Source organism: Hyperolius riggenbachi, chromosome 3 (genome assembly GCF_040937935.1).
Source record: "Hyperolius riggenbachi isolate aHypRig1 chromosome 3, aHypRig1.pri, whole genome shotgun sequence".
NCBI classification, from domain to species: domain Eukaryota; kingdom Metazoa; phylum Chordata; class Amphibia; order Anura; family Hyperoliidae; genus Hyperolius; species Hyperolius riggenbachi.
Genome location: NC_090648.1, coordinates 322,495,064 through 322,567,152, shown reverse-complemented (window position 1 = coordinate 322,567,152; position 72,089 = coordinate 322,495,064). Strand labels below are relative to the sequence as shown.

Genomic DNA, 72,089 nt, shown 5'->3' with positions numbered 1-72,089 from the left:
CAGGCACCATAATGTGTGTGTGTGGGGGGGGGGGAGTATATTATTAGAAATACTGTAATGTGGAGCTCATATAATATTGGGTATGTCAATGGTAATTATATTATTCTTGGGTACTATAATGGGAGAACTTTAGTACTTTAAAGACAAGCATTCTAAAGGGAACACTATAATGGAGAGCACTGTTAATATAATAGCAGCATCATGATATATAATGTAATATAGCAAAATAATAAATTTGTTCTATAAGGAAGGAAAGGTTTTATAATGGGTGCACTACAATGAGGGCCACTTGTGAGTATCTGTCCTTCACATTTAGTTCCATATGAAATAAATGTAACTATACAAACTTTAAAATGGAGCACTAAAATGTCAGCTACCGAAATATTTTCACACTCTTATAACTAGGCCACCCACTTCCATGGGAATGTAGACAACATGTAAATATGACATTAACGTTATAAATAGCAAAATAAAATACATAAGACCCTCCAGGTTGGCTTTATAACGGCCGTGGCCATCTTTATTGGTTTACTTAAACTTAAAGAGGTCCAAATAATAACTTTATTTAAAGATAAAACTTTTTTGATCAAGCATAAAACATAAAATTCAGTAATTGTGATCCACCAATACGGTTCAGACCACTCATAAAATACTCCAACTTCTAATAGGACCCCTTTCTTGAAATTCGTCCACACTGGATACATTTTGAGCCAAGGTAACATGCTTTCCAGTCTCACTGGAGTGGCCACCTTTGAGAAAAAACTCCTTGGGATTTGAAAGTTGCACAGCAGCTGCTTTTTTTTTTAAACATTTGGAAACTGGGTGAGCACTAGTGATGCGCGAACATCCAGATATTCGGGTTCGGGGGGGTTCGGCCGAACATGCCCCCGATATTCGGCATGTTCGGGCCGAACCCCGAACCCAACCCGAACATGTCCCTTTGGGGCCCCTATAGGGTCCCAGCATAAAGGGAGAGCATGCCCCGAGTGCAGGGGGGGTCGGAAATGCCCCCCACCCCTCCTCACTAAGCTCTCCCTTCTGCTGGACCCTATAAAATTAAATAGAAGTCCCCCAAAGTACCTGTAGCAGGCTGGCAGGAAGAGGACAGGAAGCGGGCAGCCGGCGATCACAGGCGCTAGTACCATCTGGTACTTCCGCCCTCTCTCTGATGCACTTCCTGTTTACATTTCTAAGTCGCGTCAAGAGAGAGCAGAAGTACCGCGATGACGCGTACGACGGTACGCGTCATCTACATGATGACACGTACCCTCGTACGCGTCATCACGGTACTTCTGTTCTCTCTTGACGCGACTTACAAATGTAAACAGGAAGTGCGTCAGAGAGAGGGCAGAAGTACCAGATGGTACTAGCGCCTGTGATCGCCGGCTGCCCGCTTCCTGTCCTCTTCCTGCCAGCCTGCTACAGGTACTTTGGGGGACTTCTATTTAATTTTATAGGGTCCAGCAGAAGGGAGAGCTTAGCTGAGAGGGGTGGAGGGCATTTCCGACCCCCCCCCCCCCCCCGCGCTCGGGGGATGCTCTCCCTTTATGCTGGGACTCTATAGTGGGCTTTGTTCGGCCGGACATGGCTGTGTTCGGCCGAACACAGAAGGCCTGATCGGGTTCGGGCAGCGTGCCCGAGCACCCTCCCGAACACCATGAGGTGTTCGGGGGGTGCCGAACCGAACCCGAACAGGCCAAAATCCGGGCGAATCCGAACAGTGGCGAACACTGTTCGCCCATCACTAGTGAGCACTGGCACAGGACCCACACTCATGGCGATACTTACAAGTGCCTGGCCATTTGCACTGCCCATCATTGAAAGCGTAACACACTCCTTTTTTTATAGCTATTAGCTAATACCGGTTGACTAGTATGTTTAAAAGTTGAGACTCTTTGAGGCATCATCAGATTTAACCATAACTCCACATCCTTTGTACCCCATTTTATGTCAGGATATACTGCAATTTTCTGCCTAAATGCCTCATCATAATTGAACCAGGCTAATCCTCCAAAGTATTTGTATGCTTCTAATATGGAATCTAAATAGCGGAATATATGAGGACATTTCTCAGGATGACTCTCTCCAATAACAGAGGCATATATGCAGAAAGCCTGTAACCAGTTGTTGAAAGATCAGGGAACAGGGCGACTACTATCATCATCCACTTTCTCATCCATTTTATCTGGCTTCAAAAATTCTTTGGAGTGAGGCAAAAGAGACAATAGATGTATATAATCTCCTCTCCAAATTTTTTCTTTTACACTAGGAGCTAAGTGGAAGCCTAAAGGGGACAGCTCACAAGACAGGTGCCCTTTGTATGCAGTTTCAGCAACACCAGGTTTGGGCACAGGAATTGCCAATTGCTGGCATGCTAAGGGTGCTGCGAGGGGGGAGGGGGGGGCATCTGCTACCCTTTGAACCCCTTTTGTTGCTGTCCTGACCAAAGTAGCCTGATCCACCCCAGATCCCCTACCCACCCAAACACTGTCACCAGAAAAATCAGTTTTACCCTGTAAGGCATATAATAAAGCATTCATCAAATTAGCAACCGGATCATCATACATACCAGCTTCCGAATGAGGTGCTGGTGGCTGCTGGCTCACGACAGGGATCCTGGTTCCTGATGCGCCCCCGGCATGAAGCCGCGCTGCACCGCCGGCCGTGGGCGGAGCGAGCATCCCAGGTTGCCCCGGTAACCCCAGCTCCACCACGCCGGCATGCGTGTGCTCACTCCCACCGCCAGGAGTCGCGAAGGACTGGCCGCCAGGTGCCGGGGGGTCCTCTCCGACACGCCCGCTCCGTTGTCATCACTGTCGCCAGATTACTCTTCATCAGCGACATCTTGATTGGGCTCCGGGAAGTGGGCGGGGCCTGCCATGACACCGACAGCTCCCATCTCCCTGGTAGGACATGGGTCTTCACTCCGCCCCTCGAACACCGCTCTCTCCGCTGTTCTTCCACCAGATGCAGGCATCTCTCTAGGGTCTCTCTCCCTCCCGGCTCTTTGGCTCTTGCAGCCAACAACCTTAGTATGTCCATTGCGGCAGGGAGCTCTGTATTACAAGCGTACTACAAGCTCATGAGCTCGCCCAGACCACTCTGGACTAAAGGCAATTTGATAGCCGACGGAACCCCATTATATACACCTTACTTTCACCTAATTGGCTGCTGCAACACTGTTTTGACCCCAGCAACCCTTGGCAGATTACTTTCAACACCTTTTCGACCAATCCCTACCTGAGCTACTTTTTTCTGCCCTACAACCTGAGCTGGACACCTTGACCAATCAGCTATTTAGCTACCTCACAGATTGACAGCAATGTATGTCAGCTGTGACAAGAATTAACTAATACACTACACCTTAATAGTTGTCACAATCCCATGTAGGGCCTATTTATTCATTTTCGGCCCTTCTCATTCTAACACAATAAACTAAGATAACCTGTCACTGGTAGAAGAAAGTGGTGACAGGAATTACAGCTCTTTAGTCAGTTGAAAACAGTGGAGAAAGTATGCAGATGGGATAAGTGATTGTTTCAGACAACCTATGTTTCAATGTCTATGGGCCTCAAGATGTAACCGGTGTAAGCATACCTCACTCCTTTTCAAGGCCTAAACATCAATCATCGGGGACAATTCAGAAAGCTGTAGGGTTAGTGCTGCAATACCTGGTTTATATCATGGTATCAATATTGCCTTCTGTAGTAAAGATCTAAGCTAGACTTGAAATCTCTGAGTAATGGCACAATTAAATTACATGAAACATCAGTTTACCGCAGCACAGAACAATATAGGTAATACCAGCAGAATTTCAAAGCCTGCTTATGAATTATTTTTGCGATTCTGTTCTATATTTTAGCATAAGACTACACTGGCTCAAAGCATAACTAAAGGCCAGTATTATTTATGCATGGTGAAGCATGCAAACTAACTCTCACAGGCTATGCCAGAGTCTTGTCATGTGGTGAAATAGCCTTTTAAATTTAAACTAGTATTCAGAAAAAAGCCTTGGAAAGGCCTTCACTTGCATTCATTTATATTATTAAAATTTTAATATGAAGTCACAGTAAAAAAAAACTTAACAGTAAACATTTTTCAAGGCAATGAAAAGTACACTGCACACAATGTATAATTTACACGTAATCTAGATTTAGATTTCAGTTATATGCTCCCATTAGCCTTTTTACATGCTACCATCACATGACTTTGTGGTCACATACTTCAAAGCAGGTCTGTTTAAAACCCAAATTGTGGAAGAAAAATCTACCGTATTTGGTTTCCACTAGTGTGGAAAGGGGCTAAAACCTCTCTTGGATTTTTATTGCTGTGCTTGTTGTGGGTATATTACATCACTTCCTGTATCCAAAGTTTTACAGAAGGTATTTGGGATAATTCAGCTTTAAAGACCACCTCCAGCCACAAAAAGGTCTGAATGGCAATACATATCTGTAGTCTATGCATTGTAGTCTATGAACATATAAAGTTTACATCTGGTACATCATATTGGATAGAACAGACTCACATTTATATCTGTAAGTAGCTCTTCCTTACTCCTCCTGAAGCTGAAAGCATTGTGTCCACCTATTCAGCCTGGTGCCCTCCCTTTTCCCTCCCTCCCCTGCTGTCTCCGTGCCTGGATCAAATTACTTCTCTTTTCACAGTGTGTAGGAGAGAGAAGACACAGGAAAACTGCAGCAACCTATCTTATCACATCTGTCTGCTATAATTCTTATTTCAGAAAACTGTGCCCAGATTAAATCGCATGGACATGAGGAATGAAGTTATGACATAAATCCCACAGCATCCTTTGCACCTATGGTTTGGAAAGAAAAAAGGGCCCATGGCCCGATTTCAAGACCATATGTCGAATACGGACCCTAGGGGTGAGAAAATCACACTTTATTATGTGTGAGTTTCATATCTTGGCAACTTATTAGGTTTAAAGCAAACTGTAATTTATAATTTAGGTACTCTTTAAGCGAGCACCTCTGGTTTCCCATGATGCATCACTCCTGCGTATGCAAATCATCTCTTTATGCCCCCCGAAGCAAGGCTGTAGACCAAGACCAGCGGCAGGCTAATTTTACACCAGCGGTTATGGATGTGCAACTTTGCTTCCAGGGGCACGAATTATTATGGGAAACCACAGGTGCTCACATAAAGTTGAATTATCCCAAATATGTTCTGTTACATTAAAAGCAGTTACATCAACCACTTTATCCACCACTACAGTATATCTACGTCCTCTGTGACTTCATCTAAGCCACGAGGATGTAGATTTATGTCTTGCAAATGAAGCACAGTTGTGCTTGATTGAGTTTGCTCCTGTGCACATCTCTAGCACTATCTGATGCAGCACTAATTGGTGAAAGGGAATATATGTACCCTGAGCCAATAAGATTGATTTTTTCCATTTAAAATACATAAATTGTGACAGGAACATAATGTAAGTTTTGTAATAAATGGTAGAAATAGCCAGACCAAATTTGTGGTTTTTATCTACAGTAGCGTTTTTTGTTTTTAAACTGTAATTAGTAAAACTGAGAAATAATGTGTTTTTTCATTTTTTCCTGTTTTTCCCATTACAATGCATAGAAAGCAAAATTGTTTGAGGGAAAAAAATGGCATACAATGAAAGTCTAGTTTGTCTTGAAAAAAATATATATATTTCATTTAGGCGTCATAAGTAGGGACAAAGTTATTGCTGATTAAATAGGGACATAGCTAAACTGTCAAATCTGTTCTGGTCCATAAGTGGAAAACAAGGTCTGGATGCAAAGTGGTTAAAGGAGTTAGCCAAAATCTAAAAAATGAGCTTTACTCACCTGGGGCTTTCTCCAGCCCCTCGCAGCCAACTGTCCCACGCCGACCACTCCGCTCTGCGCCGCCGTCCTGGTCTCCGCGCATGGTACTGCACAGTTCTGCTGCAAGGGGCTGGAAAAAATCCCAAGGTGAGTAAAGCTCATTTTTTTTATTTTTGCTGATAACTCCTTTAAAGTGGATCCGAGATGAACTTTTACTCATTGCATAATTATGTCCCTTTCCTATAGTTTATAGGGCATTCCTCAAGCCAAATACTTTTTTGTTTTTGTTTTAATTGTTTAATTCCCTATAAACTAAAAAAGCCACGCCCACAGCCCTCAGAGTGCCAAGGCACTTTCAGACAATAGCAAGGGCTTACAGGAGTTCAGTCTGGGCAGGAGGAGGGGGAGGTGTTACTAGCCATTGATTTCAAAGGCAGAGGGGAGGAGGGAGGAGGAGAGGAGACTGAATTTACACACAAGAAATCTGATACCATCTCCAGCTCTTAAAGGGACTCCGAGCAGTGCAAAAACTATGGAAAGATGCACATCATTTTAAAGCTCTCTTTCTCCTCTTTCCAATGATATATAAACCGCCACCCTACGCCTTTTAGTTTTCGCTATTTTCGCGATTGAAATTGCCGCGGCCGCGATTTCGATCGCGAAAATAGAAAAAACTAAAAGGCGTAGGGCAACGATTTAGGTGTCGTCAGAAAGAGGAGAAAGAGAGCTTTAAAATGATATCCATCTTTCCATAGTTATATTGTATTACACAGGGCGACTTTTTGTCAAAGTCAGCAGCTGCATTCAGCAGAATGGAGCTGCTGACACTGGGGAAAGTGTCGTCCTGTGTAAAACAATATAACTATGGCTTGATGGATATCATTTTAAAGCTCTCTTTCTCCTCTTTCTGACGACACCTAAATCGTTGCCCTACACCTTTTAGTTTTCTCTATTTTCGCGATCGAAATCGCAGCCGCGGCAATTTCAATCGCGAAAATAGCAAAAACTAAAAGACGTAGGGTGGTGGTTTATATATCATTGGAAAGAGGAGAAAGAGAGCTTTAAAATGATATGCATCTTTCCATAGTTTCTGCACTGCTCGGAGTCCCTTTAAGGTCCATACTCACGGGGGACGGCCGTCGCCGCAACCGCGTGGCATGCGCATGTTGTGGCGACAGTTCGCCCGTGTGTATGACGCGCTCGCCCCAAACCGTCGCCCGTCGGAGCTGTCGCCAGGCGATTGACATGTTCAATCGCCGGCTACAGCCGTCGCCGCAACCTCGCCGGAACTGTCGCTAGTCCCGCATGTGTATGCGGGCTAGCGACAGCTACCCACACACAGCACACGGAGCTTCCGGCGGGGGGGAGGAACCTCGGCGACAGCTTCCGCCGCATCGATAATCCCTCTGCTGCCGTGTGGATGCAGAGGGACTTGGCGACGAGCTGTCGCCGAACTGTCGCGCACACGCTCCCGTGTGCTAGCGACAGCTACAATTGTCCCCCCCGTGAGTACTTAGCTTTAGCCTGTGACAATATGACAAAAAGAACATGGCTGCCCCCATTGTATCACAGGAATAAATAATCATACACTTTTTAAACTTTTGCAGCTAGATATGCTGTGTAAACTATCTAAACTTTAGATAAGATCTATAGACAAGTTACTTGTTATAGTTAGTGTTTCATCTCGGATCCGCTTTAAGCATTGCTTTTTAATAGAGGGCTTTTTGGTTTCTTTTATTCCTTTACACGTTCCTTGTGGTTCTGTGTCACCATGAGTTGCTTGGGTATTCCTGTATCTGGGTTTACAGAACCTAGTAGTCTTAATATGAACCATGGCAGTCCCAGGGACAGGAAATGGGAAATAAAAATAAAAGCTGGACAATACTTCCCAGTCATGAAAGAATTCTGTGGAGATGCATTAACATAATCAATTGTCTCATTAGAAACTTGCCCAGCAGAAAATGAAAGACAAAACAACTAATCTACCTTTGTATCTGGTGACAATTGCTTGAATTCATTGTTATTCATAACCAGCAACTGTAGCACACAATCCTTTGGTAGAGATGTTTCACACTACAATCGCTTTTCAGTGATTTGCTGATCTATCAACAGCAAGGGAAGGTGATAAGTCTCAACATGCCTGGAAATTTGGCTTTCAGGTTATAATCGGGTGGAAGTGAAAATATTTCTCGTAATTTCCCCATAGCCCTTTCCTTTATCTATGATGGTCTCCACTAACTGCATCACTTGTACCTGAGATGGAAAGGTACATAATCAGTGGTCATAATGGGGCATATTCACTATACCTCAGGGAGTGCACAGCAAGCAATATAACCTTTTTTTGACAGGTACATATTATATTCTGCAGTTAGCATGACCAATGTAACCTAGGTAATGCACCCGTTGCCAGGGTAACTATTGCTATGCCATTTGTGTAGCGCGCAGTACCCTGGCAATGTACACCTTATCTAGGTAACGCAGGTCACACAAATTGCAGTATGCACAATACAAACCTGTCAGGATCTCTGTTAAAATTGCAGTCTCTTTGCATGGCAGTTTTACCACTGCATTGTGAATATGCAATAATGTAACAGTAAATAGACATAAATCATATATCAGGATAACTTTCTTGCTAGGTCCAAATTAATAAACTTGTAAAGTTAAACATGATTGGCACGATGATGTATTTCCAAAATAAACCCTAGTTTATAAAAAAAAAAAGTCAAATAGTATTTTTCTTATGTTTTTCTGTTCCATGTATGTTATTTGCGCCATGAAAAGAGCCTCAGACAAAGATATCTGGGGAGATCATTAACTTGAAGAAATAATGTTTGATGGTATGAAATAACACACAGGTGGTTGTATTTGTAAAAGAGTGTTGCTATAACAGCTGCTGACAGCGAGATATATCCAGTAAATTTCTCAAGTGGGCTTGTCAACGGTAGTATCAAATTATTTGGGGTAAAACGTACCCTGTTCTTTTACTGTTGCTAAATCAAGCAAGCAGTACAATTATATACAGCTCTACTGACACGTGTCACATAGTGTTATTTTTTTCAGCTGTATATAAACAATACATACACTATGCAAATAACTCAAAAATGTGTGGGTTTTTTTTCCTTCCACAAGAAGAGGAAGAGAAATTTGTACTTGTGTTTTTACGAAAACGTGCAAAAAAATTTGAGTTTTGATACCTGTATATTATTTTATATTTCTACAATAATATCTTCTTAACAGACAACTAAAGTGAGTAAAATATGGAGGCTGCCATGTTAATTTCCTTTTAAACAATACCAGTTGCCTGGCAGCCCTGCTGGTCTATTTGGCTGCATTAGTGTCTAGATCACACCAGCATGCAACCAATCTTGACAGATCTGACAATAATATCAGAAACACCTGATCTGCTGCATACTTGTTCAGGGTATATGGTTACCATTACCCATTACCATTACACATTACAATTGGAACTACAACCTGTGCCCAAACTAAAACCAGCGCACTTCAATAAAGCAGTTTCCATTGCATGCTAATTCTGCGGTGCGGAGCAGTGCGATCCAAGAATATGCAGCATGGCACAGAGCACAAGATCTATGATGGTAAATGTATTGTTTTATGCTGCAAGGATAAAAAATAAAACACAAGAATGTCAAGGTGTAGAAGCAATTGAAGCAGTGCCCAGATCGTGACCCGTGCCTGGCGGGAGATGGAATCACCAAACAGCAGTCCCTCTCAGCTAATCACATGCGACATCACCACTCTTACGCATTTCCGGCAACCACACTCTTCCTCAGAGCATTTTCCGTTTTAAGATTAGACTTAAAGAGGAACTCCAGCCTAAACAAACATACTGATATTAAGTTACATTAGTTATGTTAATTAAAATAGATAGGTAATATAATCACTTACCCACCCTGCTTTAAAAGAACAGGCAAATGTTTGATTTCATAAGGGCAGACATCTTTTTAGTTGAAAGAAGGAGCATGAGGCACAGTTCCAACTGTCCTGTGTGCTGATCACCCCTTCCAGTTGCTAGGCAACGTGAATAACAACATAGGAAATCCCATCATGCTTTGCACAGCATCAGGGAAAAACCGCCTGGGCAGGTCTCTTTGATGGGTGGAGCTTAGCTAAAAATGATGCTTTGGTAAGAAAAACAAAGTTCTGATGCTGTGAAACTGTTAAAGAAACACCAAGCCTTTTCAGTTATGCTGAGTAGATTTTTAGTCCGGAGGTTCACTTTAACATGGGTGAAGGTTAGGTTAGGGCTACAATGCACTTAACAAAGGTCGTGTGTGACCCAAAAGTTGTGCTTTCTCAATGTGGTGATTGTAAACAGAAAGGAAAATAAGCTCAGCAGGCAGCTGCTAGTGTTGGGCGAACAGTGTTCGCCACTGTTCGGGTTCTGCAGAACATCACCCTGTTCGGGTGATGTTCGAGTTCGGCCGAACACCTGACGGTGCTCGGCCAAACCGTTCGGCCATATGGCCGAACTAAGAGCGCATGGCCGAACGTTCCCCGAACGTTCGGCTAGCGCTGTGATTGGCCGAACGGGTCACGTGGTTCGGACCCGAACGCGCTCTGATTGGCCGAACGGTCACGTGGTTCGGGTAAATAAATACCCGAACCACGTCATATCTCCGCCATTTGTCTGTGGGTTTAGCTTTGGGTAGGCAGGCAGGGTAGTTCGCGCTCCAGCCACGCTAGCCAGGGTCCCCCCTGTCATTGTGTCACTGCTGGGAACAGTAGTACACCGCTTGCTCAGCCACACTATATAGCATTCTGTTTACTGCCACTCTGTGTACCTCGCTCAGCCACACTATATAGCATTCTGTTTACTGCCACTCTGTGTCTGCTGGGAATAGTAGTACACCGCTTGCTCAGCCACACTATATAGCATTCTGTTTACTGCCACCCTGTGTACCTCGCTCAGCCACACTATATAGCATTCTGTTTACTGCCACTCTGTGTCTGCTGGGAATAGTGGTACACCGCTCGCTCAGCCACACTATATAGCATTCTGTTCACTGTTCTGTGTCTGCTTGGAATAGTGGTACACCGCTCGCTCAGCCACACTATATAGCATTCTGTTTACTGTTCTGTGTCTGCTGGGAATAGTGGTACACCGCTCGCTCAGCCACACTATATAGCATTCTGTTTACTGTTCTGTGTCTGCTGGGAATAGTGGTACACCGCTCGCTCAGCCACACTATATAGCATTCTGTTCACTGTTCTGTGTCTGCTGGGAATAGTGGTACACCGCTCGCTCAGCCACACTATATAGCATTCTGTTCACTGTTCTGTGTCTGCTGGGAATAGTGGTACACCGCTCGCTCAGCCACACTATATAGCATTCTGTTTACTGTTCTGTGTCTGCTGGGAATAGTGGTACACCGCTCGCTCATCCACACTATATAGCATTCTGTTCACTGTTCTGTGTCTGCTGGGAATAGTGGTACACCGCTCGCTCAGCCACACTATATAGCATTCTGTTCACTGTTCTGTGTCTGCTGGGAATAGTGGTACACCGCTCGCTCAGCCACACTATATAGCATTCTGTTCACTGTTCTGTGTCTGCTGGGAATAGTGGTACACCGCTCGCTCAGCCACACTATATAGCATTCTGTTTACTGTTCTGTGTCTGCTGGGAATAGTGGTACACCGCTCGCTCAGCCACACTATATAGCATTCTGTTTACTGTTCTGTGTCTGCTGGGAATAGTGGTACACCGCTCGCTCAGCCACACTATATAGCATTCTGTTTACTGTTCTGTGTCTGCTGGGAACAGTAGTACACCGCTCGCTCAGCCAGAGTATATAGCATTGTGTTTACTGCCACTCTGTGTACACCGCTCAGCCAGACTATATACCATTGTTTACTGACACTCTGTGTACACCGCTCAGCCAGACTATATACCATTGTTTACTGACACTCTGTGTACACCGCTCAGCCAGACTATATACCATTGTTTACTGCCACTCTGATTCTGCTGGGAACAGTAGTACACCGCTCGCTCAGCCAGACTATATAGCATTGTGTTTACTGCCACTCTGTGTACACCGCTCAGCCAGACTATATACCATTGTTTACTGACACTCTGTGTACACCGCTCAGCCAGACTATATACCATTGTTTACTGAAACTCTGTGTACACCGCTCAGCCAGACTATATACCATTGTTTACTGCCACTCTGATTCTGCTGGGAACAGTAGTACACCGCTCGCTCAGCCAGACTATATACCATTGTTTACTGACACTATATAGCAGACTATATAGCATTGTGTGTACACCGCTCAGCCAGACTATATACCATTGTTTACTGACACTCTGTGTACACCGCTCAGCCAGACTATATACCATTGTTTACTGCCACTCTGATTCTGCTGGGAACAGTAGTACACCGCTCGCTCAGCCAGACTATATACCATTGTTTACTGACACTCTGTGTACACCGCTCAGCCAGACTATATACCATTGTTTACTGCCACTCTGATTCTGCTGGGAACAGTAGTACACCGCTCGCTCAGCCAGACTATATACCATTGTTTACTGACACTATATAGCAGACTATATAGCATTGTGTGTACACCGCTCAGCCAGACTATATACCATTGTTTACTGACACTCTGTGTACACCGCTCAGCCAGACTATATACCATTGTTTACTGCCACTCTGATTCTGCTGGGAACAGTAGTACACCGCTCGCTCAGCCAGACTATATACCATTGTTTACTGACACTCTATGTACACCGCTCAGCCAGACTATATACCATTGTTTACTGCCACTCTGATTCTGCTGGGAACAGTAGTACACCGCTCGCTCAGCCAGACTATATAGCATTGTGTTTACTGCCACTCTGTGTACACCGCTCAGCCACACTATATAGCATTGCGTACTCTGCCAGTCAGTGTGTATATTGCTGGGATCAGTAATACTCCACTCACCGTCAACCACTATATGAGCTCAACATGAGTTCCCCAGAGACCTCCGCTGTGAGCAGCACTCCCAACAACAGCAACAGCCAACGCCCCACGCAAGCTATAACATCCACCCCAGCAGCCAGTGGTCAGCAGCAGCCCTCCCCGGAGGAGAACGTTGTGTCCATCAGTCCGTCGCCAGAGCGATTAATGAGGGCTGCCATTGAGGAGATGATGGGGCCTGATGTGGAGGAGGAGGTCTGGCTCAGGCCAGCATCCCAAGTTAATGTTGAGGACGATGAGGGGTCTGTGTCTGGGGATGTTGGGGTGGCAGAGGTGGTGGGTGGGTCAGACTCAGGAGAAGAGTTGTATGATGAGGATGATGATCGGGACCATCTGTATGTGCCTCAGAGTCCGACCCCGGAAAACATGTTGTATCGTGTGTTTAGGTACTAAAATCTGCGTTCCCTCCCAGTAGTGTTGGGCGAACAGTGTTTGCCACTGTTTGGGTTCTGCAGAACATCACCCTGTTCGGGGTGACTATATAGCAGACTATATAGCATTGTGTTTAATGCCACTCTGTGTACACGGCTCAGCCACACTATATAGCATTGTGTTTACTTCCACTCTGTGTCTGCTGGGAACAGTAGTACACCGCTCACCCGCCACTGTATAGCATTGTGCTCTGTGTCACTGCTGACAATAGTGGTACACCGCTCACCCACCACTGTATAGCATTTCTGTACTGCCACTGTACTGCTGCCAGTCAGCGTGTACTTTAAGGATAAGTGAAATGAGGAAGAAATCCGGTGAAAGAGGGAGGGGCAAGGGAAGAGGTGTTTCCCCTGACGGTTCACGTACAGGCCACAGGGGAGCACCCAAGAAAACCCACTCAATACTGCCCATGTTGTCCAGGACAACAACCCTCACAGATCCAAAAGAACAGGACCAGATAATTACTTGGATGACCTCTCAAGCGTCCAGCAGTGGGTTAAGCAGCACCAGCACATCACGCACGAGGTCCGAGTCCTCAGCCAGTTAAAGTCTGGGCTTTCTTTGAAGACTGCACTGAGGATGTTACCATGGCGATTTGCAAGGTGTGCAAGACCCGCCTGAGCAGGGGGAAAAGTATTAACAACCTCTCCACCACCAGCATGAGCCGCCACATTCTATCCAAACATCCCACTCTGTGGGCAAACGCGGCAGGACAGGGTACCACCAGCAACACTGCCTCCCTTGGGTTCACCAGACTCACCACCAGACCCGCCTCAGCAGCAGCAGTAGCCCAGCCATTGCGTGGTTCACAACATTCACAAACATCAGACGATGCTGACACTGTCACTTTCCGGACTAGTGCTCTTGAGGTCTCCCAGTGTTCATCAAACACAACAACCAACAGCCCTTCGGTGTGCAGCGCTACGGTTGAGTTGTCTGTCTCTGAGATGTTTGAGCACAAGAGGAAATTGCCAGCAAATGACCCCCGGGCCGTGGCAGTAACAGCCAGCCAGCATAGCCAAGCTTCTGGCCTGCAAAATGCTGCCATATCGAGTGGTGGAGACAAACAGCTTCAAGGGCATGATGTCAGTGGCCATCCCACGTTACGTGGTTCCCAGCCGCTACCACTTTGCGCGCTCTGCAGTGCCTGAGTTGCATGAGCACGTGGTCAGCTAAATAACCCGAAGCTTGAAGAATGCCGTTGCCTGCAAGGTTCACCTCACCACTGACACCTGGACGAGTGCGTTCGGCCAGGGTCGATACATCTCCCTTACCGCGCACTGGGTGAACCTTGTGGAGCCTGGCAGCGATTCCTCACCTGCTACGGCGCGGGTGTTGCCCATGCCGCAAACAGCTGGATAACAACAGCAACACCTACCTCTCTGACTCCTTCTCCTCCAACGCATCTCAAAGCTGTACCTCATCCGGAAATGCTAACCCAGCACCAGCAGCAGTAGGATCGTGGAAGCAGTGCAGCACAGCTGTTGGCATGCGTCAGCAAGCGTTGCTGAAGCTGATCTGCCTTGGGGATAAGCAGCACACAGGGGAGGAAATTTGGAGGGGAATAAAGGAACAGACGGATTTGTGGCTGGCACCGCTGGACCTGAAACCGGGCATGAAGCTAGACACCTGGCACGAACTGGCAATGTACGCAATAGAGGTGCTGGCTTGCCCGGCAGCCAGCGTTATGTCGGAACGCTGTTTCAGTGCTGCCGGAGGCATCATCACAGATCGGCGTATCCGCCTCTCCACAGAAAATGCAGACCGTCTGACTCAAATTAAAATGAATCAATCCTGGATTGGAAACGACTACGCAACACTCCTGGACCCCAACCAAGTAACATGACCGATGAACATCTGGGATGGTTTAGCGTTTCCGGTCCCTGTTTATTGAACCTCTCATCTGTATTACATTTATGACTGCATGGCGGCAAAAAGCATTGCTGCTATATCCGCACGCTTTTTGTCCTCATGCAAGGCCTGGGTTGTTGTGTCTCACAAAGCGTGGCCTTCTCCTCCTGCGCCTCCTCCTGTTCCATCACGTGTGCTGCTGCTGCTGCTGCTGCTGGGTTAGCATTGCCGCGTGGTCCCTGTTTATTGAACCTCTTATCTTTATTACATTTATGACTACATGGCGGTACAAAGCATGCTATCCGCACGCTTTTTGTCCTCATGCAAGGCCTGGGTTGTTGTGTCTCACAAAGCGTGGCCTTCTCCTCCTGCGCCTCCTCCTGTTCCATCACGTGTGCTGCTGCTGCTGCTGCTGCTGCTGGGTTACCGTTGCCGGTCCCTGTTTATGGAACCTCTTATCTTTATTACATTTATGACTACATGGCGGTACAAAGCATGCTATCCGCACGCTTTTTGTCCTCATGCAAGGCCTGGGTTGTTGTGTCTCACAAAGCGTGGCCTTCTCCTCCTGCGCCTCCTCCTGTTCCATCACGTGTGCTGCTGCTGCTGCTGCTGCTGCTGGGTTACCGTTGCCGGTCCCTGTTTATGGAACCTCTTATCTTTATTACATTTATGACTACATGGCGGTACAAAGCATGCTATCCGCACGCTTTTTGTCCTCATGCAAGGCCTGGGTTGTTGTGTCTCACAAAGCGTGGCCTTCTCCTCCTGCGCCTCCTCCTGTTCCATCACGTGTGCTGCTGCTGGGTTAGCGTTGCCGCGTGGTCCCTGTTTATTGAACCACTTATCTTTATTACATTTATGACTGCATGGTGGTACAAAGCATGCTATCCGCACGCTTCTTGTCCTCATGCAAGGCCTGGGTTGTTGTGTCTCAAAGCGTGGCCTTCTCCTCCTGCGCCACCCTCCTCCTGTTCCATCACGTGTGCTGCTGCTGGGTTAGCATTACCGGTCCCTTTTCCTGGAACCTCTTATATGTATTACATTTATGACTGCATGCCGACAAAAAGCATGTTACCTGTGCAAAGAAAACAGACATTTCCCACATTTAAAAGACAGTTTTCCCTTTGAAACTTTAAAATCGATTTTCTCAAAAACTATAAGCTCTTTTTGCTAAATTTTTTTTTCCTCTTGTACCCACTCCCAAGGTGCACATACCCTGTAAATTTGGGGTATGTAGCATGTAAGGAGGCTTTACAAACCACAAAAGTTCGGGTCCCCATTGACTTCCATTATGTTCGGAGTTCGGGTCGAACACCCGAACATCGCGGCCATGTTCGGCCTGTTCGGCCCGAACCCGAACATCTAGATGTTCGCCCAACACTAGCAGCTGCCAGGGGACAATGGGCCAGTCCTTTCCCCAAACAAAATATGGTAGAGAAACAACAACAATAGTTTTCTCCAGAGCTATAACACAAAGGGACTCCGAGCAGTGCAGTAACTATGGAAAGATGCATACCATTTTGAAGCTCTCTTTCTCCTCTTTCCAACAATATGTAAACAGCCGCCCTACGCCTTTTAGTTTTCGCTATTTTCGCGATCGAAATCACGCCAAATGCGATTTAGATTGCGAAAATAACAAAAACTAAAAGGCGTAGGGTGGCGGTTTATGTGTCGTTGGAAAGAAGAGAAAGAGAGCTTCAAAATGGTATGCATCTTTCCATAGTTGCTTGTATTACACAGGACGACTTTTCCCCAAAGTCGGCAGCTCCATTCAGCTGCCGACTTTGGGGAAAAGTCGTCCTGTGTAATACAAGCAACTATGGAAAAATGCATATCATTTTGAAGCTCTCTTTCTCCTCTTTCCAACGACACATAAAACGCCGCCCTACGCCTTTTAGTTTTCGTTATTTTTGCGATCGAAACCGCAGCAGCCGCAATTTTGATCGCAAAAATAGCGAAACTAAAAGGCGTAGGGCGGCGGTTTATTTATCTTTGGAAAGAGGAGAAAGAGAGCTTCAAAATGGTATGCATCTTTCCATAGTTTCTGCACTGCTCGGAGTCCCTTTAACAGCAAGTCAGTGTTCTCAGTGCAGTCAGTGCCTGAACCAATCTGCAACTTCTACATGTAAATGCACAGTTCTAATTGACCAGCTACCATGTACAACTGTTTAATAGCAATGAAAAGCCTATGACAGTAGACGCTGCCCCCGCCACAGCAGGTCATACTGGCACAACTTCAAATGGCAAATACAGTACCTTCAGAGTGGCACCAACCGCTAGTCTGCCATCCCTTATGGTGCCTATACACGATAAAATAAAAACGTTCGATTTTCCCATTTATTCAATCTAAATGATCGAATCGAATGAAAGTTGAAAATATTTTTTTTGTCGATCAAGAAATTCGATTATCCCGTTTTTTTGAAAAAAATCTGATTGGACAGGCTGGAAAAATCTTTATATTCGATCTAACTGAATAATCGAACTAAATTATCTAATCGAAAAAAAATGAAAAATTGTACCATGTATGGCCACCTTTATTAGTATGATATGATGCTTCCAGGTGCTGGTCCTGTCGCAGCTGTAGCTGTAAACCTTCCAATAAGCCCGAAATCCTCACACAACATCCGGCTGTGTGCTGTTAATGTGGTGTTGGTGTCCTTCCAGCATATGCGCTCCACCACTCTCCTCTTCCTTACACCACCAGGGGGTCGGCTGCTTTGTGGTACAGTGAGGCCTGGAACCCACTGAAAACAGCAAACGCAAAACGCTACCGCTAGAGTTTTGTCTGAGCGCTTTGCAAGCGGATTCATGCGCGTTTGCGGTCGCGTTTTGCAACATTGTATTTTTTTGCTCAGCGGTTGTGTAGCATTTTGCGTTTTGCGTTTTTATCCTGATTGGTCCTGTGAATTATTTTTAATTTTGTTACAGTGTGCTGAACCGCAAAACGCTAGCAAAACCGCTCAGTTTAGGTTTTGCTGAGCGTTTCTGCTAGCGTTTCAATATTTTACATTGAAGCGCTAACGCTCCCAAAATGCTGCATGTCCTGCGTTTGCGTTTCTGGGAAACGCAAACGCTCCTTTGGAAGTTGCCCCATCCATTAACATCAGCTGAGCGTTTTGGCAAAACGCTAGCATATCGCAGCGCTGCCAAAATGCTCAAAAAAACGCTCTTGTGGGTTCCAGCCCTTAGAGAAGTGGGGAAAACCGTTTGGAACCTGTGCAATGGTTCTACTAACTTACTTCACACACAGTTTGTTTATTGCATGTAAAATATATTGTTGCATAACCTGATCAACGTTTTGCCTTCAGATGTAAAATTCCACCCAATCTCTCGGTTAATCCTGCAATGCCGGACAGGGTCCACAGTAGGGAAAATCCTTCAGTCATTCATTCAGAGTGTGGGAAATCATATACTCATTATCAGTTTATACATTTAAGTGGAAAATTTGGATAAAACAAAAACAAATTAAACAAAGTTAAAAAATATTTCCCATGAATTTTTATCTTTTGATATTTGAAAGTATTATGTTTGCCTTACAAGAAATTAGATTGACTATGGTGTGTTTCTTTCAACTTGATGTACTGTAGTTGTTCAGAAACAGTCTTTTTGAACACTTCAATATGTTTATTAGTTGGCATGTGTGGATTAAAAACAGAAGTTTTTTTCAAACCACTGTGTATGAACGCATCCAGCTGTGGTTCATTGCGGATGGGTGCCTTATTTAGCATAAAGTTTTTATCAATGTTAAAGCGGACCTGAACTTAGAAAGTCCTCTCTGCTCTAAAAGATACACAACAGCATAATAACATTTAAACATAAACATTTCTTTGTTACAGCTGATACAAATCCTAAAATAAATCTGCACTGTTTCATTTTCCTGATACATGGAAGCAGACATATTGTTAACAGCCTGTGCTTTCAAATGAGCTTATCTGCCATCTCTGCCGTGGCAGTCATGTGACAAAGGGGAGACATCAAATGAAAACGCGATTAGACACAAATGAGGGGGAATTAGACAGGCTAAACTCTCTAAATACATACAGAGTGCATTTCTCTATGTTTTCCTTCTGTCCTGTGCAAGAGTTCAGGCCCACTAAATATCCTGACATAATTATTTAGATCAATATACTGTAGGTTTGGAATTTATACAATTTTGCATCACTGTGGTGGTCATACATAATAAAGCCTGTGGCAATTAAATTCAGGTGGAGCCCTGGATCTTTCTACTGCTGTGTGGATTATCCCTTGCGCTCCTGGGTTTTTTCTGGTAGACTAGTGCATGGAAATTTGTTAGTTGCATTCAAATAGGTGAAATTGGTGCCATAACAAACCTATTCTCAAGAGAGTTAACTTCACCTTTTTTTTTTAATTTGGTGTGCAGTAAGCTGCAGTACTGCCCAGTAATATGTTAGCAGGACACTGTAGGATGGCATCACTAGGGCCTTTGATCCGGGGAACCGGCCTGGAACCTGTTGCCATGGTGCCCCGGATCGATTGAATGGCAGGACGGGGCACTGGGCGTAGCGGCGGGGAGAGTGGGCAGTTAAAAACTCACCTCCGATCGCATCCTCCAGCTTCTTCCGACTTCCTCCCCAGCGTCCGTTGCCTTGGTTGCAGCGCCCCCTGTTATGTCATCACAGGGGGCGTTGTTGCCAATGCGAACTACGTCGGGGAGGAAGTCGAAAAAAGGTATAGGCTGCGATCGGAGGTGAGTTTTTAACTGCCCGCTCCCCCCCCCCCCCGCCGCTCCGCCTTCTTACTCCCGCCTCCTATGTTGGGGGCAGCTACCTATCTGATCTACCCTAGGGGAAGCTTTCTATCTCACCTACGCTGGGGGAAGCTACCTATCTCACCTACGCTGGAGGCAGCTACCTATCTCACCTACGCTGGGGGCAGCTACCTATCTCACCTACGCTGGGGGCAGCTACCTATCTCACCTACGCTGGAGGCAGATACCTATCTCACCTAGGCTGGAGGCAGCTACCTATCTCACCTACGCTGGGGGCAGCTACCTATCTCACCTACGCTGCGGGCAGCTACCTATCTCACCTACGCTGGGTGCAGCTACCTATCTCACCTACGCTTGAGGCAGCTCTACCTATCTCACCTACGCTGGGGGGCAGCTAACCTATCTTGCCTACGCTGGGGGCAGCTAGATATCTAACCTACGCTGGGGGTAGCTACCTATCTCACCTACACTGGGGGCAGCTACCTATCTCACCTACGCTTGGGGCAGCTACCTATCTCACCTACGCTGGGGGCAGCTACCTATCTCACCTACGCTGGGGGCAGCTACCTATCTCACCTACGCTGGGGGCAGCTACCTATCTCACCTATGCTGGGGGAAGCTACCTATCTAAACTACGCGGGGGGCAGCTACCTATCTCACCTACGCTGGGGGAAGCTACCTATCTAACCTACGCTGGGGGCAGCTACCTATCTCATCTACGGTTAGGGGAGCTACCTATTTAACCTATGCTGGGGGCAGCTACCTATCTAACCTATGCTGGGGCAGCTACCTATCTAACCTATGCTGGGGGCAGCTACCTATCTAACCTACACTGGGGGCACCTACCAATCTAACCTATACTGGAGGCTCCTACCTATTTAACCTATACTGGGGGAACATACCTATCTAATCTATACTGGAGCACCTACCTATCTACAGCCAAGCCCAGAAAAGCCAAGCCCACAGCAAAGCAAACCCCCCCAGCCTAGCAAAGCCTCCTGGTCCCAGCCCAGCAAACCATACAGCCAAGCAAAGCCTAGTAAAGCCCCCAGCCCAGCAAACCCCCCCCCCCCCGCCCCCCAAAATGCCCCCAGCAAATTGTCCAGCCCAGCAAAGCCCCCAGCAAGTTACCCAGCAAAGCCAGGCCGGCTCAACATCACCGTCAGCCAAGCTGGCACAGCATCACCGTCAGCCAGGCCAGCACAGCCTCACCACCAGCCAGGCCAGCACAGCACAGCATAGCATAACCACCAGCCAGGCAGCCCAGCATAACCGCCAGCCGAGTACAGCGCACAGGCCAGATAGCCGAAGACAAGACAGAAGCCAGGTGAGGGGCTTATATATGTGAAATACTGCCTATTGAATATATTTAAGTTACGCCGTTGCTATGTTCATGTACATTTGGCCCCACCTAAGACCACGTCCACTTTATGTGGCATGACCACACCCACCTTTAATTTCCTCTTGGTGCACAAGGGTACCCGGATCTCCCAGGAACCTAGAAACACCCCTGCTTTAGGTTACTGTTATGTTGCTGGATCAACCCCATTATATATAACAGATTGCTATATGGTAGTGTATAGGTTTGCTGCCAATCAGAGGATTAGTCCAGGTGTTAAACATGAGTAATAAGATCCTACTCTGTGCAGCTAATTACTCATGTAGCAAGTTGAGAAGTTTCTAGGCATTCCCCGAAGGGAGTACAGATTTCAAGCTGGAAAAAAGAGCAATTTCAACTTGGGTCAGATTTGGAAATCCATAGTTGACTGCAAAATGAATTGCAAAGATATGTTTTATATAAAACTTAAAAAAGACTTGCACATATGTTTGTAGTTAACTTTCAGTTTTTTACACTTTAAAGATTATGCTTCCTATGATCGGTTCCTATGGATAATTGTATTTTGCAAATCATGGTTTCTCTCTGCTCTGCCGACTTAAAGGGATACTGTAGGGGGTCGGGGGAAAATGAGTTGAACTTACCCGGGGCTTCTAATGGTCCCCCGCAGACATCCTGTGTTGGCGCAGCCACTCACCGGTGCTCCGGCCCCGCCTCCAGTTCACTTCTGGAATTTCTGACTTTAAAGTAAGAAAACCACTGCGCCTGCGTTGCTATGTCCTCACTCCCGCTGATGTCACCAGGAGTGTACTGCGCAGACACAGACCATACTGGGCCTGCGCTGTGCGCTCTTGGTGACATCAGCGGGATCAAGGACACGGCAACGCAGGAGCAGTGGTTTTCAGACTTTAAATTCAGAAATTCCAGAAGTGAACTGGAGGCGGGGCCGGAGCATCGGTGAGTGGCTGCGTCAACACAGGATGTCTGCGGGGGACCATTAGAAGCCCCGGGTAAGTTCAACTCATTTTCCCCCGACCTCCCTACAGTATCCCTTTAAGTAAAGGCAACAGTGCTCCTAGGTTGCAAGTTACAGAATCAATCTTTATTTATTCATAAGGACTGTAATACTTTTTACCACAGAATATCTATAGAATAAGCCTGGATGTATGCACTGAGATAATAAGCTTACCCTATAATATCTATAACACCAGCCAGAATGAATGCTTGGAGATAGTAATAAACTACCACATATTACTGTATATAATGCATTCATCTTGATGTATGTGAGCAGATTTAATAAGCTCCTACACTAATATCCATAGTGGATCCATGCCATCCAGGGATTTATGCATAGCCGTGGTTTCTAGTTTTACAACAGATTATTTAGAGTTGCAATTATGTGTTCCTAGAATTCACCGATTCCTGGAAAGAGAAAAAACTCATAAAATGTATGGTTAAACTGTCAGACTAGGAAAAAGCGTATCTCTGCCAGGCATATAAAACCCATTTCCAAAACAGTTGGGACGCTGTATAAAATGTGAATAAATACAGAATGCAATTGCTTAAAAAATCATGTAAACCTTATAATTAACTGAATATAGTACAAAGACAACATACAAATGTTGAAACTATGAAAGTTTTGTGAAAAATGAATACATAATTACATTAATACATAATTACAATTTTATGCCAGGAACACATATAATAAAAATTGGGACAGGCCAGGCCAACAAAAAACTGGAAAAGTTGAGTCATGCGAAAAAAAACACACCTGGTGGAACAGAATAAGAAAGACTATGGGCCAGATTTATCAAAGCATTATCAGCAGTTTTTCTTCTTAAAATGGCCATACACTGGTCGATTTGCCATCAGATCGACCAACAGATAGATCCCTCTCTGATCGAATCTGATCAGAGAGGGATCGTATGGCTGCCTTTACTGCAAACAGATTGTGAATCGATTTCAGCATGAAATCGATTCACCATCTGTGGGGCTGCCCCCCTGCCCCCCGCCCCACCCCCCGCATACATTACCTGATCCGGCCAGCGCAAGTCCCCCGGTCTCCGCTGTCTTCTTCTCCACTCTGGGCTCCAGGGCTGCAGCTTCACTGTACTTCCTGTCCTGGGAACTTTAAACAGTAGAGGGCGCTCTACTGTTTAAACTTCCTGTCAGGACAGGAAGAAGTGAAGCCTGCTGGAGCCCAGCGGTGAAGGAGCAGCAGTGACAGCGGGGATACTCGCCGGTCGGATCAGGTAATGTATTGCCGCTAGCGTCGGTCGTCGAACATTCGAACGCCGCTATCAATGCACTCCCGACCCGACGGCAATCGAGCAAATTCTTCCGCACGGACGGATTGACGAGAACGATCAATTTCGGACAGAAAACGATCGTTCGGTCAGTGTTTGCACAATGATTTCACAGCAGATTCGATCACAGTGATCGAATCTGCTGTATATCGGCGGGAAAATTGTTAGGTGTATGGGCCCCTTTAAACAGTTCTAACCAGCAGGGGAACCATTCTGCATGATAATAAGAACATTCTTAAATTCTACTTAATAGCGTCAGTTTAGTGTGAATTTCTAGAACAGCACTACAGTTATGAAAAGTGCAAAACCATTCCTAAACTGCTGCAGATTAAGAAGTGCTTATTAGTACTCCTACACAGCTTGCTGCGGCTGCGCAGACTAGGGATGATTTGTGAAGTTCTCCTCCCCCTGTCGATTCGGTTGATCATACCAGACGGCGATGTTAACAACGAACAGTGATTTTATTAGAGGAGGTGATGCAATACAATGGTAGACATGCCCCTATATCAACTTTTGTAAAATATGCTGGCATAAAAAAACCTGAAAAACATATTAAAAAGTACATTTTCTCAATTTTAGTATTTGTTATGTTATGTCTGTACCATTTTCAAGCAAATAGAAGATTGCATTCTGTTTTTGTGCATTTCCTAACTTTTTTTGGGAAATGGAATTATATTGTGGCAAACACTGGGAGAAATGTAAAAGAAGGGAAGCATTGTAGATGGGTCACTGGCATACTGGGAAAGTGATTTTGTATTTTATCTGAGACCAAAGTTCAACTCCAGAAAAACTAATCTCTAAAACTAAAGCACAAGGAAAGCATTAAAGTCTTGGTTCCATTAATCTTGCAATCAGAAACCATCTGGAAATCAACTATACACAGAAGGTTTGGCTGTAAGAAATTATACTGACAAAACAGCTTTGAGCACAAGCCTTAAAGGTACACTTCATTCAAGATTTAAATGAAAAGCCTTGAAATGCATACAGGAAAGGCACCTTGGCCACCCAGAGATTTTGCTTTTCAGACATATCTATGTCATTTTACTACTCAATGTATGACTTTGTTGCTTTTGATCCTATGTTCCAGTTGCTTACCTGTGTAAATATGAAGGGCAGGGTTTCCCATGCAAAACAGGCAATTTAAGCACCTGTGATAGCGGCAATCAGGGGATAATTTGGGCTCCAGTAGTTCCCAATAAATATAGGTGATGAAAATATCGTCAGATGGAGCTTGTAGCGGCAAAGACAGCGCGGATATTGGTGGAGCTTGCCGCGCAAGGGGTAGGTTAGGGTTAGGCATCGGCAGAGAGTGAGTTAGTGTAAGAAGATAGTTAGGTTAGACAATAGAAAATATCAGTAAAAATTACTGTTATTCCACTATTGGAATTAGCAAATGCTCAGAACCCAAATTAGTGTGCTGGCTTTTTTTACATTCTCATGACTCTCATGATTTTGAAGATGTTATCATGTTATATAACCCTTTATCCTTGTTCTTTGTTAAGCTGGCCATACACTAGGCCGATTCCTGCCAGATCGACAGCAGATTCGATCACTGGGATCGAATCTGCTGTCACATCGTTCCCGCTACACGCCGAATTTTGATCCATTTCGTCCGATCCCGTCGATCGCTCCGTGCGGAAAATTACCGTCCATCGCCCGCGGGTAGGGAGCGCGTCGCTAGCGGCGTTCGAGTGCCTGACGACCGATGCAATAGAGCCCGCATACATTACCTGTTCCGCCGGCGCGACTGCCCCCGGTCACCGCTCTGGTCTGGTCTCCTTGTCCGGCATGCTTCACTTCCTCCTGCCCGGCAGGAAGTTTAAACAGTAGAGGGCGCTCTACTGTTTAAACTACCTGCCGGGCAGGAAGAAGTAAAGCATGCCGGACCTGGAGACCAGAGCAGAGACGGAGCAGCGGTGACCGGGGGCAGTCGCGCCGGCGGAGCAGGTAATGTATGCGGGCATGCGGGCGGGGGGAGCGGCGGCAGCACCACCACCAATCCACAGATTGTGAACGGTTTCAGGCTGAAATCGGTTCACAATCTGTTTGCAGTAAAGGTAGCCATACGATCCCTCTCTGATCAGATTCGATCAGAGAGGGATCTATCTGTTGGTCGAATCTAATGGCAAATCGACCAGTGTATGGCTACCTTTAATGTTTTTTAGGCTATCATATCAGCTGACATGTATTATCTGTTGGTTGAGCACAGCTGACGCTAAAATCTGATCTTCTTAAGGTCTGATGATTTCTACAGGAATGAGCAGAAAACACAATCTATTTTTGGAAATAGGAGAAGTAAACAAGAATCAAAAGTCTTAGCATTTATCCAATTTGCACACGTTATGGTTTCCGCATTGCATGTACATTAAAGTGGGCTAAAACGCTGACAAAACATTCAATAAAAATGTATTTTCCTACTTTTTATTACCCATACAGTTATCATATTTGTTTTGTGCACAAGTAATATTGCCTGTTTACAAATTACAAATTCCTAAAGTACAGTTTATCTGCTCTGAAAGCTCTAATTGCATTTTACTGCATAGCTGCTATGTTTATATATTATAATGTTTGCAGTGATTATTTCTCAGCTATCTCTGGTTCTACAGTTCAGTGTTAGCAAGCTGTTGGCTGTATACTAAATGTAGCAAACAAAGGAATGTAAAAAAAAGAGAATGTTATCATCTCTTTGGATGCGGCCAGAAGCTTAGCTTTCCACTGAAAAACAAAGTGCTGTGCTTAACTGTTTGAATGCTGTTCTGCGACAATTTTTTTGCGTGGTAAATTTTATGCTGTAAATAATTTTTTAGAACAAAAAGGAAATGCTGAGTTTAATACCAATTAAATAAATGGAAGACAGTACTATATTTGGTCAAAATATCCAGCAAGCTCTATATAAAGTAAGCATGCAATAAGTGGGACACTCTTCTTTGGGCACCATGGTGCCGTAGTGGTTAGCACTCTCGCCTTGCAGCGCTGGGTCCTCGATTTGAATACCTGCCAAGGCACTATCTGCACAGACTTTGTATGTTCTCTCTGTGTCTACATGGGTTTCCTACAGGCACTCTGTTTTCCTTCCACATCTCCAAAAAACATACAGATAAGTTAATTGTCTTCCCCCTAAATTGGCTCTAGACTACAATACATACACTACATGATATAGAAATATGACAATGGTAGGGATTAGATTGTGAGCACCTCTGAGGGACAATTAACCACTTTATCCACTACTACAGTATATGTACGTCTTCTGTGACTTCATCAAAGCCATGAGGGCGTACATATACATCTTGTAGCTGAAGCACAGCTGTGCACAGTTGGGCATTGCTCCGGTGCACACCTCTGGCACTATCTGCTGGAGCACTAATTGGTAAAAGGGAATATATGTTCTCTGAGCCATTCACATGATATCTATTTGCAACATTCAGCCAACAGTAAACTTTAGCATTAAGGAGCATAAGTTAGTGAAGGCAGTAGGCTGCCTTCAACCTCATCCTTTAACATAATTGCAGCATAAGTCTATTTTACCTAATGTGCATCTAAAATGAGAGGAATATGGAGGCTGACATATTTATTTCCTTTTAAACAATGCGGATTGCCTGGCTGATCCTCTGCCTCTAATACATATAGCCACAGATCCTGAAAATCATGTGTTCTGACTGAAGTCTGACTAGATTAGCTGCAGGCTTATTTTAGGCATGTGATTCATACACTTCTCATGGCAGAAAGATCAAGACTGCCAGGCAACTTGTATTGTTTAAAAGGAAATACATGTGGCAGCCACCATATGCCTCTTCCTTCAGGTTCCCTTTAAAAAGCATTTTATTTCCTTTTTTACAACTTTAACATTAATGGACCCAGCAGTTTCTATTATAACTTCTGGTTCTTGTTAAAACTGGGCCCAGCGTGCTGCAGAAATGAGCCAGTTCTTTCATGTCTACCAAGCAACACCATATTGTGCACTTCTAATAATAACAACGCATGTGATAAACAACTATTATATGTGCTGCAACTCATGGCCATTCAGCCAGATTTCCTTTTCACACCTCCATTTAGTCAAATTAACATTATGTAGATATTGTAGATTTATGCATATTAGTGTGTTTGGATGCCTTTATCAGCTAAAGCTTAAAGGGAACAGGAAGGCGTTCTGTTCACCTTCCCTGTGGCTTTTTCCAGGCAGCCCTCTGTAGTCCTTCAAGTCTCTCAATGTCCTCATGGTCCACTGTGTTCCCCTGCTATGCCCCTCTCACTGCTGTCCCTCTAATAGAGGGGCTGGAGAGCTGGAAGAAGCCCCAGGTAAATTGAACTTAAAGCGGACCCAAACCAAACATTTTTTTAATTAAAAATATTTAGTTGCACCACTCTGACACATACAAAGATAAATAAACACTCCTTCAAACCTATGATCATTTAAGTGCATGCTTTTCACCCTTCTCTTTTCATAGCTAGGGTTATACTGGGGGCAGCCATTAGCAATTCCTCCATTGCCAGACACCATCTCCTCCACCAGTTTGCCGGAAAAATCCCGGCAATTTGAAAGGAAGGGAGGGGTTCCTCCAATAAATGTAAAATATTTTATATTTGTCATCATGCAGCTGAAAAAAGGCTGCTATTTATTATTATAATTTAGAAAATAGATTTTATTTCTGTTTAATTTGGGTCCACTTTAATGCCTTTGGGTCACTTAAGGCTACCTGTAATCTTCCTGCGTCCATCTGAGGGTATTCAAATGTACAGCTTGATCTGCTGGCTCTCTTTCAGACTTCCATTCTTCAAATAGGATATTAAGCTTCCCTGGACATTCCTGTTTGCCCCACAAACTTTTGTCAAAACAGAAAGTACTTTCTCAGGAAGGGAAACAGCAAACAGGAAAAACCCTTCAACTGCCCAGTACTTCCCTTCCCCTACTCACCTCCTACACAGGCAGGGCCGGTTCTCTCATGAAGCAAGGTGAAACATTTGCATCAGGCGCAGAGATTACAGGGGCAGCAGTTTTTTTTGTAACAGCATGCAGTCAGAGTAGGAGGAGAAGAGAGAGGAGAGCAAGGTAAAGAGTTCATTATTGGGGAAAAGCAGCTTGTTGTGCTGTGTGAGGAGTCTGACAGTGAGTGAGGAGGGGGGAGGTAGGAGAGCAGCAGTGTTTCATTTGACTTGCACAGCAGAAGGGAAGCAGTGGTACTGCTGTCCTGATTGAGGAGGAGGCAAATCCTCACAAGTTTGCCTCAGGCAGCAAAGTCTAGAACCAGGCCTTTACACAGATACACACACACACACACACACACACACACACACACACACACACACACACACACACACACACACACACACCCTAATTTACTAAAATATCTCCATAGATATGTTAGGTTACTTACAATCCCCCCCCCCCCCCCCCCCCCATAGGAGATGCTTGGAGATCCCTGGAGGTACATTAGTAAATCAGTCCCAAAGAGATCATCAAGGATGAGATCATTTCATATGTGTCGTTACCTTTAATCTTCATTCTACAGAATACTCATTGCACAAAATACTATTAGGTTTTCCAGAGAAAATATGCAGGATGTTGGCTGAAATATTACAAACTAAATTGTTGTTGTTATTCTCCTGTAACCTGCAGTCAATGTCAAAGTCACACAAAAAAGATGACTTAATATTATATTTCAGCAGGAAGCAAAGCATGGCAAATGAAAAGAAAGTAGACATTTGTCACAGTAGCTTGGCTTCCAAAAGGCTTGGTAATGATTAGGAATTCATTACTGTTGATATATTGCATGCAGCTGTGAGAATATAAAGCTTTGCAGATTACTCAAGCAATAAACATGAGGCTGACAAAGGTCTCCGGTGTGGACACCTGCTGCACATCACAGATAGACATGTCAGGTATAGAACAACTGGAGGGTGTGAATTAACAGACCTGCAAAAGTTAAGTTTACAGTTGCCCCCATAACTGGTTACCAGAAGAGAAGTGTAGGCATCACTTAATTTACAACTTTCCAACATCCTGACGTATTGCTGCAACATTCACACGTGTACCTTTGTTTGGTAATTGTATGTTGAGCCATTGAGTTGTGTTGTAAAAAAAACTATTATGTTTCTATGTATTTTAAAAAATTCTGTATTCAGCACACAAAACAGTTACCATATTTTTCCCTCCGTAAGTTGACTTTTTGCTCCCAAAAGGGGTGGGGGCATCTTTGCTTCTTATGGACTGAGAAATACATTACAGCTGGGTTGATGCTACTAGGCTTGGCGGTATATGCATACTCACACACATGACTCACAGAGAGGGGGACCAGTGACAATGAAGATAGAAGGACACAGACAGAAAGGAGTGCACCAGTCGGATAGGTGAGTGCGCTCCGCAGCTGCTAATATGCTGGGGCTCCTGGGAGGTACTATTAGCTTGGGGGGGGGGGGAGGGGGGAGGGAGACAGCTTGCAGAGAGGTGTTCCAGGTTTAGAATAAAAAACAGATTTAGTTACTCTAAACTTTGGTGTGTCTGATGGAGCAAATATCACGGTAAATATAGCATTTGGTAATATATGCTGAACAAGATAAATGGGTTAATTCAGTAAGACTGCAGTGAGCTGAGGTAATAGGCATTTATTACCGCCAGATACCGCAGCCTGATTCATGATGGCACACTTGATCACATCAGCCGTAACAGAAAATTCAAATAAGCATTAGGGCACATTTGTATTTCCTGCTACAGTTGATGGGACAAGTTGGATCACCTCATTGTAAGCCCCACCCAAATAGCTCAGCGGTGACATGATTTGAGCAGAAGAGTGTGAAGGGCACGAACCATCTACCAGAAGACTGCAATAAACAGGAGAGGAACAAGAGTGCTATCAAGTAGCCAATCAATGAGGTCCTACAGAAGAACCACAAAGACTGCTAGCAAGTTACATATAATACTGTGTTTCTCTGACTTTTACATAGTTTGAGTCAATGTATAAAAAGGTTTCAGGAGACTGTAAGGAATCGCTAGAGCAGGGATGATATATTATTGCTACAAAATGTAGGGCACTTCAACAGCACCACAAATATCTGACTCTTATTACTGGGCACCCCACTAGGCCAGGAATCTTTGAAGAAACCCTGTGCTCACTGGCACCGAGTGCAGTGTTTTGTAAGGTGGAAGAAAGCTATGCCATTCCTGTTTATAAGGCACCCCACCAACTGCTGATGGCTCTAGAGCAGTGACGTCAAATCGCTCCTTCGAGGGCCGAGATCCTCACACATTTTTGACACAGCTCAAATTAATTTATGGGTCTGAATCAGGAAAGGTATGGTCCATCAGGTATAACACATTCCTCTCTTTCTCAGTCCCTCCTAAACACTGGCATGGATCTGGCCTTCCAGGCCTGGAGTTCAACACCTGTGCAATAGAGGTTGGTGAGTAGAGCTGAGGTGGACTCCTATGCTTGTGGGGATTTTCTCTGCTTATTACCAGCTCCCAAGTGCTTTGTTTAACCATTTCAGTGATGTTCTGCTAGAATTTTTTTCTGGGATAGTAGCTTTCAAGGTGTGAGGAATCTTTTAGAGCAAAGTAGAAATGCTGGCTTTCAGACCACATTAAAGGGACGCTTAAGGCAACCAAAAAAATGAGTTCCCAGGCCTGTTGTTGAAAATGGAAGTGGCTGCTGGTGGGGGACAGGAACATCGGAGCGAGACTGCGTGGGCACCAGACACAGCTGCAGGGGGTTGGTAGAAGCCCCAGGTGAGTAAAACTTGTTTTTTTTGGGTTGCCTTGAGTGCCTTAAAATGAACCAGAGGTGAAAGTTATATGGAGGCTGATTTTTTTTTTAAAATGATACCAGTTGCCTGGCAGCACTGCTGATGTATTTGGCTTCAGTATTGTAATGCTGGGGGGTCATGCTTTCTGACCACCCAGCACAACAAGGCTAAGAGCTGAATAATGGAAGAGGCTACACAGGCTGCCCAGAGCAACTGCAGCACTGGGCTTCTGATAAGACGCAATGGCAGCGCAGTGCGATGTTGCGCTACTTTTGCGATAGCAAACATTCAGACAGATACAAGACAGACTGGCATGAGGTAGCCAATAGCAACCACAGCAATGGCTACCTCGCAAGGACAGGACTAGGAGGGCAGAGGTTGACAGAATGAATGCTTGCTAATCTAGTCACTGCCTCTGTGACAACAAGCATTCACAAAGACAAGAGTGAGGTAACCAATAGCAACCGCAGCAATGGCTACCTCGCAAGGACAGGACTAGGCTACCTAAGCACGGGTGATCACGCTAAGTGCAACTTACCGAAACGTGCTAAAAACTGACTAGCTGAACACAGGATATCAACAGTTCGAGTACGTATATATCAGCGGCACTGATATATCACCGTAACACGAATACAAGGAAAATAACAAACGCTGACTAGAATATGTATATATTGGTGATGGTCTAATATATAACATAAGCAAGGACACTAGCTAGATCTGGACTGGAGCAATTCAGTGAACTAACTAGGCAATACAAACAATACAAAATCTCTGCACTAGAAGGAGTACGTATATATGTCCCCGTGGGAAATATATAATCGTAGCTCCACAAGATAACTGAACTAGAAGGAATATATTTCACAGTATCAAAGGACCCAGTACAGCTTAGACAGAGCTGAAACTATGGCGGGCCAGGTCTAAAAGAGGAGGCAGACTTTTATGCTGGCATCAGCCAATGGATGCAAGCATGCAAATCTCCACACAGCTGAATGGTAATCATTCAATCCTGAGCTGGCTTAGTTACCATGTGCTAGCTGAAAGACTATCTGTACCGATGCATGCAGTCCTATGCAACAACATGCATGCAGGAAATCCAGGGCTATCTGGCTGCAGTTCAGCTGTAGTAAGCCATTGGTGGAATGATGACAGCATTCTGAGCTGCCCAGACCGTTTACGGCTCCACCACAATGGACAGAACACGCCACAGGAGGAATCCTTACAAGTATTGTCTGAAGTACACTAGAAACAAGCATGCAGCTAATCTTTTCAATTCTGACAATACTGTCAGAAACACCTGATCTGCAAATGCTTGTTCGGGGTCTATGGCTGAAAGTATTAGAGGCAGAGGATCAGCAGGACAGCCAGGCAACTGGTATTGCTTAAAAGGAAATAAATATTGTAGCTACCATATATCTCTTACCTCAGGTTCACTTTAAAGAGAGTCTGAAGCCTAAAAAAACACCTCTTTTTACTGGGCAGTCCTCTTCAGCAATAAGACCATAGCTGAAACACTGCATTACCATGGCAGAACAATCAATTAATACCCACAAAATCCCTGGGGCAAAATTCGGATCTCCTTCCGTGTAGAGGCAGAGCTTTGTGCAGTAGCTCTGCTTCTGCTCGCGTCAATCTCTGCCGATCTCCACCTTCTCCCATCCCTCTCAGTCTACTTTCACTGAGAGGGGTGGGGAGAGGCGGAGATCGGTGGAGATTAACGCGAGCAGAGGCAGAGCTACAGCGCAAAGCTCTTATTGCTGAAGGAGGCTGCCCAGTACAAAGAGGTCTTTTTTTAGGCTTCAGACTCTCTTTAAGCCATATGACACACAGATGAAAAGCTGTCATTAATTATTCAGAAATATTGAATAACATAATTTATGTGTGATTTCCAAATATACATTAATTTATTTTATAACTAGGCAACTGAGTAACACTAAACGGCTAACTTTGACATTTTTTTTAATTGTGAGATACAGTGAAGTTCACAAAATTCTTAAAACAAAAATGTTAAAGGAACCAAAGAAATGGACTGCACAAACCTGGCCTCATTTACTCCGATGAACACACTCACTGCAGCTTTTCAAATGTGGATGTCATTCTATAGAGAAGCATTGTGTATTTCACTGTATACACCTGCCAGATGCTTACAATATATCTGCCAAATGTTTTTTATGCTTTTGGCAGACTTCTTTTTTTAGGCATATAGATTTCCATTATAACCCAAATTCTGCCCACACAAGGGACAAAAGGCAACTTTTTTTCTCAGTGCGGCCAAGCAAACACTGCTCATGGATGCCAATGTGACCTTTCACGTTACAATATAAGGGGATTTCACACATGGCTGTGTGCTTGGCTGCCTGAATGCAAATGGTAACAGCAGTTGTATAGCTAAAGCTGACTTTGCCAGAAATTCCTCTCTTTCTTTGGCAATTCACTGTGAAATCAACCACCCTGCATGACTTTCATGACTATATGACTCTGATATGCCCCTCTAGTGTAAACAAACATATGTCAACTTTGCAGAGGCAGAGATAGTCCTATAGTGTCTGTAGCAGTATTGACCTGAAGAAGCGGGCTGAGACCCGAGAAACGCGTTGTCCTTTTAATCGTGCTGAATAAATAATTTAATCTTTTTATATTTACCCTGTGGTTTGGGTTCTTCCATCTGGAGTGGTAAAGACACCTCCCTCCACCTTATTATTATTTTTTGTTTCATCACATTACCTATTTTTGGGCACCTGAAAGAAAAGTACTTCTTATTTGTATGTGCTACATGTATTTTATATTTTATGAATTTAAGTGATAGTGGTCCTTTAAAGAGCAACTGAAGTGAGAAGACTATGGAGGCTGCCATATTTGTTGCCTTTTAAACAATACCAGTTGCCTGGCTGTCCTGCTGGTCTGTTTGGCTGCAGAAGTGTCCTAATAACACCAGAAACAAGCATGCAGCTAATCTGTCAGATCTGACAATAATGTCAGAAACACCTGATCTGCTGCATGCTTTCAGGGGCTATGGCTGAAATTATTAGAGGCAGAGGATCAGCAGGGATGCCAGGCAACTGGTATCACTTAAAAGGAAATAAACACGGCAGCCTCCATATACCTCTCTCTTCAGTTGTCCTTTAAATCACAGTAAAATGTATGTGCACTGTCTACATACATTAATTTTACCAGCCATTAGCAGACAGACTCCTTTGTGCCTAACCTTACCCTTTGCTCTCTCAAATCGCTAGCTATAAGTTTTGTAATTTAATGCTTTCCACTTCCATTTGCAGACCACTCTGCATGCCCAGAAACTCAAATGGCATTTTTTCCCAATCCTAAAACTGAGCCTTTGATTAAACTTCTAAAGAATCTTCTTATGCACTAAAGTAACCAGCAAACTCTGTCACAACTATGTGGCCTTCTGCTGTCGGAACCTCATGGGATGGCTGTGTTTGATACATAAAACCAAGATAAAAGAGTTAAAAGTTGCCAACATTCTTGATTCTAATGATGTCAGTGTTAGCACTAGTGAGGATAAGAGTAAATGCACATAGAGACCAGTGGTGTAACTACAATTCATGAAGCCCCCCCAGCAAAACTTTTGTCCCCTCCCCATGTTTACATTTCTTCCCTTGCCTCCCCTCGGTGTCCTTCATGGCCTTAGAGGCCACCTCACAAAGGTCATAAAACAGGGGTCTCAAACTCAATTTACCTGGGGGCCGCAGGAGGCAAAGTCAGGGCCTCATAAGGGATTTCACAATCGCGGTGCATCCCTGCCTCTGCCCGCCCCTCTCACTCTACCTTCACAGAGAGGGGCGGGGAGAGGAGGCGATCCGTGCGGCGATTGACGTCAGGAGGGGCAGAGCTGAAGCTGAAAGCTCTGCCCCTTCCAAGAAATGCCGTCGGATTGCCACCCGGGAGCGATTTGGGGGCTCTGCAGCCCTCGTTTAGCGGCAGGGATGCGGCAGATTACTTGGGAGCACTGAAGCAAACTATAAGGAAGCTTTTGCTGGCGAGGGCCACAAAATATTGTATCGAGGGCCGCAAATGGCCCGCGGGCCGCGAGTTTGAGACCCCTGTCATAAAATAAAGTGTGGCCATCATGATCTTCAAGTGTAGCCACAAAAACTCCTGATCTGAAGTATAGTCCCCGGTATCGTGGGAAAGGAAGGTTGCTAGTTGGGAGCCCCCCAGCTCTGGGTCCCCCTGCGATTGCAGGTGCTGCTCCCCTCTAGTTACATCCCTGACAGAGACTTAACAGTCATGTAACTAAAAAACTTTACATGGGGCTCTTTAGTGAACACTGTGAAGAAATAAGAGCAAGGAATGAATATTAACAATTAAAAGCAACAGCAGATGTAAGCAGTGGCAGGAGGATTAAATGAACATATCGGTTTCAGATGTGCGTTTTCAGGTTATGATTTAATGTATCACAAGATTGGCCTTGGAAGACTTTTGAAGACAGATACTATGTAAATGCTGTTGCCCATTTTTCTAGGTCATACAGATACAGTTCTTGCTGAAGTAGCATTCTCTATGCAAAGATTCAGCTCCTAACAACATTATAATAAGTAGCACATAAAACTCTTCCTCGGCAAACAAGTCATATTTCAAGTGCCCTTTAATTTGCACTAGTCAGTAATGACCAGAACATCGCCTTCACGCTCATTTAATAGCTCCTTCATCTTCTGGTTCAGTGTTGAATAGATTCCCTGTAGCTAAGGAAATGTTAAATTAATAGAACTGCAAAGTCACATTCAACATAATGAAGCTAAACTGTAGCAGTGATGAAAACAGGAGGGAGAAATACTACCTTTTTTTTTGTTTAAGATGACAGAATTTGTATTTTCATTTAGATTCCCAATGTATATTTTATCTAGAGTATACTGCTTGTCTTACAGTAAAATAAATCAATAAAAATTCAGAGTAAGCATGCAATAAACCAATAAAAATACAGAATAAGCGTGCAAACATATTTTCAATATGAAATGTAACATTCTAAAGGTTTTCCACAATTACTAAAACTGGGTCCTTGTGTCTAACACTGTTAAAGTCTACCTAAATCCTATATAATACTCTGCCTGTGTCCCTGTGTCCTCCTGTGTCCGTGTGTCTGTGTGTTTAGGCCAAAAAGCGTGCGTGCCACACTTGTGAGGACTTTAGACAGCACAGGAGGACGGGTGCAGGGGGCGAGTGTGTGCACATGTCGTCACGGCCGCTGTGTTTTGCGGGAGTGTGTGTGTAGCAGCCGCGTACGTGTAGAGGGCGTGCGGGCGATGTTGCGGCAGCGTTGGAGGAGGTGACAGGGGGGAGGGGGTTGTGATGGCCGTAGAGGCCAAGGCCTACCGCCCGTTCTTGTAACAGGCCTAAGGTCTAGTGTAAGATAAATGCTTAGCAATGGGCGGCTGCTGATTAGCTCAGCACTGCTGTTTACTGCTAGCTCATACAACAGCTCTTGGCTCTTGTGGAACTTTATGGTCACTGACCCCATGTGAAGACCTGGAGCCTGCTCAACAAACATTCACAGAACTGGCCACAAGACAAAAGAGATATTCTAGAGAAGCAGAGGCCAAAAAGACAAATGCCCTCCTCTCCAAAGAACTACCCAAGGTGTACTCTCCACCACATGGCAAAAATTACAGTAACAGATTAACTATTGGCAACAGGGACTAAACAGTACTGGAAGAACATATGGGAGAATGCAAAGGTGCCTAACACCAGAGCAATGGGGTTACAGGAACTGGAACCAGACCATAGAAACCTCCCAAAACAAGTCCCATCATACTAGCAGACATCCAAACATGAGGCAAGACTATAAGGTGCTGGACAGTAAAGGCCAAAGTAGTCCCAGTCCCAGTCATAAGAGCACTCAGGTCAGTGACCCCTAAGCTAGAGTGGTGACTCCAATATTCCAGGAACATCAGAAATCTCTGTCAAGAGAAGAGAATCAGTTAAGGCACTGCACAGGACCCTCAAGCTCATTGGACTCTGGTAGAGGACCACAGCTTGAGGAAAAACACATTCCACCCATGTGGGGTGAGTAAAGGATTTTCTTTATATTAAGACAGCTTGTATAAATGTGGAGCAGTCGCTCAGAATCATTATTACATCTTACAGCTGACTGGCTTCTTATGGTCATTTTTTGCTCCAGTATTCATTGCACTTGTCTTAATAAATTATTCCCAATATGTTGGAGCTGATAGGAAAAAAATCTGTGCTTTTGGTTTATAAAGAGATTTACAGAAAAAAAAGCTTCCATCAAGTTTAGATTTAAGCCCTGAAAGAGTTGTTTTTGCCTTTTTACAACTCTAAAAAGAATGTTGTACTTGTGATTGCTGCAACTAACGCTATATGACTCTGCTGGCAAGACACAGATCATCAGATTGAATCACTTTGTGTAAGCCTTTCAAAGATATTTATAATTAATGTGCCTCTGTGGTTTTTCCTTTTCTAAACCATTCAGGCTTTAAAATATTTACTAGTCACAATGTAATTCATGGATTGTTGTTTTGCACTGGGACAGATATAAAAGAATGTGACCTTTTCTGCCAGATATTTCTCAGCAAGATGTGATTATATAAGAATTAAACTTTATAGGACATAACAAGGTCTGGTGAAATAGATTTCTTCATGATAAACTTCCCTCAGTGAAGCCTTGCTTTCCATATATGGAATCTCTAGTCACTCCATCCTGACCATTACATTCAATGAGCTTTGCTGGTCATATTTTCCTATAGAGCACAAGCCCAGCAACAAATGGGAAATCAGTTTTAGGGATACATGCCTTTAAAGGAATTCTGCAGTGAAAAAAGTGCCCAATTTGGGTACCTACCTAGGTAGAGAGAAGCCTCTGGACAATGCAGAGGCTTCCCACATCCTGCTCCTCCGTGCAGTTCCTCCGCTGGGTCCAGCCAAGAACCGTCAACAAGCACTTGTCAATGGCTCGTGCCTGAGAAGTAGCATGGGCCCAATCGGGCTTGGCGCATCACTGGTATGATGAAGTGTAATTCCAAAAAATGACTGGCCTAATTGTATACAGTACAATAATATTTTCTCTTTGGCCAGAGGTCGAGATGGGAAATCCAACTGGTCCAAACTAAAAGCTTACTACCTCAGCTTACTGCTTGCTGTGAGAGTTCATTTTCTGTAGACTAATGAGCCACGTGGTCTGGTAAATTATCATATTCTGAAAAGTGATTTCACTGCTCTCGCTCTGGGGACACATTCTATTTGAAAACCCACGTTTCCAGGATTCGTGCATGTTTACTTATGAAGTTTAAATATCTGATGGAGGGGGTACGAGTAGTACTCCCATACTGTACACAAGGTGGGGAGGTCCAGAATTTTACCTTACATGAGGGGCCTAAGATAGGATTTTAGTGTATCTCCTATGGAGTTCAAAAATATTTATTGATTTTGATGACAGCCCTCAGCCCTGAACAAGAAAGAATAAATAGAATGGACCATACAAGACACAAAGCGGATCAATCCTATGCAAAATAAGTTTCAAAAGACTACACTATTTTTTCAAAAAGAATTGGAAAACAATTCTTATGGAATCCTGTAGTTTCAAAGTCAATATTACAAGCACCTAAACAATAACTAAACCACAATAGGCATTACAATGGATTTGGAATATATTATTAACACCATAAAGCAAAAGTCACACTATCACTGCAGCTTGCGAACTAGACAGACAGCTTTTTAGAGCATGACCGTTAGTGAACCGTTAGTGTTAGTAGGTTTAGCTGTGTTTACTCAATATATCTTGTAATGCCATACGTAGAATATGGAAAGCACCAGTAGATAAAACATAAATCATGGAACTTCCCTACATTTTCACTATGCATAGTCAGAGAAACCATGGATAGCCCCTTGCAAGTACAGTTAAGACTGATATTGTAGTCCAGCTGCTGTATATAAGGTTTATAAGTTTACAAAAGAGCAGGATTATCCACCAGGCAACCTAGGCAGGTGCCTGGGGCCATGTGGGTGTCAAGGGGCCCATCTGCCACCTTCTCTGACCTCTCTCCACTTCAGCTTACCAAACAAACCACAAGAGGGCCCCAAATCTACTGCCTTGCCTAGGGCACCCATTACATCTTAATCCATCTCTGTTTTACAACCGGACCTGTCAATTTGGTCATTTGTTTCAGTGAGGCTTGGAATAATCTCCAGTTCCCCCACTATGCATTGAGCATCATGTGACCCCAAAACAACCAATCAGTGACCAGCAGAATGAAGAACAGCAGTGTTCCTTTGCTAAATAAACCCTGGCTTTTTATAGATATGCTACAGTTGATATTTCATTTTTCTCATACAAAAGATGCACTGATTTGATATAGAAAGATAGACAAACAGACACCAGTAGGTAGGTAGATAGATAGATAGATAGATAGATAGATAGATAGATAGATAATAGAAAGATAGATAGATAGATAGATAGATAGATAGATAGATAGATAGATAGGACGAGGAAGAACAGATGTGATTTGAAAGCCAAGGCAATGAACACATCTACACTTTTCATTTTGCTGTTGAAATGAGATTTTGAGATTACTGTAGATAATTTCTTATTAATATGCCATTTACCAGTTCAGCTGTTCATTTACATGTGAAAAATTTATTCACAGATATTTTGTAGAAAAAATAGGCGGCGGTATCTTGTTCTTTTCTTAACAGTAAAGATTAATTGTAAAACCATTGGTTGCTGTCCCATACTTTGTGATGAGCAGAACAATCAGGATTACCGTATATACTCGACTATAAGTCTAGAAATTTAGGTCTGACTCACTAAATAAAAGTATAGAGGTCAACTTGTACTCGAGATGGACCTAAATTTCTGACTCATAGCTGAGGAGGTGGTGGCTGCAACTCTCTCCCAGCCTTTGCAGAGCGATCCCCAGTGGCCAGCATGATTTATAACCTCCCCCCCAGCATCACCTTTTGCATGGAAAATAACAACTTTGTATAGATTAACTCTGATATGAGAAGGTTTTAGACGCATCCATTACCGGCCATTTGCACTAATTTACCCAGTGGTAAGTGACACTTTCTTGATAAAGGAAATGCCAAGAAAACACAGGTTAAAACATAAAACTCCTGGCCACAACAAGTAACATGAAAGGGCGGGGTAAAGATACTAGACTGCAGAGCTTACTAAGCAGGAGGAGTGGATAACTGCTGCACTTGGGGACCTAGAAGAGTTATTGGCTGCACTTATGGGCCAGGACGGGTGGCTGCAATACTTTGTGCAATGCAGTCATTATCCTCTCCCCAAGTGCAGCCATTAACTTTGCTGGGTAGACTTATACTGGAGTAAAAAAAATCCAGCTTAAGAGGGTCAAATATTGGGGTTGACTTATACACAAGGTCGACTTATATTCAAGGATACACAGTATATTGACAGACCCCATATATACACTAGTAGGAAAAACATGTTATGTATCTACCTATCTACATCAAAAACATCCACATAAGTACATTGACAGTAATAATTCAACTGCCACTGGCATTCAAGGCAAGGTTATCAGAATTATTACAGAGGCACCTTAATCTGGGCATTGGGCAAGCCTACAGAAGTACATAAATTAATATTTCTCAAATGTGAACAGTTCTCGCAGAAGCCATCATTACATAAGACTGATGGAGAAATTATACTCTTTTTCATTGTTTTAAAATCTTTTTAATTTGTCATTAGGGGCTTCACCCACCTACATTACATTTTACCCATACAGGCTCTGTTTCTATAGCTTTATCGTGCCATTTTTCCTTTTCTGGAGAGTGACTTTTCCTCTGGAATGTGTGGTGAGACCTGAAATACTATCCAAGTAGTGAGAGGGTCATTAGGGAAATATACTGTAGTAGCTGACATAGAGGTGACTTGTTTTGTGAATATGCACTTTGAATACAATTAATTTTCCTTCCTTTGATACTAACATACTCCACCATACTGGCTCCTAGTAGTATGCCCTTTAGTATTAGTTAAGGTCTAAGGAGAATTACTTTTGGAACAGTTGCTTGCTGAGGTAAATTTTAGCCTCTGAGTAACAAATACGGAGTTCTGAATATGTTTGTCCTTTTCAAATTTAAACAAGTTGATCCAGACCATGGGTTTTTGTCAGGGCCGGCGCTTCCATAGAAGCAAAGGTGCCCCTCCTCCCCTCTAGCTATGGTGACCAATGAGAGTGGGAATGCTGTGTGTTTACCCTGTATAGGAAAAGGAGGAGGTGAATAATGGGAACCCAAAAAATTGTTTTTTAGGGGACATATGATGGACACCTAATGTTATTGTGTTATAGTGGGGATTACTTTTGGAACAGTTGGCTGCTGAGGTCAGTTTTAGCCTCTGAGTAAAAAATACTGAGTTCTGAATATATTTGTCCTTTTCAAATTTGAACAAGTTGACCCAGACCATGGACTTTTTTTTTTGCCACACTTTTCTATGAATTTTCACGCAAGAAAATCTAAACGATGGCATGGCACATACAGACATGGCATCTTTGTAGGCAATATATTGTCAGCATAATCACAAGATAAATAATCAGTTCCACCAGCCAGGGGTTTTCAGCTTTTTTTTAAACAATGAATTACAAGTCGTACTGTTGTCTGCTGATCAACTGAGCAAGTTCACCATACAGTGAGTGGGCCAATTTAAGCAGAAGGCAGCACCAAGCAATAAGTAAAAGTCCATACACACACTCAACAAAAGTTCCTGCAAACAAACAACCAACATCACGGAAACAATTTTACCAGTGACAAAGATAAACTACGAGTCTTTCGAACGACGTCAGCACACCAATATTTTAAACGACCAACTCATTTAAACATTGCATGCAAGTGGAAGTGACATTATGCATAGCATGTGCACATTTTGTAGATCAATGTCATTTGAACAATATTGTACACACTTGGCCAACTGCACAAGGTCCTTATTAAATTCACTTTTTCTCTAAAGTTTTCTAAGTGATATTTTAACACCTTATCAATAAAATACCTTTTAAGCTACCAGCAAGCAAGAAAATACTCAGGTTAAGTTTTGACAGTACCTTTTCACCTACTTTTTGGTAGTTAATTGTAGAGTGCTGAAATGTTATTTTAACCCTTTCTGGACCAGCACCCTCTGCCCCCTTAAGGACCAGAGGGTGCTGGTCTAGCAAACCGCCGCTTCCCGATGAATCGCCGCAAGTTACCGTCGCTCCCGCCGGACATGCCGCTCTGTCCCCGCCGCAGGCTGCTCTCTCTGCCGTCGCTATGACAGCAGTGCGCTGGTCAGGAGCCGCTTTCATTGGCTCCTGACCCTGTCACTCCATGTAAGCCAATGGGAAAGGCTTACATGAATGACAGGGCCAGGAGCCAATGAAAACGGCTCCTGCCCGGCTCACAGTGCTCTGCATCATAGAGGCGTCAGGGCATCACATTGCGGCGGGGGCAGAGCGGACCGAGCGACGGGGACGGGCGAGGACGCGTGGTCAATGGGACGTAGAGCTTACGTCCGGTCAGGACCGCAGCGCCCCCTGCCCGCCGTAGATTTATACTCGCTCGGTCCGAAAGTAGTTAAACAGATGATGAAAAATTGTCTCCTAGGAGAAAACTTAGAAGAAAAAGTGATTTGAATAAGGCCCATACTGTTGATGATGAATGTAGATGAATGCTTCAAGCAACTTTTGTTAAATATGTGTACAAGACTTAAGACTTTAGGTAATCAATGAGGCCTGAGGCTCAGTTCACTCTGCAAGGCAAAATGTCATGTTTTGCTGTATCATAGTGGAACACGAAAACGGATGGTGAACAGATCCTAGGTTATTAACCACTTGAGGACCAGGGGATTTTGCGCTGATCTGTGCAGCGTGGGCTCTCCAGCCCACAGCACAGATCAGCAGGCAGCCAGGGTGGCCAGACTTCCCCCCTTTTTTCCCCACTAGGGGGATGTCCTGCTGGAGGGGTCTGATCGCCGCCGGCACTATGTGGGTAGCAGGGGCTCCTCAAAGCCCCCCTCCGCAGCGATTTCAGGCCTCGCTCCCTTTCCCTCCCTCCCGACCTTACCCTGGGCAGCGCAGGATGGAGATCCGTCCTGCACCGCCTCTGATAGGCTTCAGCCTATCAGATGCCGGCGATCCCCGGCCACTCAGAGGCCGATCTCCTTTACGGCGCTGCTGCGCAGCAGCACCGCCGTATGATGTAAACAGCTGGGATTTCTTCCCCACATGTTTACAATTAGCCTGCGAGCCGAGATTGGAGGCTCGCAGGCTGTTCATGGAGACACCCTCCATGAACTGACATGGAACAGCCGCTCGAACGAGCGGCCGTTTCCATGGTAACACCACTTTGACCTGCCGATGCCTATCGGCGTTAGGCGGTCGTTAAGTGGTTAATAGGATTCACACTGTCATTTAGAACTCAATCAGATCGCAACGCAAACACAAAATCCCAACCTGCTGCATTTTTCCAGACCTATGGTGGAAACACATCAGCTTAGGCTTGATGTGAAGCAAGCCTAACTGTTTTTTGAGTACTTCGATCACAACAAGTCAACAAGAGTTTTGACCATCATACACCTAGCCAATTATGCGCCGGATCAAGCCGCGTGCGCGCGGATCGATCCCCGCTGGCGCTGCTTATCACCCGCTTGATTCCCCGCTATTGTCCGCCAGCGGGGATCGAGCGGGGAATCTATCCTGCAGGTCATCGGACCTGTAGAATATTATCAATCGAGCCATCAGCGGCTCGATTGATAAGGGGTGAAAATGCCATGTATGCCCGGCATTAGAGAGCCAGTGACTGTTAGTTGCACAATGCTATCCTTGTACTCCTCTCCATAAATGCTTCAATTCCCAGAAGTATAACCTTTCTGCTACTGCTCATTTATTCCAGGTGCTTTTCATATCTCAGTGTGAAGTGATACGACAGTCTATTTACTATATAACACATTCTTGATGGACTTCTAAAAGTTTCTTTCCTGGATTTGAAAACGCAGTGAAATCCAGCTGTTCCACGGTTCAGATGGGTACACACAACAAATAATAAGTGTTATAGAATAATAGAAGTGGGAACCTTCTCAGTCTCCAGATGGCCTCAGTAATGGAAGAGATTAAAAACTGAGTGTTAGTAAGTGAAAAGTCACAGCTTTTAACATATGCTTGCAAGTGAAGATTTGTTCTGGGACGAGCGTGGTGGAATATAGGAATCTGACTCAGACGGAAAAATATTTTTGTGTTCTGCTTAGATCTCATATAAAAAGTACAAACTCCACTAGTACAGTCAGGCTTTAGGAATGCCAGATATTTGTACAGCAAGTACTGTATATGTATATATAGTTACAGTATGCAGTGCAACCTCACACAAATTGTGAAATCATGTAGGAGACGTCACCAATGTTTTCCAAGTGCTGTCATTAGCTGGAGTCTGTTTTTGAAATCAGAGGTATGAGACTGGTACATCAACATATATATATATATATATATATATATATATATATATATATATACATACACAGTATATATACACATATATATATATATATATATATATATATATATATATATATATATATATATATATATATATATATATATATATATATATACATATATATATCATGGTGTCACTTACATTACATGTGTCCAGACAGCCTAAATATAGATTTGATGAATCTGGGAGATGTGGTCTTGGACAACATCCTGGAGATGTGATACCTGATGAGAAATAACACAGAGGTGAGAGTTGGTAATAAGGTATTATTACCCTGTTAGATCTAAAGTGACTTTGAGTTGGGACAACTGGCCAGTTGTGAGAACATAAGTGCACTTCACTTTTGTGAAGGTCAATGGTAAATAGTTACTTTCAGCTCCAAACTAGACAAATAAAAACAAGGCAAAGTTTAATTACCCAATATAAGTTCATGGTCTCACTGAATTTACATGAATAGGCCTTCTGCACCAGAATGGAATCTCTTGTGTGTTTTTTTTCCTTTCTTTCTTTCTTATGGAGCAATTGCAATTGCACATAGCAGGAAAACATTTTTCAAAACATTCTAATATAAAAATCTAAAAATTCTAAGTTGGCGCAACATTATGTTAATTTTATGTTAATTTATTTGGCTTGCAAATGGAACACTCAAATTTAACTGGTCCATTTCCAAGCTGCATACATTTGCATACCATTTGCATCAACTTATAATTATTAATATATTGTAAAAATTATTATTGATGTACAGTATATAATGCCATTACCAAGATTAATAACATACAAAGCCTATAAAAATATTATATGATCCCTTTGCAATTTTCATGATTTTCTCCATTGTATCATTTGAATCACAGTGGATTCGAATAAACAAGGGGCATCTATTTTTGTTTTAGATGGTTTATTTATATTCTTTGTCATTGTATAGTGCCTCACAGAGAGACTACTGTATATAGCAGTAGGTGAAAGCAAGGATTCATCATTTCTGAGTTTTTGACATTGTAAAGAAAATGATCGAGCATTTATTTTTTTGTTGTTGAGCTTTTTTAATATTCAATTTCTGGATAACTCTGCATCATTTTGCATTGTTATTGCTTGTGTAATATTTTTTTGGGTTTCTACACAGATATAATAACTCCCAGGATTACACATGATAGATGATTAGTTAGTAAAAGATGTGCGTTGAAATGAAGCTGAGTTCAACCATCCGATCATATGGAGGCGAATTTCAGGATTTCTTGTAAACCACTACACATGATTGGAGTTGGAATCGAATGCCGCTTCACTTCACAGAACGTTTCTGCACATTCTCTTTATTAAATCAACCCCACAGAACTCAGTTGAGTATGAAAATGTGTATTTAAACATTTTGAAAATGTGATGTATTCTGAAAAACATTCACATACATATTTGAATGATACTAGAGGCCGTTTAGCGAAGTTTTATTACAGATGTAAATGTTTGTCTACACCTATGATGACATTTTTTTTTACCCTAAATACTTACCTCTATAGTGGTAAGCCTCTAAATAATCCAGAGGCTTCTCTGATCTTCCTTTGTACCCTCCACCGCTCGCTGGGACCCTATTCTTCTATGCAGCTGCAAGCATGGCTGCACAGCGCAGGCACAAGTACAGACCCCGCAAGGCACTCATGCGCAGAGGAAAAAGCTGTGCACAAAAGGCTCCATACCCAACCGCAACAAGATATTTGTCAAGGCTTGAGGAGCATGGGGGATGCCACTACTGAGGTAAGCCTTTCATTTTATTTTGTTACAGGTACCATTTAAAGCAGAACTGGTCAAAATTAAAATCCTTCAGTAGACAGTAAAGTGCTGTTAGCAGGAGACACATGCTTAAAGCCCAATCTACACGATACGCAAAACAATGGCAAATCGAATTGAATCTAATCGAATCCAGATCGGACATGTTGGATTTAATCGGATCGTAAATAGAATCGTAATCGAATCGTATAAAGAATCGTATCGTGTAGATGGGGCTTTAGACTTTCAGATAAGATAAGCAAGTAAAAGTTGTCTTGAATTCTTGTGCTGCTGGATTACAAACTCAACATGTATACAGAAACCGTGACCAATAATTGAACTTCATCCCAATCAGTAGCTGATACCCCCTTTCCCATGAGAAATCTTTTCCTTTTCACAAACGGATCATCAGGGGGCTATGTCTGGCTGAGATTGTGGTGAAACCCCTCCCACAGTGGGATGTCAGCACCATGGTTCTGACATCACACTGTGGGAGCCTTGTTGCATTGTGGGAAATTATAGCTGTTTCCAAATGCCAAAAAAAGCAGCATCTCCTTCCACTGATATCACCTGTCAGCAGTAAAAATGTCACCATGTGATAAATGTCAGAATGTAAATCAGGGAGAGGAAAGATTTTACAATGGGCAAACACTGACTAAAGAATTTATACATAATTATTGTAAAAATGAAGCACTTTTTTTTATTACATTATTTTCACTGGAGTTCTTCTTTAAATACTGCAATAATGTCTGCTGTTTTGCTTAGAGATCAGCTTTAAAGTTGTGTACACACCTGTGATTGATGTCTCCCGTCGGGTGTCAGGAACTGATCTCCTTGGGCAACAGACAGCTGACGATGCACTGTGCGGGGGAGGGGGGTGATGGAGCAGCGCATGTGTGACATCACACGGCAGGCGGGGGAGCGGTGCGGTGGGAACAATAGAATCTGCCGTCACTGAAGGGGAGTAGAATCTATTGGGTCCGGGGCTGCTGTATAGATGCCTGATTATGGGCTGAGGCAGTCATTATTGGCCACCTCAGCCAACTTGAGGCATTTGTACTCAGAGATGAGTAAAGGGGCCGTTTATTTTACTTCCTCCAGGGCTTCCTCCAGCCACATAAGCATGGATGCGTCCCTAGCCATCCTCCCGCAGTCCTCCATCTGCCGCAATCAACCCCTGGTACTTGGCTCAGTCAGGCTCAGGACGGTGAGGGATGCATCCATGCTTATGGGGCTGGAGGAAGCCCCGGTTAAGTAAAAAATGGCCCCTTTACTCATCTCTGGGTCCCTTTAAACACTTCAGGACCATAGGCTTACACCCCCTTAGTGACCAGGCTAACAGTCTCCTAGCGGCGATCGCCACTGGTAGACTGATGGTGGAGCGGAGCTCCATCACTGAAGCGGTCCCCTGTAAAACCCTGCCCCAGGACTTGACGCCTTTCACTGTTACGCGGCCCTGGGGCGGTAGGGAAGAAGTTAAGGATTAGAGTACTTATAAAGCATACTTATCTTATTTCCAATGTTCAGCCTGCCACTGTCACCCCTTAGGCCCCCACAACCCGTTCAACATGCGTTCTTCTCCCTAAACTGTATTCACATTCATAGGTACCAGAAACCTTGAGTCACTGCATGATGCTAAACAGCAAATAGTAGCTGGCCTAACCATTTATTTTACTGAACAGACTGTCTACTATCTTCTACACCAGGATCGTTGAGCTTTTCAGAAGAGGGGGATGGCGAATGCAGGAAAGCAATGAATGAATTGGCTTTGTTCTTGGGGAAATCCAACAAGCCCATTGGCTAGTCACCCAGAGATTGGTCATGTAAGCTTCAGTCTTCTGGTGCCCATAGGCATTAATAAATCGTAAGCCGTATTAAGCAATGCACAGCTTGTGTCACCAACCCCTCCCTCTAGATTGTAAGCCTTTGGCAGGGCCCTCTCCCCTTGTGTATCATACATGACTGTGTGCACTTTACCCAGAATTTGGAACTTGTTACCACTACCACTCCAGTTTATGATCTGGCATTGTACTACTGTCTGCATTGTGTTGTGTATCTTTTTGCTATTACCTGTATTATTGTATCTATTGTCTATTACCTGTATTGTTCTGTCACCCCTGTTATCATTGTCTGTAACCTTATTTATTGTACAGCGCTGCGTAATATGTTGGCGCTATATAAATCTAATAAATAATAATAATAATAATGGGTACTGTAAGAATTAGAGACTACTGTACTTTTACATCATCCTAACTGAAATCTCACAATATTTTACTTGGAATTTTATTTGAATGGTATAACCTCAAACTTAAAATTCATTGCAGCAGAAATACAATATTCTTGGTAAGCCACATGAGATACTTCAGCAAACTCCAGAATAATGCATGCGTTTGGCCTGAGGTAAAAGTCAAGCTTTCTTGACCATTTAATACATCTAAGCATTCGCTGTTTTTCCACGCTGTGATACAAATCGGCCCAGATACTTTAATGTCGTGCACAGTGCAATTCTGTATTCTCATTTCTTCTCCCAAGGCCTGTGGCTAGACGCTCCTTGAATTGTGCTCCTCATACATGACAGTAAATGAAACAATTATGTGTACTGGGGCAATCTGCTAATGTGCTGTCACATTTCCAGGTCACTACATATATTGATGTGGTGACATTTCTCATTTACGCTATTTAAAGTTCACATTGAAACATTATTTTATTTTTTTTTACTTTTGCCTGCAGCCCTGTAATATGCATGGAAACTCACAGCAAACACTTAGTGCGGCATCTTGAAGCTTTAATAATTCCTTAAATTAATGACTGGATGATCTAAGGGAAGTAAACACAAATTAATGTTTTATTTACAAATACTTTCATATGTGATTCTAAATCTAGACTAGTGGAGAGGCAAGAACCAAGGTTATCACTTAATTGGTCAACAAAATGCAGGTAAGGAATGGCAAATAGATACAGCAAATAAGCCATATAAAGCTGGCTACGATAATATATTTACCGTGCTACTAATTATAGAAGCATCACTTTGTATGATCTACTGTTACAGTGCAAGTAGAAAAAACAAAGTCTTGTAAAAGTAATACCTTTTAATGGCTAAGGCCCGGTTCACACTTGCGGTTTAATAAAAACCGCACCGGATGTCCGGACCGCACCGTATCCGGACCGGACCTGATCCGTACGGTTCCTATCCGGATCCGGTCCGTTTGCATCCGGTTTCCGTGCGGTGTGAACACGGTTGCGGTCCGGATCCGGTTTCTTAAGGAGATAACATCCTTTTAATTACCTGGGGTCTGGGAGGTCAGCAGAAGGGTCTGGGGTCATTGTTGGAGACAGGTGGACGTGTGGAGACCATCCGTGGATACAGAGACTGCAGTTGGGACCATGGATCCAGGCATTTACTCGTAAACCTGGGAATTCTCTCTGTTGTTACTCGTAAACCTGGGAATTCTCTCTGTTGTTCGCCTCCTTCAGCAGACATGTTGCTGGCAAAAAGAGCTCCAGCATGAAATCGCTGCTGCCCCACTCTTCGCTGGGCCCATGTGGTCCCCATCCAAAATGCATAGGAAGTGAGGTAGAACGTCCGGTTTTTGTAGCCAGTGTGTTGTGCGCTCTCCGGCTCTCATTGCTTTGTATTGGCCGGATGGTGCAGTCCGGCTCCGCTCCGGATACGGCTGCCGGAGGAGCCGGACCAAAAAATAGCGCATGTTGGAACGGACGCCGGAGTCCGGATCCGGCCCGGATCCGGTCCGGCTCCGGTCCGGCAGAACGGACGCATGTGAACGGACGCATAGGCTTTCATTGCCATGCCGTGCGTCCGTTCCGTCCGTTCTGAAAGCGGTCCGGCTCCGGCACGGCGATTCCGGACGGCCACCGCTAATGTGAACCGGGCCTAACTGAGAAAGTTAAATTATGCAAGCTTTCTGGGATCTAGTCTCCTTCTTCAGGCATATTTCCAGATGTTAGATGAAGTAAAGCACTGATGCAAGTAAATAGTAAACACGTAAATGGCAGTTGTGCTGGTTACTGTTTAGCAGTTAGATGTCAGGTGATCAGCAGGCTGGAGCCAGTGAGCTCATGCAAGTAAACATGAAATGTAGCAGGTTTCTGAAGATCATGAAGCCAAGTCAATCATGTTACAGTGCAGAAAATTATAATGCTAGCCATACAACAGGGGGTTGGGCATCTAGTCCAGCAAACAATCCATATCTAACTAACCTAGAATCACGGTGTAATGGTCATTTTTCTGCACTACATCCCACAATTATAATCAGATGTCGGCAGAAATCTGTTCAAAAGTGGAACAAACTCCTCTTCTACCATGTGCTTTGTACTCGATGATGCAGTATAAAGAAAGCTATATGGCAACCTTTCCCCTGAAGCTCCCCTGCATTCAATCAATAGAAAACATGTTTCCCATTTGAGTTTTGTTATAATTTTTGTCATATTTTATTCAAAATCAATTGACTAAATCATAGTGTTTGACTAGTTTTAGTCATGTATATACTGTAGTTGCCATCAGTGCCTCCTCCTCATCCATTCAGTTGACTCTGACTCTATATGACCATGGCCTCAATTAAATAAGCAGTTTAGACTAGTCTGTTTTTAGTCTACTGATGGTTTGGTGTAATGTTTTAGACCTGGTCTAATATTCAGTAATTACACAATTCACAAAGGCAAACAAGGAGTAACCACGCCCACTTTTTCTGACAGAGATTAGACCAACTGATTTCTTGTCAGTAAAGTAATTCTGCGAGGTATTTTAGATGTGGGGATGGAACCTTTTGAATTAATAATGCAGGAGTTTAATTGTATGCAGAGGAGAGCTTATCAAAGGAGAATGATGTCAGTCATAGCTACTTGTTTGTAAATTGCATCTTTTGATCATTTACCCTGCATTACCCACCTAATTACCAAATGGTTTAGACCATTTCTAAAAACAGGTCTAAAACATTTGGAAATAGTGAATTCTCCTTTGATGCAACTGACCAAACCATCAGTAGACTAAAAACCATCAGTAGACTAGTCTAAACTGCTTAGTGAATTGAGGCCCATATGTACTTCAGCACACCAGATGTCTTGTTTAACCACTTGAGGACCACAGTCTTTCTACCCCTTAAGGACCAGAGCATTTTTCTCCATTCAGACCACTGCAGCTTTCACGGTTTATTGCTCAGTCATACAACCTACCACCTAAATGAATTTTACCTCCTTTTCTTGTCACTAATACAGCTTTCTTTTGGTGCTATTTGATTGCTGCTGCGAGTTTTAGTTTTTATTATATTCATCAAAAAAGACATTAATTTTGTCAAAAAAATGACTTTTTTAACTTTCTGTGCTGACATTTTTCAAATAAAGTAAAATTTCCTATACATTTGAGCACGAAAGTTATTCTGCTACATGTCTTTGATAAAAAAAAAACCATTCAGTGTATATTTATTGGATTGGGTAAAAGTTATAGCGTTTACAAACTATGGTGCCAAAAGTGAATTTTCCCATTTTGGAGCATCACTGACTTTTCTGACCACCTGTCATGTTTCATGAGGTGCTAAAATTCCAGGATAGTATAAATACCCCCCAAATGACCCCATTTTGGAAAGAAGACATCCCAAAGTATTCACTGAGAGGCATGGTGAGTTCATAGAAGATTTTATTTTTTGTCACAAGTTAGCGGAAAATGACACTTTGTGACAAAAAAAAATGGAAAAAAGTTTCCATCTCTTCTAACTTGCGACAAAAAAAATGAAATCTGCCACGGACTCACTATGCTCCTCTCTGAATACCTTGAAGTGTCTACTTTCCAAAATGGGGTCATTTGTGGGGTGTGTTTACTGTCCTGGCATTTTGGGGGTGCTAAATTGTAAGCACCCCTGTAAAGCCTAAAGGTGCTCATTGGACTTTGGGCCCCTTAGCGCAGTTAGGCTGCAAAAAAGTGCCACTCATGTGGTATTGCCGTACTCAGGAGAAGTAGTATAATGTGTTTTGGGGTGTATTTTTACACATACCCATGCTGGGTGGGAGAAATATCTCTGTAAATGACAATTTTTTGATTTTTTTTTTACACACAATTGTCCATTTACAGAGATTTTCTCCCACTCAGCATGGGTATGTGTAAAAATACACCCCAAAACACATTATACTACTTCTCTTGAGTACGGCGATACCACATGTGTGGCACTTTTTTGCACCCTAACTGCGCTAAGGGGCCCAAAGTCCAATGAATACCTTTAGGATTTCACAGGTCATTTTGCGACATTTGGTTTCAAGACTACTCCTCACGGTTTAGGGCCCCTAAAATGCCAGGGCAGTATAGGAACCCCACAAATGACCCCATTTTAGAAAGAAGACACCCCAAGGTATTCCGTTAGGAGTATGGTGAGTTCATAGAAGATTTTATTTTTTGTCACAAGTAAGCGGAAATTGATTTTAATTGTCTTTTTTCACAAAGTGTCCTTTTCCGCTAACTTGTGACAAAAAATAAAATCTTCTATGAACTCACCATACTCCTAACGGAATACCTTTTGGTGTCTTCTTTCTAAAATGGGGTCATTTGTGGGGTTCCGATACTGCCCTGGCATTTTAGGGGCCCTAAACCGTGAGGAGTAGTCTTGAAACCAAATGTCGCAAAATGACCTGTGAAATCCTAAAGGTACTCATTGGACTTTAGGCCCCTTAGCGCACTTAGGGTGCAAAAAAAGTGCCACACATGTGGTATTGCTGTACTCAGGAGAAGTAGTATAGTGTGTTTTGTGGTGTATTTTTACACATACCCATGCTGGGTGGGAGAAAAATCTCTGTAAATGACAATTTTTTGATTTTTTTTTTACACACAATTGTCCGTTTACAGAGAGATTTCTCCCACCCAGCATGTGTATGTGTAACAATACACCCCAAAACACATTATACTACTTCTCCTGAGTACGGCGATATGACATGTGTGACACTTTTTTGCAGCCTAGGTGCGCTAAGGGGCCCAACATCCTATTCACAGGTCATTTTGAGGCATTTGTTTTTTAGACTACTCCTCACGGTTTAGGGCCCCTAAAATGCCAGGGCAGTATAGGAACCCCACAAGTGACCCCATTTTAGAAAGAAGACACCCCAAGGTATTCCGTTAGGTGTATGGTGAGTTCATAGAAGATTTTATTTTTTGGCACAAGTTAGTGAAAAATGACACTTTGTGAAAAAACTATAAAAATCAATTTCCTCTAACTTGACAAAAAATAAAATCTTCTATGAACTCGTCATACATCTAACAGTCCTTTTAGATGACAGGTTGTATTGGGCCTGATCTGATGGATAGGAGTGCTAGGGGGGTGACAGGAGGTGATTGATGGGTGTCTCAGGGGGTGGTTAGAGTGGAAAATAGATGCAATCAATGCACTGGGGAGGTGATCGGGAGGGGGTCTGAGGGTTTGGCCGAGTGATCAGGAGCCAACACGGGGCAAATTAGGGCCTGATCTGATGGGTAGGTGTGCTAGGGGGTGACAGGTGGTGACAGGAGGTGATTGATGGGTGTCTCAAGGTGTGATTAGTGGGGGGAATAGATGCAAGCAATGCACTGGTGAGGTGATCAGGGCTGGGGTCTGAGGGTGTGGGCGGGTGATTGGGTGCCCTAGGGGCACATAGGGGTCTAATCTGATGGGTAGCAGTGACAGGTGGTGACAAGGGGTGATTGATGGGTAGTTTAGAGGATGATTAGTGGGCGTTTAGAGGAGAGAACAGATGCAATGCACTTGGGAGGTGATCTGACGTCGGATCTGCGGGCGATCTATTGGTGTGGGTGGGTGATCAGATTGCCCGCAAGGGGCAGGTTAGGGGCTGATTGATGGGTGGCAGTGACTGGGGGGTGATTGATGGGTGGCAGTGACAGGGGGTGATTGATGGGTGATTGACAGGTGATCAGTGGGTTATTACAGGGAAGAACAGATGTAAATAATGCACTGGCGAATTGATAAGGGGGGGGGTCTGAGGGCAATCTGAGCGTGTGGGCGGTTGATTGGGTGCCCGCAAGGGGCAGATTAGGGTCTGATCTGATAGGTAACAGTGACAGGTGGTGATAGGGGGTGATAGGGGGTGATTGATGGGTAATTAGTGGGTGTTTAGAGAAGAGAACATATGTAAACAAAACACTTGGGAGGTGATTTGACGGCGGGTTTGCGGGCGATGTAATGGTGTGGGTGGGTGATCAGATTGCCCGCAAGGGGCAGGTTAGGGGCTAATTGATGGGTGGCAGTGACAAGGGGTGATTGATGGGTGATAGGTGATTGGCAGGTGATTGACAGGTGATCAGTGGGTTATTACAGGGAAGAACAGGTGTAATTAATGCGCTGGCGAATTGATAAAGGGGGGTCTGAGGGCAATCTGAGCGTGTGGGCGGGTGATTGGGTGCCCGCAAGGGGCAGATTAGGGTCTGATCTGACAAGTAACAGTGACAGGTGGTGATAGGGGGTGATTGATGGGTGATTGACGGGTAATTAGTGGGTGTTTAGAGTAGAGAACAGATGTAAACAATACACTTGGAAGGTGATTTGACAGCTGGTTTGAGGGCGATCTAATGGTGTGGGTGGGTGATCAGATTGCCCGCAAGGGGCAGGTTAGGGGCTGATTGATGGGTGGCAGTGACAGGGGGTGATTGATGGGTGATTGACGGGTGATTGACAGGTGATCAGGGGGGATAGATGCATACAGTACACGGGGGGGGGGGGGGTCTGGGGAGAATCTGAGGGGTGGGGGGGTGATCAGGAGTCCCCAGGGGGCAGTTTAGGGAATTTTTCAAAAAATAGCGTTGACAGAAAGATTTGGGAAACTGAGTAACTTTAAAGTTAATTTCTCCAAATGTGAGATACTCAACTTATCCGTACCTAGACATAAGGCTAACTCCATACAAAAAGCATTCTCCTTTGCCTGGAAGGAAGACTATATTACATACTTGGGCCTAAAGATAACTAAAGATCCTACCCGGTTATATAAAGAGAATTTCATCCCTCTCATTAAAAAATTCACAGAGGACCTACAAAGATGGGATGCTATGTTCCACTCCTGGACAGGACGCATTAATATTTTAAAGATGAACCTAATGCCGAGATTGCTATACCCACTTCAGACATTGCCAATACATATTCCAAACAAGTTCTTTAAGACGATCTCAAGCATGTGGTCCAAATTTATTTGGAAAGGACGCAGGCCTAGACTTGCAGCAAGACTCCTATATAGAGCTAAAGAAGACGGGGGGTTAGCATTACCTGAACCCAAATTGTATCGTCTGGCCTCTCATTTAAATAGAATTAAGGACTGGGCATTAAAATCTCGTCAGTGGGCAGTATTGGAAGATGAATTGGCACATAGGGGACTCAATTCAGCAGTTTGGATTCATAAGTCGGAAAGAAAGAAATATGGTAGCGAGTGGCCTCAAATCACGAGAGTGACTTTAAGCCTCTGGGATAGATTATTGAGACAGCACCGGGTGGCGTCATACTTGAGCCCCTTAACTCCAATATGGAACAATTACCTATTTCAGCCAGGTTGTAGTCAGGGGTTCCCAAACAGACAAGCCCTAGGAGAGGACATCACGCTGGGTAATCTTCTGCCTTCTGGGATACCCCCTACCAGACAGGAACTGACAGACAGATTAGATGGACTTGAGTTCCCACAATTCGCTTATTTACAATTGACACATTTCATAAGGCAGTGTCTGAAGGAGGGGTACACGGTGAGAGAGCTCTCAGGAATTGAACGACAGGTGTTTGTTAACCCGCCAGACAAACAGGCGCTATCAATTTATTATAAAAATCTCTTGCACATTGTCTATGACTCTACCCCGACCTATATTGAAAAATGGCATTTAGAACTCAATATGGAGTTCCCAAAAGAAAAATGGGACAAGGCTTTTGTCTTCGCAAATAAAGCCTGTATCTCTGGACGGGCAAAGGAGAATGCTTTTAAAATAATGTCGAGATGGTATAAAACACCCCTAGTCTTGCATAAAATTAACCCGGAGATTTCCCCATTGTGTTGGCGTTGTGGACTAGAAGAAGGTTCAATGTTGCACATCTGGTATGCTTGCTGTCGCATAAAGCCATTCTGGTCAAAAATTTGTGCAATCACTAGAGAATGCCTATACTATCAGTTAGAAGACAGCCCAGAATCCCTGCTCCTCTTGATGCTACCTATGCCAATTAAGAAATTTAAAAAATCTCTAATTAGGCACTTCTTAACGGCAGCTAGATTAACTATACCTAGGTATTGGAAATCTACTGAAACACCACCAATCAAGGTGTGGAGGTCAGAGGTAGATCATATAGAACGCATGGAGACATTAGTACAAGAATCGCATAGTAAACCCCTTTCGCACGCCAATTCATGGATAATGTGGCACATATATACAGAATCTGAAGCGGGAAAACGGTTGTTGGAGGAGACTGATGGGTAAGGCGGTACACAGATACAGAGGCCTGGAGGTTATGGAGGTTAGTTAAGAGCCAGTCAAGCCTGGATAGCTTGAGCAGTGGTCCACATAGAGGAGAAGAGAGAGGGTGGGTAATGGGTAAAGGGATAGGGGGGGAGGGTTACTTTAAGGGGGACAAAAACTGGGTTGGCATTAACAGGTTGGATACAGATTTGGCATAGATAGATGGATATATAGCAGATATTATGTGTAATGACATGAGGTTTTTGTGCACGTTTATTGTGGTTCTGATTTGGAATGTAGAATTTGTTGCAAGCAATGCCATTGCTGTATCAGATGCGTTTTCTATATATATTGACCCAATAAAAACTTTTTTTGAAATAAAAAAAAAAAATAGCGTTGACAGATAGTGACAGGGAGTGATTGATGGGTTATTAGGGGGGTGATTGGGTGCAAACAGTGGTCTGGGGGGTGGGCAGGGGGGGGTTTGAGAGGTGCTGTGGGCGATCAGGGGGCGGGGGACGGGGGCAGATCAGTGTGTCTAGGTGCAGACTAGGGTGGCTGCAGCCTGCCCTGGTGGTCCCTCGGACACTGGGACCACCAGGGCAGGAGGCAGCCTGTATAATACACTTTGTATACAATACAAAGTGTATTATACACTTTGTAGCGGCGATCGCGGAGTTAACAACCCGCCGGCGCTTCCGAACGGCCGGCGGGTTGTCGTCGCAGGTGGGCGGAGCCAGTTGCTGGGGGAAGCGCGCGTCATCAATGACGCGATCGCTCCTCCGGCATGCCGAAAGGACGCAACGCCCTTGGACGTATTGCGGTCCTTTCGGCGTCCACTTTGCCGCCGCCCATCGGCTGTGGGCGGTCGGCAAGTGGTTAATCACTGCTTTATGCTGTTGCATAGGCATGTTCATCACTTTACATATGCTATCGAGCCCATCTTAGCCTGTGTCGAATCCAGGCCCATATGCAATTAACTTGTTTTCCTAGATCTTCGATTGAGAATAACTTATGAGCACTTTGCAAGCGAAAAAGTACCAAAAAGTAGGTGAAAAGTACTATTAAAATTATTTTGAATATTTTTTAATTTTTTTTTTGCTTACAGATGATTTAAAATGCATTTTAAAGGGGAACTTCAGCCTAAACAAACATACTGTCATCAAGTTACATTAGTTATGTTAATGAGAATAGATAGGTAATATAATCTCTTACCCACCCTGTTTTAAAAGAACAGGCAAATGTTTGTGATTCATGGGGGCTGCCATCTTTGTCATGGGGGCAGCCATCTTTTTGGTTGAAAGGAGGTGACAAGGAGCAAGAGACACAGTTCCAACTGTCCTGTGTGCTGATCACCCCTCCCAGCTGCACACGCTAGGCTTCAAATGTCAAATTCAAATTAATTAAAAAAAAATTGCACCAAAACAGCAGAACAAGAACAAAATCAGAAATCCCATCATGCTTTGCACAGCATCAGGGGGAAAAAAGCCCGGGCAGTTTTCTTCTGTGCAGCTAAAAATGAGGCTTGTATAAGATAAACAGAGTTCTGATGCTGTGAAACTGTTAAAGAAACACCAAGCCTTTTCAGTGCTGCTGAGTCGATTTTTAGTCCGGAGGTTCACTTTAATGACAAGTTACCCCTATTCAGGACCCTTGTAAGCTGCTGAATGTCCCACTTCCACCTTCCAAATGGTGAACCCGACTTACCCATGTGCTGACGTAGAACACTGACATGTGGCACACATTATGATTGCATTTGTCCAATCACTGGTATAATAATGAAAAAAAAAATGTTATTCCAAACTGTATGTAAACTCTGGGTCTTTAGCACAAAGCTTTACACACAATACTGTCTAGCATGAAGCACCTAGCATACCCCTTAACCTCCTTGGCGGTCTGATTCTTTCCAGATTTTAGGGTCTAAAAGCGGTGCAATTTTTTTTCACTCTTTCAGACCCTAAAACCTGAAAAAAATCATTCTGGCAGGGAGATCTGCAGCAAAATAAAAAAAAATGTACCTTCCTGGGCTCCTGTGCTGCAGTTTTCTCTTTGCCCACAAGATGGCGCTAATATACATATAAACGAACTTCTCTATATTTCTCTAATATAGAGAGGTTCGTTTTCAATATTAGCCCCGCCCCCGATGACGTCACGCTGCCACCACTGCTCTGCTGCCACCACGGCTGCGCTGCTCCAACTGGCTGCCGGGTCCCCGGAAGAATAGCGGGGACATGGGGGATCCCGGCGGCCAGGGAAAGACCCCACACTGCCGGAGAGAGAGGCTGGAGTCCCGCTGCGCAGCGAGATCGCGTGCGGGACTCCACAACTTCAGGTAAAGTGCTGCACTCCCTACCCCGACCTGAGCTCGGGATCACCGCTAATAGCTTGTTTTTTCTACCCCGAGCTCAGGTCGGGAAAACCGGCAAGGAGGTTAATAAACCTACTGCTAACCCTACTCTCATTGTGGGCATTGGGGGCATTGGGAAGCCTCCCCGTGGCGCTCCTGGATAGTGCTAATGTAGCATGAACTAATTCCCGCAGGGCAACCGCTTTGCGGTATTGGTTTTAACCCTGCAAACTTTGGCATGCGAAAGCAAATGCATATTTGCATTGAGCGATGTCTCGTGAGTAGCCAATTAGGCCAAATTTGCAAAGCCAGATTTGTCAGGTGTTACTTGGTTTGATGCACACATAAATTCTCTATGAAGTGTAGCTACTCTCATTGTAACCCTAACCCTAAGGGCTAGTTCACAATGTGCACATTATATAGCAAGATGTACACTGTGTGCTTTATAACACTCGTGTAATAACATAGCCTGGTAAATTGTGCATTATCCGAAAAACACTGTAGACAGTGCTTTAGGAAAACATGGCCTGTTACAACACATAGACATGAACATGCCCATACAATACTATGTATGGCGTACTCACACCCGGTAATGTGTTGCATTTAGTTTTCTCCCTGGTGATAATTTATCATGTTCTCTATAAAATACCTTTTCAGCACTTTGCAATTGAGAAAGTACCTAAATGTAGGTAAAAAAAAATATCAAACTTATTTTAAGTATGTCATTGCTAGCTGATGGCTTCAAAAGTGTATTACTGTTAATGGGATCTAAGCAGCTTTTTCTGCAGTTTGTCCTGGTTTATAATAGCTGACTGTATGAGCTGCCATTCCCCACTTCCCCTTCCCTCTGCCTTTATTTATCTAGGGAAAGATGTGAAGGTAATCATGTGTCACTCACGTCTCTATTCTCTATACTGTTTGAAGAACAGTGTCCTATCAACCCCCCACTGATGAAAGCTTTTGTTTTCTCTTCGGTACTGCAAATTACAGTAGCCCTTATTATTATTATTATTTAGTATTTATATAGCGCCGACATATTACGCAGCGCTGTACAGAGTATATATATATATCTTATCACTAACTGTCCCTCAAAGGAGCTCACAATCTAATCCCTACCATTGCCATATGTCTATATTATGTAGTGTAAGTACTGTAGTCTAGGGCCATTTTTTAGGGGGAGCCAATTAACTTATCCATATGTTTTTGGAATGTGGGAGGAAACCGGAGTGCCCGGAGGAAACCCACGCAGACATGGAGAGAACATACAAACTCTTTGCAGATAGTGCCCTGGCTGGGATTCGAACCAGGGACCCAGCGCTGCAAGGCGAGAGAGCTAACCACTACGCCACCGTGCTGCCCCTTATCTGCCTGCTATTTCTGCATAGGGAAATAAAATAGTCAAATAAAAAGCCCCTAACAAACATTTAAATGTAAAAGGTCTTAACCACAAGAAAATTTATGCGTGCTCAACATCAAGCTTAACCCTTACAAGTCTGGCTGTGCAAATCTGGCTAAAATGGCTTATCATGAGACATGCTCATGCAAAAATGCATTTGCTTTCGCATGCCAAACTTTGCAGGGTCAAAAACCAATACCGCAAAGCGGTTGCCCTGCGGGAATTAGTTCATGCTATGTAGCACTATCCAGAAGCGCCACGGGGAGGCTTCCCAATGCCCCCATACAACCAGGGGGGGCTGCGGGGCCCCAGGCTCTCTCACTGCCTAGGGACCACAGCGACAGCCCGGAGGAGGAGGAGGGGCAACGCAGACGACCCCCCCAAGCGTGGCCAGCGCCGGGGGGGGGGGGGCATCCGCACCCACCTCCCAAAAATTTAAAAACAGGCACTTACCTTAACGTCCATTGCGTTCTGCTACTACGCATCGACTCGGGGCACTGCATAGGACAGGAGTGACGCATGGGTCACCCCGAGCTGTGGGGCTCAGGGCAGGCTCACACACATCTCTCCAGAAGGGGGGGGGAGGACAGGTACAGGCAGCCCACTGCTGGAGCAAGCCGTCCACCACCTGCCTCCAAAGGACAGAAATGCAAAAAAGCTTAACCACAAGAAAATTTATGCGTGCTCAACATCAAGCTTAACCCTTACAAGTCTGGCTGTGCAAATCTGGCTAAAATGGCTTATCATGAGACATGCTCATGCAAAAATGCATTTGCTTTCGCATGCCAAACTTTGCAGGGTCAAAAACCAATACGGCAAAGCGGTTGCTCTGCGGGAATTAGTTCATGCTATGTAGCACTATCCAGGAGTGCCACGGGGAGGCTTGCCAATGCCCCCATACAACCGGAGGGGCTGCGGGGCCCCAGGCTCTCTCACTGCCTAGGGACCACAGCGACACCCCGGAGGAGGAGGCTGGGCAACGCAGACGACCCCCCCAAGCGTGGCCAGCACCGGGGGGGGGGCATCCGCACCCACCTCCAAAAAATGTAAAAACAGGCACTTACCTTAACGTCCATTGCGTTCTGCTACTGCGCATCGGCTCGGGGCACTGCATAGGACAGGAGTGACGCATGGGTCACCCCGAGCTGTGGGGCTCAGGGCAGGCTCACACACATCTCTCCAGAAGGGGGGGGAGGACAGGCACAGACAGCCCACTGCTGGAGCAAGCCGTCCACCACCTGCCTCCAAAGGACAGAAATGCAAAATAGCTTAACCACAAGAAAATGTATGCGTGCTCAACATCAAGCTTAACCCTTACAAGTCTGGCTGTGCAAATCTGGCTAAAATGGCTTATCATGAGACATGCTCATGCAAAAATGCATTTTCTTTCGCATGCCAAACTTTGCAGGGTCAAAAACCAATACCACAAAGCGGTTGCCCTGCGGGAATGAGTTAATGCTATGTAGCACTATCCAGGAGCACCACGGGGAGGCTTCCCAATGCCCCCATACAACCGGGATCGCCTGCGCCCCCCAGCCTCCACCTCCGGGGTGCCGCTGTGTGGGTTCCAGGCGGTGAGAGAGCCTGTGACCCCCGCGGCCCCCCGGTTGTATGGGGGCAATGGGAAGCCTCCTCGTGGCGCCCCTGGATAGTGCTATGTAGCATGAACTAATTCCCGCAGGGCGATTGTTTTGCGGTTTTTGGTTTTTGACCCTGCATATTTAGGCATGCGAAAGCAAATGCATATTTGCATGAGCAATGTCTCGTGATTAGCCAATAGGCCAAATTTGCAAAGCCAGATTTGTCAGGTTCACTTGGTTGATGCACACATTTTCTCTCTGTTGTAATTAGCATTGCATTTTCTTTTCTTTGGAGGCAAGTGGTGAGTGGCTTGTTTTAGGAGGTGAGAGCCCTGGAGCAGGCTATTTGCGCCTGTCCTTTCCTTATGTGTCGCGCCCAGGTCATGCGCATATAGCAGAACGCAATGGACGTTAAGGTAAGTGCCTGTTTTTAATCTTGGGAGGTGTGTGCGGGCGGCTCTTCCCGGCGCTGGCCACGCTGGGGAGATCGCCTGCGCCCCCAGCCTCCACCTCCGGGGTGCCGCTGTGTGGGTTCCAGGCGGTGAGAGAGCCTGCGACCCCCGCGGCCCCCCGGTTGTATGGGGGCAATGGGAAGCCTCCTCGTGGCGCCCCTGGATAGTGCTATGTAGCATGAACTAATTCCCACAGGGCGATTGTTTTGTGGTTTTTTTTGTTTTTGACCCTGCATATTTAGGCATGCGAAAGCAAATGCATATTTGCATGAGCAATGTCTCGTGATTAGCCAATAGGCCAAATTTGCAAAGCCAGATTTGTCAGGTTCACTTGGTTGATGCACACATTTTCTCTCTGTTGTAATCAGCTTTAAATGTAAAAGGTACAGGTAGGTAGAGGTAAAATTAAATTGTTTTTGTAATGAGCCACATTGTTAGCATGCATTTTTATTGTGCTATTGAGATGCCCGGAGTGCTAAAAATGCTGCTCGGTTCACTTTAAGGTGTAAAAAACCTCTCCTGTGAAAAAACTCAGGAGAAAAGTTAATTGAAAAGGGGCCGTAGTGTGAATATGCCCTTAATGTTTGTCATGAAAATGGCAGATCCTGTTTCCTATGAACAGAGTATTGCAGTAAGTAAATCTGATGGCTTTACTGAATGGATAATAGGCTGCTGTGAATAGAAACAGTGAATCCCTCTTCTCGGCAGCTGCACCGCTGATGAGATTTTAGTGCAAGAAAATGACAGCTCCTTATTTCATGTGAATTATGTTGTCCTGGGCTTTTCTTTCATTGTCGGAAAAAGAGACTGTGTGGTTAGTAAAGCTGTTACGTAAGATTATATTTTTTTTTAGCCAGTTCACCCTCGGCGGTGCTGTAAAGTGGGTCACTGCTGACGTCATGCAAGCATTCATCCATCAAGAAGTTTGTGATATTTACATGATTTTACCTTGGCTATTATAAGCAATTCTTAAGCGCATTGGAAAGACAAACGTACATGGATCACTGATGAAATCTTTCTAGAAACAGCTTCTATTCTGCAATGCAATAAATACTAAAGCAACATCTCATAATAAAAAAAAAATATTTGGATGTGTCCCACCGCTAGTCACTGCAGTAAGCATCATATTTAGGATGAGTGTGGAATGGTGGGTACCAACTGACACGTTGCTCAGCTGCTGATCATACAGCACAGTGTTGTACTTTGGCAAGTACTACCATCTGCCACTTGCTGTAGTTGTTTGGTGTACAGTAAATGGCTCACTAATGAAGATATAGGCTAGTCTTCCATACATAAAATAGTGCCCTCTATTGGTATGAGAGAGCAGGCACAGGCACACAACAACAAAGTTCTTAAAGCAGCAGGGTCAGCCATACTATGTCAGGATATGCCAGGAAAAAAACACATATATAAGTAGATAAATACTTGATCTATTTAAATAACAGATTCGTTGTACTGTCCACATTTTGATTTCAGTAAATTTTATATAATAATTGAAGAGAATTGTGTTCCTAGTCTTTCCATTTTTTATTCCCTCTGACTGAAGCCAAATCCTGATGTCATTTCCTCCCTTACTTTTTTTTTCTTTCCTCTTCCAATCTGCAGTGTCATCTCTGGCTTGCTTTCTAAACACATGTGAGCACAGCATCAGGTTTCATCCTCAGCATCTTCACACTGAGCTCCTCTCATCCAATCAGTGAGGAGCAGGAGATAACAAGCTTCCTCCTCGGAGATGGCGAGAGAATAGAGCCTGGCTGACTGAGATAAGATTTATTACTACACAAATATTTCTGAATAGATTGGAGAGTTTGCACTGCAGGTTGAGATTCCTGGCAGCATAATAATGACAGTGTTGTGGGTAAATGGAATTTTATTTAGTGGCTGTCAATCCCTCTTTAACAGTTTTTGGTCTCAGGGTTGAAACATCACAATTCCCACAAGCAGATACTTGGGGGATATTTACATTAAGATTGTTACTGTACCGTATGATAGACTAGTTGTAGTGTATTTGGTGTATACATTGTGGTGCCACCTGATGACTTGGGTGCTGTTTTCATGCAGATGGTTAAAATATCAGTAATATAGTATACTGATATTTTAGTATCCTTCTACTTGGCCGCCTATTCTCACACCATCCCTCCCTCTGAATACCTAACACTAAACCCCCTTCCTAATGGCTAACACTAACTCCCATCCTAAAGTAACTACCATCAGCTCTCCTAGCATTAGGCTGAAAGGCTAGTGAATGCCAATGAGTTGCCAAACTAGTATTGGGCACCCAACTCAGCACCGTGGCCCTGTGTAACCGCAATTTAACATTGCAAGCTATTGCATGGTGGCCAAACCGGGGCCCAACTCTCCGTGTATTTGCATGTACTTTTTCCTTTTATTCATTAGAAGGAAAAAGGGAAATTATCTGTAGCTGCGATTAAGATTTATTTTAGAAATTCTTGTAATACATTTTTAATGCCATTTTTACTTTTAATGTACCTATATTTGTTTGGTACCATCTTACATTTATGGTCATATTTAGTTACAAATCTGCCACCGTGTGGGTCTCCATCCACCATATAAAAACAGACACATTCGGCCAAAACTTGAATCCAAATCTTACCACTAAGCCTATTTAATAGCTTTCTTAACTAGGTATGATCAACTGATTACTGTTGGAAACCGAATAAGATGCTCTACATGAAAGATAAAGGGAATTATGCAACGTTTATTTTAATTTTAGATTTTGTATAAATACTTAAAATTAGATTTTGAAATTATTCTTTAGTCAAATATAGTAAATATGAAATATGTCCTATTTCAAGTGAAAAAAAATGAAATATGTCCTATTTATTACTGGAATCTAAACAGGTCCAAATAATTTTGAAGGCCTGAAAATAGCCAATGCTCACAACCTCCCACTTATTTTACAGACTTCATAGTGAAGCATGCAAAGAAAACACAATTTCCCCAAAGGGTGCTTCTAGCGTTTTTGCTGCTGAAGTAACTGAGGTAAACAAACACCATGATTTGTGTAAGTGAGCCGTGGGTGCTATCAATGGCATCTGTATTATTCAAAACTAAAAATATCAGTTCAATATCATATTAACTATTGATACTTAGCTGTTAACCACTGAACAACATTTTTGGATTTTTTTTCTTGTTTACATGATCTAAAACAAACAAAAAATGTAGTGGGTTCTCCTCTGACCAATACTAACTCTCGGCCTCCAGACACAGCAGCGGATAACAAGCAGAAAGAGAAAACATGAGCATGTTGGTCTCCCTCAACTCCAGTTACCATCTCACTATGCCTGTCAACAGTGGTGGGAGGGTGTCTTGCTAGGGAGACTGCAAAGTCTTCCCACACCAAAGCACAATGTATAATGCCCCATGCTCCTGACTCAGTGAGGTGCCTGGTAATGAGGGTTTATATTCAGGGCCGGATTTAAGGCAAGGCCACATAGGCCATGGCCTAGGGCACCACAGGATCAAGGGCGGGTGGGCAGAAATCTGTATTGGGGGAAGGATACCCTGGCTACCTATACTGGAGGGAGGGGGTAATCAGGCTATTTATATGGAAGGGGGAGGGTCATCTGGCTTCTTATACTAGCTGGAAGGGATTACCAGGCTACCTACACTGGAGGGGTCATCTGGCTACTTATACTGAAGGGGGCGGCTGCTGACAGTGGTCTTGGGTGGTAAAGCGTACAAATCTGGCCCTGTTTATATTGTGATTTGATCACCGTTGTAATAAAGCAATCAGATTAGCACCCACAGCTCACATCTTACAAAAGCCTCATAAACACACACTCGAGAATTATCTGTCGAGAATCTAGCATGAACGCAGTGGCCTCCAATGCCCCTGACACCTTGGCCAGCAATTAACCCGGTGGATCTATTTGGCAGATTGCTGGCCGAGAGCATTGTCCTCCCCACTACCTGGACCACTGCTTGACATCACTCATGCGCCACTCCATCGGCCCTTCTCTCCGCCACATAGTAACAGAGCACGTCACTAGCCTACAGGCTAGTGACATGTCTGTACAGTGTCAGCCCTGCAATGTCGTCTAGGGGATTGAATCTCAAACCCCTCTGGGCGACATGCCTCATATGTATGTACAAGGATTAAAATCTTTACCAATATCCCTCATGTATAAATTGGAGTCAATAAACCACTTGAAGGTTGTAATATTTGATTTTCTTCTTAACAATGTTTGAAGTCTTAAGGATTCTTTTTTTGTCATTTTACCCAGTGATGAAGACACTAGAGGAGGTATGCAGTGGATAGGTGAGCTGCTTCCACACTCACCACAGGCCCAGGGGAAGACACATTACAATGTGGGGGAGGTGGAGGCCAGCACCGTTAGGCGGCGGTGCTGTGTAGATTTCCAATAGATTTCAGTATGAAATCTATCTGCAGTATGTGGGCAGGTAACATATTCTCATCAGATTCAATCAGCAAGGGATCAATCAAATGGTGAATCAGTCCAGTGGCCATTGGCTAATGTATGGCCCCCTTTTGCTTGAAATCTTTCTGTGTGTTGTATGAAGCACCGATTTCTGTACATGTGTAAATGCATTTTAATACTCTCAGACTTGGTTAGATAAATCCAGGAAAAAAAAATGTTTGTTTTCAGATACTTGTGCACAGTTTTGTAAAGGTTTGACATAAAAAGTGCAAACTAAACATATGAGTTTTGTCACAAAAATCTGATTTCATTAAGTGTGACAACGTCTGGGTAACATCATGCTTCTGTGCCATACCTGACCTAGAAAGCAGTACATTCTCAGATACATTCATAACAAATGAAGGTGATCAGAGACGGGACAAGTTCCTCCAGTACCCAAGGCTGAGAATGCAAAGTGCATTGCTCCAGCCCTCCAACCCCAGCGTCACACACGGATTGCTATTAGACTAAGAGGTACCCCAGGGCCCCCAACACCTTAATCTCTAGGTATCTGGCTTGCAGTCACTGCCATGTATCCCCTTTTCTTATTTCTCTCTGCTTCAAGCACAATAGGGGAATAATAGCTGAGTGAGTTGTGTGCCCCCTCCTACACTGCGCCCTGAGGCTGGAGCCTCTCTCGCCTCTGCCTCGGCCTGGCCCTGGCAGGGATACATCCAAAGTACATTTTGTAAAATAAACAATTTTAATATTTTATAAGTCCCTTTTGTAACCACTCTCTTATGTGCCTATCTCTCAAGAAACATGAATAAGAATTCCAAACAGCTGAAAAGCACAAGCTAACAGACTTAAAAGTGAGTAAAAATTCCAGTGTAAATATAAATCATTTAAAGTCTATTTCCTTCATGCCCTGGAGTACACAAACTCCAAATTACAGTCCAGGAGATGTTTACTATATATTCTGTGCATTTATTTGTTTTGTAAGTGTCCTTCGCATAAGGTCTACATATAAACATATGCAATGCATTATTCCTGTAAGATGTTTATATTCTGCTGAAATTCCTCCTTACATAGTTCTCATTTCTAGATGCATATGTTCCCTTCCTTGCAGGCAGCGTTATGAGTACAATAACCTTCAATGCTGAGCAATCATTTTGTAACTCACTATCTGGGTCATATAGAGCCCTCTAGTGGTTACTTTTAAAACTTTCTTTTGTACAATCCTGGAACATCCACTGTTCTTGCATTAAACGTTCACTTTCTCAAGCATGTTAGTCAATGTGGGCATTTCACATTTAGTTTTCTACAATTCACAATATGTGATGATAATCCAATATAATAAATAAGCCATGATGAAACATGATTGGCACAATTGGCTCCAACAAATTCATTTTTTGTTTAAAAACAAGCCATAATTAAGCTCTCTTAAGGGGCCCATACACTTATACTATTTCCCACCGATATACAGCAGATTCGATCACTGTGATCAAATCTGCTGTGAAATCGTTGCGCAAACGCTGACCGAACGATCAATTTCCGCCTGAAATCGATCGTTCCCGTCGATTGCCGGCTGTTCGGGAGTGCGTTGATAGCGGCGTTCGAATGTCCGACGGCCGACGCTAGTGGTAATACAATAACCTGTTCCGCCAGCACGTGTCCCTGCTGTCCCCGCTGTCTCTTCTCCGCGCTGGGCTCCAGGACTCCGGCTGGCTTCACTTGTTGGGGAAGTTTAATTAAACAGTAGAGCGCCCTCTACTGTTTAAACTTCCCCCGACAGGAAGTAAAGTGAAGCTGAAGCCCTGGAGCCCAGCGCGGAGAAGAGAGAGTGGAGAAGAGGCAGCAGAGACCGGGGGACCCGCACCGGCCGGATCAGGTAATGTATGCGGGGGGCGGCGGCAGCGGCAGCTCCACAGATTGTGAATCGGTTTCATAGTGAAATCGATTCAAAATCTGTATGCAGTGTAGGCAGCCAATAGACCCCTCTTTGATCAGATTCGATTACAGAGGGATCTATCTGCTGGTCGATCTGGTGGCAATCAACCAATGTATGGCAGCCTTTATGCCAGGTACACACAATTCAATTTCCCATCCCATCAAGGGGTAATATGATGGGAAGTTGTATCGTGTGTACATGTCAAATCCCAATCAAGAACTGGATCTATTAACTTCAGAAAATCAATTCCGTTATTGAATTAAAGCAGATCGGACATGTCGGAAATAATCGTCCAATTCCCGTCGATTGTGTGTATCAGGCTGGGTGCACACATAACATAACATGAAAGGCTGCATTTTATGTCAAGTTTCATTTTATGTTGTGTGCGTTTTTTGTGCCTTTTCCCTGCATTTTTACTGCGTTTTTGCTGCGTTTGCATTAGAGGTTTTTGTTTTATTACCACAGACGTATTTTACAAGCGTTTTGCATGCGTTTTAATGCATTTGAGGTTCGCTATATATATATATATATATATATATATATATATATGTGTGTGTTTTTTTCATGCATTTTTCTTTTGCGTTTTATGCAAATCACTAGGAGGACAACAGGAAGAGGAAATACATCATAAAACATTTTTTTCCAAAAACGCCTAGAAAAACGCATGGAAAATAATGAAGCTGGCACTCCATCTAGTTCTGGGTGCTTGATGATGGAACAAGGCAGTGTCACTCCAATCCTGAAGCACTAAGATCCATCAGCACACTAGTCTTGGATAACGCACATTTATTGTGCACTATTCCACAGAGGTAACCGACACTTGTTTTGGGGGCCTCGCAGGGTCCCCCACATGCCTTGAGAAAGGGGGACCCTGCGAGGCCCCGAAACAATTGTCGGTTACCTGTGTGGAATAGTGCACAATAAATGTGCGTTGCATAATTATCCAAGACTGCTGTGCTGATAGAAAAACGCATGGAAAACGCATATCATTGCGTTTCCATTGACTTTTATTATGTGCGTTTTTGAAGATTATGTAACATAATATGCGTTTTTTCCTGCGGCACATAGACTTCAATTAGCGGCAAAAACGCAGTGTTTTCCGCAAATGCTAGTGTTTCTGCTAAGTGTGCACCCAGCCTTTAGGGGCCCATACACCTAACAATTTTCCCGCTGATATACAGCAGATTCGATCACTGTGATCGTATCTGCTGTGAAATCATTGCGCAAACATTGACCAAACGATCTATTTCCGACCAAAATCGATTGTTCCCGTTGATTCCCATCGTTCCTGTCCGTGCAGAAGATTTCGCTCGATCGCCGGCGGGTCGGGAGTGCATCGATAGCGGCGTTCGAATGTCCGACGACCGACGCAATACAGCGGCAATACATTACCTGTTCCGCCGGCGCGTGTCCCTGCTCTCCCCGCTGCCCCTTCTCCACTGGGCTCCGAGTCCAGCAGGCTTCACTTCTTCCTGTCCCGGCAGGAAGTTTAAACAGTAGAGCGCCCTCTACTGTTTAAACTTCCCCACTCAGGAAGTGAAGCTGGAGCCCGGGAGCCGAGCGCGGAGAAGAAGACAGCGGGGACCAGGGGACTTGCGCCGGCCGGATCAGGTAATGTATGCGGGGGCGGGGGGGGGAGCTATTGTGGTAGCTTCACAGATGGTGAATCGATTTCATGCTGAAATCGATTCACAATCTGTTTGCAGTAAAGGCAGCCATACGATCCCTCTCTGATCAGATTCGAACAGAGAGGGATCTATCTGTTGGTCGATCTGATGGCAAATCGACCAGTGTATGGCTACCTTTACACTGTTTTTATGTGCAATGAAACACAGTCCTTCTACAGTGTTTGTAGCTGAATGTGCAGATAGGTGTGTTGAAACCTGATGCTAATCAATTAATTATTTTGCAGGTGGTGAAAATGATGAACAGGGATGCTTGCTCTGTGCAGAAGTCTGTATTATTGTCATAGCTGCAGAGATGTGCAGTTCGATTTTACTGTCCTGTCAGTTTTGTAAACACTTAACAGACTGAAAATTGAAATGTAAAGATGTTTTTTAAGTAACATTAAATTACAAAAAGATTTATGCAAAACCAAACTGTTTTATAGCAAGTAAGTATTAAAAAGGGAATTTCCCTTTAAATGTAAACAAATAGCCTTACAAGGAAGGAAGTTTAACATGTTGGTATTGAAGTAGTTAAAGGAAACCCGAGGTGAGAGGGATATGGAGGCTGCCATATTTATTTCCTTGTAAACAATGCCAGTTGCCTGGCAGCTCTGTTAAACTTCTGGCATAAGCAGTCGAACCCTGGAACAAGCATATGGCTAATCCAGTAAAACCCAAGTCAGCTGAGTCAGAGTGCCTGATCTACTGCATGCTTATTCAGGGTCTATGGCTAAAAGTATTAGAGACACAGGATCAAGGGGACTGCCGGTCCACTGGTATTGTTTAAAAGGAAATAAATATGTCAGTCTCCAAATCCTTCTCACCACAGGTTCCCTTTAAGTGTACTGGTTCTTTTGTATTAATACAGAAGTTCAAATATTGAAAAAAAATACATAATAGTTAATTAAACCAAAACAAAGCTAGATGTCCTTCAAAAAAAGAAAGTGTAAAAGCTCACTTTACTCTCATTGCAAGATGTCCCATGCTATCCGTTGATGTTACTTGGACTAACATTAGCCTACAAATTATAGAACACAGCAAACTACCAATTAAAAAAAATATTTTAAAAATAATTGAGCAGGTATATGAGGTTGAAAGACTTGAGATGCCTCAAGAAATATTCTGCTATTAAAGTCTTCTTTTTCATACACTGTTAGATTTAACTTGTCAATTGTATTTATGCTTTGCTTTGTTAGATTTGTCATTTTCTAGCAACATTTATTTAGAAAGTTGCATGTGAATACCATAGTGACTGTAAACAAAAAAGATAGCTCATTCTTTACCAAGGCCATCAATACATACACAACTAACTGCGATGAACAGGGATAAGTGGGAGTTAGGTGAATAGAAAATAAACAAAACTAGGTTTTATGTTTTCTCTCCTGTTTATGTCACATTGTAACAGTCTGCAAACAATCTAACCATAAACCTTTTAGCATATTAGAAGCTGTTTTATTGCATTTGTTTAGTAAATGGTGATTTTTTTTTGGGAGGGGACAACTCAACAAAGAGGCT

At 43.9% G+C, this 72,089-nt stretch overlaps 1 long non-coding RNA gene across 1 annotated transcript; it reads right to left on the bottom strand.

Annotated features, from left to right (window-relative positions):
• Positions 1–35,686: 35,686 nt before the first annotated feature.
• Positions 35,687–50,141, bottom strand: LOC137561474 (uncharacterized). Its single transcript, XR_011030027.1, has 3 exons — positions 49,675–50,141; positions 44,775–44,857; positions 35,687–35,881 (listed from the first exon to the last, which is right to left on the bottom strand). It is a non-coding gene; the product is annotated as an uncharacterized lncRNA (long non-coding RNA).
• Positions 50,142–72,089: the final 21,948 nt, after the last annotated feature.